The following is a 72,089-nucleotide window of genomic DNA, read 5'->3' on the forward strand; positions in this document are numbered from 1 at the left end:
CGCCCCCTTCTATACACACACACACACACACACACACACTCACAGACCCATGCTGGCTGTCATACAATGGGAACATCTCCAAAAACACCCCGTGGCAGGCTATATATAGAGCACTTAGATTAGCTTACAACAGTATTACAGCAGTGGATGTTAATGGGAGGTTTTAATCAGCTATTTTGGGACAGTTTAGTCACACCTAGAATGAGTCTTGTGTGAGGCTTAAAATAACTCAGCATTTCATCAGAGAAAACACAGTCTAGTGTTTATTTGCTGAAGATTAGCTTATTATCCAAAGTTTGTTAATAGAATGGCACATTAATCAGACATAATTTGTCCCAGTAGTATAATTGATTTAAGGGCTTGGACATATGGGTGGCAGTTGAAATAAGCCTCGCTACCCCAGCTCCATTACTTCTATGTCTTTCATGCATATACATTATATGGACAAAAGTTTGTGGACACCTGACCATCCCCTCAAATCTGTTCTTGAACATCCCATTCCATTAATATGGACTTGGGCCCCTTTTTGCTGCTATAATAACCTCCACTCTTCTAGGAAGGATTTTCACTAGTTTTTGGACAAGAGCATAACTGAGGCTAGGCTCTGATATCGGGTGAGGAGCCCTGGCATGAAGTCGGAGTTCCAGTTTATCTCAAAGGTGTTCGGTTGGGCTGAAGTCAGGGCTCTGTGCAGGCCACTCCTGTTCATACAAACCGACCTTGGCAAACGGTGTCTTTATGGAGCTTGGTTTGTGCACAGTGGCATTGTCTGTCTGGAACATGTTTGGGCCCATTAGCTTCACTGAAGGGAAATGTTAATGCTACAGCATACAAAGACATTCTAGACAATTGTGTGCTTCCAACTTTGTGGCAACAGTTTAGGGAAGGCCATCATATGAGTATGATGGTCAGGTGTCCATATACTTTTGGCCATATGGTGTATAGTGGAGTTCTGGATATTTTGACCCAATCCTCAAGAGCAGGGATTCTCAAACTTTTTCAGCCCTTTTAACTGTTAAAAACCAACCAACCAAACAAACATAAATAAATAAATCACAGTCCCCTCAGTACAGATTTAACAAATATAATCCAGCTAATTCAAATGTTAAGCACAATAATTAATTCATTCATCAAACCTTTGTAACTGCTTCACCTGGTCAGGGTTGCAGTGGATCTGGAGCCTATCCTTGGAACACTGGGTGCAAGGCAGGGATACATACTGGATGGGATACCAGGCCATCACATGCTTCTTCCACACTCTAGGGGTGATTTAGTGTATCCTATCCTACTACTGGGATGTAACCCACACAGATATGGGGAGAATATTTGAAATTCCACATAGACAGTAACCAGGGGTCCGGATTGAACCAGAGACCCTGGAGCTATGGGGCACCAACACTACCCAGGTACACACACACTACACCTTACTACCATAGCACCACCATTTACACACAATAACATTTCAGCAACCTGATTTAAACATTATTTACATACTACTTACATACTAACCAAATCACGGACCCCCTGTCTATGCTTCACAGACACCATTTTGAGAACTATGGCTCTAGAGTAGCTATGAATCCAATGCATCTCAATATGTGGCCATTCATTTCAAATCAGATATGGTTTTAATTTACACAGTAAAATCATAGCCTTTTTAAAAACCTGGACAAGACTAAATTCAACTGAAATTTTATCTTTGCCCTTATTTTTGAGAGCAGAGAACAAAAATAACACCATAATGTACACTAACACGGTGTAATTTTTGATTAGAGGGATGACACTCATTTGGAAGCCTGCATTGGCACCTTCCTGACTTGCTCCCCTCATTTGTGCTCCTCCCCCCTAATAACCCCAGCGGGTAAGTCCTAAATCATGCTCTGCTCCCTATAGAAGCGCACTACGTCGGCTCTGAATGAATGGTTTCTACGTCATATATGGTGCACTATATATCCAATAGGGAGCGATTCGGTATTCAGCTGTAGGTCCTATTGTCTCGTTTCCTGTGGCTGGTCACTTGTCCACTTGCCTTGGTTTGGCCCAGACTAGCTGCACGCACGCACACACACACACACACACACACACACAGCGCTACCAGGAGCAGAGTAACGGTTTCTAACAGTTCACTGCTCTTCAGCAGTAAGAGCAAACATAGCATTAGTTCCCCAGTCTTTAACTCTACATCATGCTTTGTGCACTTCTGGAAGCTTCAGTCGAACTGTAGTCTTTTCTCAAGAGCTCACTTTTTTCAACAACTTGAAAACAACATGAAAGAAGTGGAGCAGAGGTAAGTACACTGTTCCATACTGAACTATATTTCACTATAAAATGCCTCCTTAAGGTCAGTACTTTCTTGGGCTTTTATTAGACATACTTTCCTTTACAGATGCTTTTAGTCTTAAATTTCATTCTTGCCAAAAATCATCCTGGAGCACTAAGTAGTGTAGGTGTTTATCTCTCAGATAGCTAAATTTGTCTGAGTAACATAGTTTCTACTATGACTTCATATTCATGATTTCATCAGGTCAAAATGTCTAGGTTTTTTTTTTCATTATTATTTATTTATATGTAGACAAATAATTTTCAGGTGCCACCCCATGCACAACAGGCATAAATATTATAAAAGATGAGACTGGTGTTTAAAACTGAGGAATTATGTTAATGTATCTAAAAAATCGAAATACCTAAATATTTAAATTGTCTCTAAAACAAGAACAACAAAAACATCCTAGACTGAAAACAAGAGCAGTTAACAAATGCCAGCAAATGCCACTATTTAGGCTTCTAGTGTTTGGCGTGGGTTTATTGATATGAGCTTTAGTACATTATACCACTGCGGTGTTCAAATCTCCAGCTGAATTGGTGATAAGGATTTAATTCAATTCCTAACACAGTAATTTTCTATAACAATATCTTACACAGGGATTTATATGGCGAACACATCACATTCTTCACACAATCTAAGTCTATCAATTACAGAGTTTTAAAAAAAAATGTGTTGTTATTTAACATATAACATAATCTTTGATATGGTGAAGCATGGAGGCATTTTTTTTTTTTAAGATTTATGGAAGGAGTCTCCAGTGTCAGCACTTTCCTCCATTGGAGAGTTTTCGAGATAGAGGACTTTGTGTTTTGTGGTTTCTCAGTACCATGCCAAGCTCAATAGTTTTGTGTTATTAACTTAAAGAGAGAGGAAAAAGAGAAGCTGGTGAAGGAACTACTGTTTATAGCTGCTATAACGTAAGTGATAACATGAACTAACCTGTTTCCTGGATGTTCCACACGATTAAATGCAAATGTAAACTGATAAAAGTATGACGGGTTTAATGTTAGCACGTTGCTATGGTATAAGTGGAATAAAACAACTCGTGATGTGCTGTTATTTCATACCACCCTGTCATTGATTATTTTCCTGTAACAGCATGCCCCATTGTATTTTATTCTTTACATGCTCATTATAATGAAAAGCATCTCAAAAAGATCAAAATATTGATATTGATTGATAATATATTGATAATATGTTTGATAGCTGGTTATGGTGTTATGTGAATAAAATTGTGACTGGCATATAAGTTTTGTTGCAATGGAACTGTTAATAAAGACATATATTTAGAAGACAGACATAATAATTTCAGACATGTTTCATTTCATCCAGGAGAATTTGTACCTTGGCTTATCAGTTATAATAACACAGAATTCATAACGAATGCGTCACTACCCTTGTGTTGCATCAGGAATGCTTAAGAACAGTTTGCATCTCACAGTTAACATTTCCTTTATTTATTTATTTTTATATTAACAGTCATATTGATATTAGGTACGGTAATTCACCCTGACAGGCAGCATATGACTTACTAGACAATATAATTTAGCATCAACCGTCTGAATGTGACAGGTAAACACAGGTAACTTTTGAAAGAAGAAGAAAAAGTGATAAGATTATAACTGTGGTAAATCTTGAGCAGTTATATGTTAAGTAAATTTAATATTCGGACATATTCGTTGTTTTCGTTGTGGAGAAACCATGCAGCAAGTGAAGTGTGAAAAGCACAGGTTGTTTGAGTTTTACTTCATCTAGGAGCAAATGGTCTAACCTCGAAAGCTGCCGGCTGCCAGTAAGTGACTAAATTGGATCCGTTTTGTGGAGGCTGCATCAGCACACTGACTGTATTGTATAGGGTTGTGCAGTACAGTACAGGCTTTGTAAAGGGCATGTGAGAACCCAGTAAAGATGTCACGTCTCGGCTGAGCATGACAGACTGTATGTACTGATATTACGTTTTCATATGATGATCACCTACTTTTTTAGCATGCTTTGCCATATTATCATATTTTTACATATTAACAACATATACGGTGAAAGAAATGTTTTCTAAGGTTGTAATCATACAACCAACGAGACCATCACTGTATAATACAACAGTCAATTCTGGCCACGGCATCTGATTGGTTTCATCAAATCTGTATCATTCTGCTGAAAATGGATTGCATATTGCCTCCTGTAGCCTACTTTTTGTAGATATAATAATAATAATAATAATAATAATAATAATAATAATAATATAAAAGCAGTTGTAACTGTGACCACCGAGTATTGTTATAACCTATAGTTTATATTTTATAGTGAATGTTTAGATGAGCAAACTACGGCCCTCAGCAGTTTTAACCCTGCCTTGAGGTAATTTACCACGTTGTGTACTACTTTTCATACAGATGCTAGATGCTTGTGTCGTATACAAACAAGTGCGATACCAGTACATCTGCTAGTGAATCAGTGTATGAGAGATACGGTTCTTCTTGATACCGTCAGGCAATTTAGATCAACTTCACTGAAGACGTAGTACAGGTATCAGATAGTAAAATACTTTTTGGAAAAATGGCTGTATGTTTGATTTATAAGTAAATTGATGCTGATGCAGCCGCTAGGTTTTAGGCTTGGCAAAGTGTTTTTTTTTTTTTTTTTTTGCCCTTCTACAGTAAAATTATTGTTATGTTGTGCCATAGCAGTAGACCACTTGTGGTGAAGCTACTTCCTTACTTTACAAACTTACTTTACTACTTACAAACTAGCTTTTTGATTAAATATTTGGCTCAAATCACAGCCATGTTCTATTGCTTAACTAGGTAAAAACTCTGGCTAATTTTAGCTAAGAGAGTGGGAAGTCAGTGAGACAGCTGGCAGCGTAGCCATCTGAGCAGTTACCTCCAAAAGGAGTATCTGTGCTCATATTAGCTTCACTGGAAAGCAACCAAGTGCTGCAACTTGCAGACGCAAACTCAGAGGGTTAAAGACAGTCAAACAGACAAATTTATAATTTTCTAGAGCTAGATAATTCATGTTCGTTACCTGGCCAAAATAGTTTGTAATGAGCCAGCTGTAGCTATAAATTTCAAAACAAAGTTGGCTTAAAATGACTTTAATTTTAACTTACCAGTTGTGCAAGTAAAAGTCTACTCTGACGGCACCTCCGGAAATCCAAACTGGTATTTATGCTAGCTTTAATTTGGGCTACGTCACACTACGTTTTTTTCTTGCTGGCCCTCTGATATTAATCACAGCCATGCTACATTGTGTAACTAGGTAATTTTAGATAATTTTAGCTAAGAGAGTGGCAAGTCAATCAGACAACTGGCAGTGTGACCTGTTAGCTTGTGAGAAGGCAGTACAACTGTAGGAAAGAAGAAGAACAAAGAAGGAGAAAGTAGGTACCACTGGAAAATGTCCAAGAATAGCAGCTAGCTGGCCAGTTATGTAAGCAATCAAACACATTCATTTATATAGTGGATTTCTGACACTTGAGATTCATTTACTAGTCTGGAGGTTTATTGTTTATTAATATTTATTATGCTTTTTCTGAGAGACGAAAAAGTTACTTACGACAACTTGAAATAAATGTTCTCAAAATAAGAACATAAAATGCTGCCCAAATTCTGACTGGAGAGGCCAACCATAGTACATCACAGATTTACAGAATCACACTTGCAAACTTGCAAATGAGAACACAACAGTAAATGTAGTAGTTGTAAAGTTGTAGTAAGTAACTTTTTAGTCCCCCAGAAAAAGCAGAAAATATTCATAAACAATAAACCTCAAGACTAGTAAATGAATACAGTACAAAAACTCATTACCTCTGCTGACAATATTTTGAAGTGTCCACAATGAAATAAATACTGTATATGGTATAGTGTAGGACTGATTATAGACAGCCTGGAGCCACTAGGTCTGTTGGAAAAGGGAATTTCCAGAATGTGGTAAAGAAGAGGCTTAGCCAGACAGCCATAGTTTGGCAAAGAAATAGTCAGCATGATGATGTGCCTTAGGCAGTTGCCATGTTTCTTCTTTACTGTCAAGTGAGTCTCTAGAGGCTGTTTGCATTACTGTCACTGGAAAACTGTTGACACTTTTGTGCCATGATGGCAGATCTCTGAGGAAGTATCCTCCCAGAGTCAGACACGATAAAAGAGTTTAGTCATTTGGATGCTACACAAATTAAACGGTTTTGAATCCAGGGGGGAAAAAATTATTTCCAGGACAGTTTAAGTTGTCATATAAAAGGCCTAATTGTAATGCTAAGGCAGTACCAATACTTCTGTGTCTATCACCACTTTGTAGAAATGTATTCATGCATTGCTTCCTACAGTGTAGAAAAAGTACATTAATACTGGATTTCAAAAAGAAAATTATATGCTATTGGTTATTTAGATGAATATTACTTAAATATACAGGGTATCCAGTGTCATGTAGTCAAAAATGTTCAGATGTATCAGGTGATCAGTGAGCTGCTAAGTTTAGGATGAGACCACAATGTAAGTCCTTTTCTTGATTCTTCTTTCACAGTACCATTCAACCTTGAGGAGCATACTGTGTGGCCTCATAAAAGCATTAGGCATCTATAAGGGTGAAAAAAAATAGTCAATTCAGAGAAAAATGTTTATCTTCGGTTCCCCTAGCTCATTAGCAATGACATAAATAATATAATGACATATAACCATGTCCTTTTGTTACAGGAATTGTTAGAATTGCTGCAGTACAGGAACAAATGACTTTTCCACAGCTTCAGGGTGTGGAAGTACTGTAATTAATTGCTAGCTAATAACTTACCAACACACCATTAGTGTACACCTTTTTTCAATGGGAGGAAGTGTAATAATTCTGAGTTACAGTTTCCCTTTACGACATTCATTAGTAACATATGTCTAGCTTCCAAAGTTAAAAAACTTCTATTGAATAAATGAACACTAACAATATAAACATACACTCACCACTCACTTTAATAGGAACACCTGTATACTTGCTCATTTATGCAGTTATCTAATCAGCCAATTATGTTGCAGCAGTACAATGCAAAAAAAATCATACAGATGCAGGTCGAGAGCTTCCGTTAATGTTCACATCAAACATCAGAACAGAGAAAAATGTGATCTCTGTGACTTTAATCGTGGCATGGTTGTTGGTGCTGATCTCCTGGGAATTTCACACAACACGCGACTTAAGGTTAAGGTGTTGAACTTCTGATCAGAAGGTTGCGAGTTCAAATCCCAGCACCACCAAGATGCCCCTGCTGGGCCCTTGAGCAAGGCCCTTAACCCTCAGTTGTATAAATGAGATAATTGTAAGTCACTCTGGATAAAGGCGTCTGCCAAATGCCATAAATGTAAATGTAACAGTCTCTCAATTTTACAAAGAATGGTGCATAAAACAAAAAACATCGAGTGAGTGACAGTTCTAAGGGTGGAAATGCCTTGTTGATAAGAGAGATCAGAGGAAAATGGCCAGAGCAGAAAAGCATCTCAGCATGCACAAAACATCAAACCCTCAGGTGGATGGGCTACAACAGCAGAAGACCACATCAAGTTCTACTCCTGTCAGCCAAGTCACCTGGTCTTCAGCTGTCCAGTTTTGGTGAATCTGTGCCCATGATAGCCTCAGATTCCTGTTCTTGGCTGACAGGAGTGGAACCTGATGTGGTCTTCTGCTGTAGCTCATTAACCTCATCCAGCTCATCCACCTCAAGGTTTGATGTGTTTTGCATTCTGAGATGCTTTTCTGCTCACCACGGTTGTGAAGAGTGCTTATTTGAGTTAAAGTAGACTTCTTGTCAGCTCAAACCAGTCCAACCATTTTCCTCTGATCTCTCTCATCAGCAAGGTCTTTCAGCCTGCAGACCCTCTGCACACAAGATTTTTTTTGATTGTTTGTTTTTTGCATCATTCTGTGTAAACTCTAGACACTGTAATATGTGAAATTCCCAGGAGATCAGCAGGTTCTGAAATACTCAAACGACCCCATCTGGCACCAAAAACCATGCCATGATGAAAGTCACAGAGATCACACTGTTTCTTCATTCTAATGTTTGATGTGAACATTTACAAGCTCTTGGCCTGTATCTACATAATTTTTTGTATTGCGGTGCTGCCAAATGTTTGGCCGATTAGATAACTGCATGAATATGGAAGTGTACAGGTGTTCCTAATAAAGTGGATGGTGAGTGTAGGTCTAAAGCAGGTTCCCATCCTGGAGAGCCACAGCTGTCCACTGATTTGCATTTTCCCTCTTCTAATACACCAAATTCCGCCTAAAACAGCTCTAGTTAGCTGAAGAGTTAAATCCAGTTTGTTAAGTGAAGTGGAATTTTAATCTCTGCAGTGTCTTGTGGCTTTAACTCTCTTGAAACAACGTCACATTCAGTCATATTTATTTCTACTTATATTCAATAGTTTTGAATAATTTCTTTAAATGAATTGTTAGTGACAGAGTTGACACCGTCTGCATTTGTTGATGATACCGTAAATGGGAAAAAAGTGGAAATGCTCATGTTCAGCTTACTTACTAAATTTGTCCTTTTTGTTGTCTTGTTCCCTCCTACAGAAAACAAAAAGTGACCATCTATGTGCTGTAAAGATGATGAGAGCTCATTTCAGTAGCATTCAGTGTGTGTCAATGATGGGCTGGGAACTACGTTGCAGCCAACACACTTTCTGACAGCTGGGAATTCGCCAGAAGCAAACCTCCCCCGCTGTCCGCTGATGCCACAATGGCAAGTCTGGCTCTTAACGAGACTGGGCTGGAGGACTGTGGCATTGACGACTCCTTCAAGTACAACTTGTACGGTGTAGTGTACAGCATCGCCTTTGTGTTGGGCCTCATCACCAACTGTGCATCACTCTTTGTTTTCTGCTGTCGTATGAAGATACGCAATGAGACCACTCTCTTCATGACCAACTTGGCATTATCAGACTTGATATTTGTATTTACTCTACCGTTTAAAATCTATTATAACATCAGGCGCCACTGGCCATTTGGCGATGGCCTGTGCAAGATCTCCGGAGGAGCCTTCATCACCAACATCTACGGCAGCATGCTCTTCCTCACCTGCATCAGTGTGGACCGCTTCCTGGCCATAGTTTACCCCTTTAGATCTCGCTCCATCCGCACTCGCCGCAACGCTGCCATTGTGTGCGCTCTGATCTGGTTGTTGATCCTGGGTGGAGGCATGTCTGTGACCTTCTTCTCTGCAACCAACCAGGCCAAAACCATCACCACTTGCTTCGAGGGCTTCTCCAAGAAAACCTGGAAGACTTACCTGTCCAAGATCACCATCTTCATCGAGGTAGTGGGTTTCCTCATTCCGTTGCTCATCAACCTGGCCTGTTCCTCCATGGTGCTACGAACACTGCGTAAGCCGGCTACACTCTGCCAAATTGGCACCAACAAGAAACGTGTATTGCGCATGATCGTGGTGCATTTAGCCATCTTCATTGTCTGCTTTGTGCCGTATAACTCTGTTCTTTTTGTTTACGCTATGGTGCGCACCCAAGCCTTGGCAAGCTGCTGGCTCGAACGATTGGCACGAACTCTTTATCCTGTAACGCTCTGTGTAGCCACCCTTAACTGCTGCTTTGATCCAGTGGTATACTACTTCACCTCAGAGTCTTTTAAGAAGTCTCTGACCACAGGGAAATGTCAGTCTAAGCAGGAAAGTACACCGCGCACTGAAGGGCCTGTATCTAGCAAAGACACAGAGACTGAAAAAGTAGAAGCTAACAGAGTGGCCAGCAATGGAAAAGAACAGGTCACAGAGACTCAGTTTTGAGTGGACAGAATATACAACACCACCAGTGTCCACATTTAATAGGAGCTTTGCTAAGGTCCGTACCAGGCTTAGCTCTAAGGATTTTGCTCAGCCAGAGGAAATGTTTGGAATTTGAACATTCTGACCGAAGCCTTCACCCTCTCAGGCTGAATGGTTATAACTATCAATATTTAAATTTGACTGTAAAGGTCCAACACTGTTTTATGTCTCTCAGTTTATGGGAACAATGTATGTTGAATAAAGTGGCTCCACACAAGTAGTGCCTAATGGGATATTAATAGTTATATTTAGTCGATCAGCAAAGTGACATACTGTTCTAATTGTTTTAAATATATCCAGTCCTATTCAAGTTTTCTAGAGCTGAACACTGTTTTTTTTTTGTTAAAAAATTAATTAGCACTCCTAACTTAACTGATAGATATGTACACATGAACAATGTGCCACTGTTAACCGCTAACCATTTAAATATGTTGGTGTGCACTTACATGCACGCATGCACTGAATGTGATGTTCCTTATTTTTATATTATAATAAATGTTTTTGTATGAAAGATAGGATTGAAGAACAGTCAGCTCCTAACAAACAGCACTTTTACATGTGGGATCTCTGAATGTCTTTTTACTGTAGATGCAGGTTATCAGGCAATTAAAATGTTTAAGACTGATATGTCTGTCTTATCATTCAGTTACAGAGAGGACAACAACATAAAGATTGAATACATTCTTTAATTGTGATTTGAAATTCCTGATTTAAGAGGAGCCGAACTAAGCCAAATGTGATTTAACACAGCAGCTGCAGAAGGGGCCCACAGCTTTTTTTTTTTTTTAATCCATATACAAGCTGGCTCCCAGGCTTAACCCCACCCCCAGTGTATGCTGATTGAGACTAAAGCTGGGTAAAAACATGAGTTTAAAGTTTCACAAAGAGAGCTCAGAGGGGAAGGACAAAATCACAAAATATACAGTGGCTAACTCATGCAAGTGTATGTTGGAGATTGAAAAAATAGACTTTTTGCAAAGGAAAGGGGAAAATTCTGAAGTTCAGTGTTCCCCAAATGCTTATTAAGACACCAGCAATGGGTTATTGTCTTGGGATTAGTCATGTTGAAGTTCAGGGAGCTGCCTTAATTCTCTTAATCATGTTGTTATGGGTGCTTTCAGGCACGTACCCTCCACTAGATTAGCATGTGGTCTCCAAATGAATTATTATTTATTGAACCAGAGCTCAAGACAACATGCAAACACCAGGAGGACTGCAAGCTCTCTGGTTAAACATGTAAGAGTTAGAGGTGACTTGAGTGAAGAAAAGTCATATGTTAAAGGGTGAAGAAAGTATAGATATAGATTATATAGATAGTATAGATTTAAAGTCATATAAAATACAATGCTGTGCTGACAACATTGGTAAATCTTGTGGTATAATCCTGCAAACTTTTTTGCCAATGCTTATTAGAAGCTGCTTGCATGATTGGCAAATATACAAGTTTATATAATAGTCCAGTCACTTAAATATTTCAGCAGGATGACTTAAAGGCCTTAAAGGCAAATAATATTATTTACTGCACGGGTGGTAACTAACAATTCTAGTGCTTACATTTTAATGAGAGATGTGATGTTATTATAGTATAACATGATAAAAATATCACAAAAAATGTGTAATATGTGTACTGTACCAGAAGATATTTAAAAATATATTTTGGTAGTCTCCCAGACCTCATATTTTAACTGCTGATTTCATACTTTATATCTACCTCTTCTGCACATATTTTTATTGATATTAAACAAGGAACCTTCTTGAATAGCTAATGATTGCGGCTCCAAGTGCAAGCAACTCGAGAACAACTTTACAAATGTTCTTTTAATGTCAAGCCTTTGCAATGTAATTAGAACCATTACGTAAATCACTAATGAGACTTGATAACACATTTCCACCAATAATGGTCATAAATACTATCTTCTGATTTCTCTCAATTGGCTAAAGCTTTTCACTTTTATGCATTTTATCACAACATAATGATAGCTGTGTGTGTAGGGAGCTAACTAGCTGCTTTTTTTAACGTGTGTTAATGTTAACTCATGTTATATCAGAGCACTGTTGAATTCTCAAACCTGAGAAAACAGCTGTGAAAACTATTGCATACATAAATATGCTTGGGCTGATACATTATCAGTTCTATAGTAACAGCTTACCTGGGGAATTTTATGGCAGGTGCCACATTAACTGCTTTAAAAAAAGGTGTGTAGCAATTGTTGTTATGGTCAAGTTTTCCGTGAGGCATTTTTGGAAGGAGTCTCCGGTTTCAGTGCTTTGTAAAAGTCAGAGGTATAGCTGTTCCCTTAAGTTTTCTGAAATGGGAAAGTCTTGGAGGGCTGGAGACAGGATTTAGGGCTTTGCACTCTAACATGATAACTACATTATTTGGTCTTATTAACGTCAAGAGAGAAAAATAGAGGACTAACTTGTTTCACAGATGTTACACAACATTAAATGCGGATGATAAATAATAATGTAATCGTTTGCAAAATTGCTGTGGTCTAAGAGAAATAAAACAGTTCAGGAAGTGCTGTAATAGGGAAATGATCAACTTCAGCTTAGTAATGCATCACACCTCCATGTCGTTGACTATTTTAACAGCACACTGTTGTCTTTTATTCCTTACTTAAATTACTACATCAAAAGATTGTTACTAGTTAATATCAGTGACTCTGACCTCCAACATTTCATTCTTGACCTTCTTTATTCCATTATAGACTATATACCATGTACAAGTCGTCTCCTTCATTACTAAAGTGTGTTAAAGGGCATAATCAGTGCTTTACTTGCTCTGAGCTTGGAGACAGTCACATGAGCTTAGTGCTTAGTGAAATTGGTTGAAACCACCCACTTTCTAAAGCTTATCCTAAGAAAAAAATATCATACTCACCACAGTGTTTAGTGTGATCTGTCAGCCTCTTTGAAAATACAAAGTTTGAAGCAGTTACTATAATATATAAGGTGTGATATTGGGTTGTATGGTTATACTAATACCGCAAATAGCAACCTGATATCTGTTGTTATTATTCTTATATGAGTGACACACACATCTGTATGTGCAATGCTAAATTACAAAGGCACTAGTTTGACCTTGGTGGATATATGAGCTGTATGAAGAAATGTACCAGCTATGATTTTAAGAGCAGCCCGCGTGACAGCAGCAAACTGTTTGGGTTCCCGAGAATTTGTGATGGTCAGACAGGAAAAGGAAGCCAGAGCATAAGTGGCCAGTGTGAACATACTCCTGCCCGGAGAGCCTGGCTTAAGCAAGAGTAGTTGTGTAGTTAAAATGTCAAATTACTTAGGTTTGTGGAGCACAAGAAAATACATAAGATAATATATGGCCTTGGGCCTACATCCAGTTTTTGCTAGCACACAGAATGGATTTGTTCTTAAACCCAATCATAGTCACACTGCTTTTTCTGTCTTTCATAACATAAAGATTGCAGACATCTGCTTGGTGCTTAATTTAAAACCTCTTGTTCAGTTTAAATAATTTTGAATAGCACTTTTTACTCCTACATACACTATATGGCCAAACGTTTGTTTTAGTCCCCCTTTTGCCATTATAATAATTTCCATTCTTCTGGGAAGGCTTTCTACTAGATTTTGGAGCATGGTCGTGGGGATTTGCCAGTTCAGCTACACGAGCATTAGTGAGATCAGGCACTGATGTTGGGTGAGTAGGCCTGGGGCGCAGTCACCGTTCCAGTTCATCCCAAACCTCTTCACCCCCACTCACTTGTTGCATGCCACTGTTACCCCCACTCACTCTCCATGCCACCACAACACTGCTGTAAAACGAATGGTCTACCACCCAAATAATATCTGGTAAGTGGTAGTTTTTTCCATTGATGGAAGAAGTAGATGAGGCAAGCAAACTGAGTATAGCAATAGATGGGCTACTGGTAGTAACTGTGTATCTACAGAGTTCACCTGTATGAAGGTGTGTCTGATAAAATGGCCAATGTGTGTATACAACAGGCTGAAAACACTTAAAAGTCTGAAATCAAGCTTCTAGGCCTTTTCTAGGCCTTTTCAGGGACATTAAAAACAAATGATTATTTTGAAGCTAGCCATTATTACTGGCTGAAAAACAACTATTTCTCTCCTATTCAGAATGTTTCAGGGATAATTATGCTTTAAGCCACAAACTTTCAGCTTCCAATTTCATGCTGCAATTGGCCATTGAAAACCTTTGTAGCTCCTCAGTTCCCTCCAGTGGTGAGAGCCATTACTCTCCCAGAAAGTGCTCCATAACACCTCACTCATCAGTAGGTGGCACTGTTTTCCACCAGTCAAATGAAATTCATATAATGAGGGATTAAAAACAAAATATTTCTGTCCATACAGGTTCATAACTTCTAATTTTCTTAGACATTATTTTCTTAGGTTCACATTTTATGTACTGTCGCTATGTTAAGGAAGCACAGAACAGACTCTACTTCTTGAGGAAGCTCAGATACTTTAATGTATGCAACAGGATACTACGTATGTTCTACCAGGAGGTTGTGGCAACCACTATCTTTTCTGCAGCAGTAGGCTGGGCCAGTGGCATTAAAGTAGGAGATGCCAGCAGACTAAACAAACTACTAAGGTCTTAATAAGGAACAGGTAATTGGGACCAACTTGGACTCCCTGGAATCAGTTGTGTAGTAGAGGATGCTGGCTCGACTGCTGCTCATCATGGACAATGTCTCTCATCCCTTTCATGAACACCTCAGCTCAAGTTAAGCTCCAGACTGATCCAGCCATAGTTTAGCAAGGAGTGGTGTAAGATGTCCTTCATGCATCCTTCATTATGCATTACACATATCTATATATCTATTTATCTATCTATCTATCTATCTATCTATATGAACAGATCACTATATATTTAACACACAAATACAAATAGATGTAGTGAAGCATCTAGTAGATAGATAGATAGATAGATAGAGCACTGATGAGTGACAAACTCTTGTCTCGTTTGTGTTGAACATTTGTTTTTCTACTTGGTGATGCACTGCAAGACAATTGTACACGTGCAACCACATATTTGGTTACACATAATAGAGTAGGTCAAAGGGAAAAAAAAGATTCTGCATTCTGAGCACAATGAGAAACATGTTATGTTAGAGGAAAGGTAAATAAATTCTCAAATTTTTCGTATGCAAAATGGTATTCTTAGTATATAACATAGCAAATAAAAAAAGTGCTTCTGAAACCACAGGAGGTGAAACCAGTTGATATTCAAATTCAAATCAAGTTGTTGAGAAGGGAAGTTATTTACATTAAGCTTGATCATGGACAAAAATATTAATTGCACGTTTCTTAGCGTTTATGTATTTTCACCACATAGAAAAAACATACACTACATGGGAAACCCAATTCTTAATAATTGAATGAGTTATTTTGCTTTCATGTTATTACACAATGCAGAAGTACTGGCCAACTTTGTGGTTTGGTGATGCTCATAAACAGAGTGGGGGGGACGGGGACAGGGACAAAAATGAGAGGTTAAAAAACACAAATACGTCAGCACTGAAATCCTCTGTGGTTTGCTTGCATCAAAGCAGACACCACTGTTTCACACTAAAATGCTGAGGTTATACGTTTATGCAGTGCTGTATGATTATATACCATACTATCTATATTGACTTTGGATATTTATATAGAATTGAATGAATGAATTGAATATTTATTTTATGCATGTTGCATATGTATATATGCATTATTTATATTTATAATTAATAAAATAAAAACCATATATTTTATACATCATCATGAACTAACCTGATTATTTACAAATGTATGTGCTGCCTGCAAATACTGCTCAAATAAAATACACAGCAGATTCATCTTTAGTACTTCAGCTCATCAAAGAACAATTAAATACTGAAATATGCTAATTTGTAGGAGGGAAAATACAAATGTAAAGTACATGGGCATTCCAGGGCAGGCTGAGTGAAAACGCACTTTCATTACAGCCAAGCTGTTTTAAATTAAATTTTATAGTTCCTCCTTGGGAGGGTCACATGACAATATTTGTCAAATTTAGGCCAGAAACTGGAAAGCAACGCCCAAGCAAGGTTTTGCACAGCTATGAGTTTTTGTTCTCTTGCAAGGTATAAAAGCCCCAACACACATGCACACGCACACACACACACACACACACTTTCACATGCTCACTAGGGCACTCCTCGTCCACATTTGTAAGTGTAACTTATATGATTGGCCTTTGTTATGGTTTTAAAAAAAAAACTGAGATGCTTGTGTCCATACTCTTCCAGTGGTTTGGTTGTTTTAACACATTTTGTATATTTGATAACCCCTACCCCCCTAAGAAAAAGATTATTGTTAGAGAACTGCAACCCATAACCTGGGGTGGAAAGCAACAAACTACATGTACTCTTGTTAAGGTACGTAAGTACATGGTCCACAGTAGTGGTACTTTTTTAGAGTATAATTAAACCGTAGTACATTTACTAAATATTCAACTTCACTACACTTATTTTTAATCACTGTTACAGAGTAAAAATATAATTATTTTAACCCCAAAAGACTGTAAGTCAATTAAAAGACAATATGTGCAAATTTTATAATACAATAGTTCCGTTTAAAGACCCAATCAAAATAAAGCAGTTTCTTGCAGAAAGTGCATACTACGGATGTATGTACAGCATTCCTGACCAATTTAATCTTCTTCAACTGATCTTTAAATGCTGTACAGGAAACTGCATCCAGAGATCTGGCTAGCTAGTCTAGCCCACTCAGACAGCTAATGGTTTGTTTGGGCATGTTTTTGCTATAATGTCAGCTGAACCCTGTGTTGATATCAGTATTTCACAGCTCACCACTCAACCCGCATAAACATCTACATCTACATCTACATCTACAGGTGAGCCATTTAAAAATTGCACTGAGCTTGAAAATACCCTATCCCAAGTTATCATGACAAACAGTCTTCTAAAAGTACCATTAATGTCAGCTACAACTGCTCTGTGTTCCAATGTCATTTTTAACTTGCACTTGGAAATTATGACTCAGAATTGTCTATTTGCTATCTCACACCACAACTTTCATTTGTTGTAGCGCTTTGCATGGACGGGATTTTGAAGTGATTTTTTTTAACCTTATCATCTTGAAAACTAGCTAGCAGGCCTCTAATTATCTAACAGTATACCACGATTTATTCTGTATATCTCTGCTTTCACAATCTTCTTCGAAAGGTGGATTGTGATACTTATATCCCTGCCCTGTGGACGTTGTTGATGATGTCACTGACTGTTGCTTTGGGTTTTTCTTCACAGCTCTCACAATGTTTCTGTCATCAACTGTTGTTTTCCTTATCAGACCTGTTGAATGTCTGGTTATTAGTACACCAGTGGTTTCTTTCTTTTTCAGGACATTCCAAATTGTTGTATCGGCTATGCCCAATGCTTGTGCAATGGCTCTGATCGATTCTTCCTCTTTCCTCAGCTTCAAAATTGTTTGCTTTTCTCCCATAGACAGCTCTCTGGTTTTCATGTTTGTTTATCCATTTTAACAACAAATGCAGTCTTCACAGGTGAAACCCAGGGCTCAATATATATATACTGTATATTCAGAGCTATTAATTGTTTAAACAATCAATCTAACATGGCACACATGGGCAACAAGAAACACCTGTTAGTCACATGTTCCAATATTTTTGATTCCTTGAAAAATGCGTGGGTTCAAACAGAAGGTGTCATGTGCTGAGTTGTTTAACACATCTAGATGTAAATATCAGGAAATGCAAGCTGAAATAAATCTTATAAATCTTATTATAGTTTATATCTTGTCTTTTGATCTCAAACCCAAATGTCTTCATTGTATAGCAAAGACAAAATTGGTCTTGCCATTCCAATACTTTTGCAGGGGACTGTATATTATTTAGTACATAGAGTATATGTTATTATTAGTATATTAGTATTAAATATTCCTGCTCATGTTTGTGACATACATAGCTTCCTTAAAAAAACAGAATTAGGGAAGTTCTACTGTAAAAAAAAAAATGACACTCATGTTTACTTGATTGCTCCAGCCTCCAGGTCATCTAACTTTCAGTAGTCATTTACTGCTGCACAGGAATTCATACATAATCGGAAATCTTACTTCTTACTGCCTATGGCCCAAGCAAAAGTACTTCAGTATTTTCACAATTCAGTAAGAAAAGGTTACTCAGCAAACAGTGGCTAAAATCTTTAAAATACTTAACAAACAAGGTTATAAGCCTGGTGATTCTAATCGGTGGGCTAATACGAAGTCCTGTTTCTCAATTCCGTTTCAATATGTTAAGACACCCACTTCTCAGAAGCATGTGTCAGAAAGGAAATACGCTAATAAGTATAACTAAGTAACAGCTAACGGCTCTGTGAGCAAAATCATCTTGTTTATGACAGAGTTCAGGAGAAAATAGCTGCACTTGTTTATGGGAACTAAAAGTTGATTAATAGTAAAATAACAGCTCATTACAACATCGATGAATGTAGAACGCATCAGCTCTTGCGAAGAGGCTACAGCACAGAAAGAACATGTTGCATACTACACTTGGCAGCTAAGAACAAGCACATGTTTGCACATGATCATGTGCTACTGTGGCTGCATCACCATCAAAATAATAAAGTCAGCAAAAAAAACTTTTAAAAACATGTTGGTACTGTCATAAACGTAGATCGGAATTTGCTGTAAACAACTCAAATCTGTGGATTCATCCTGACATTAAGTTAGATGGTGTTAGTTGGCAATAACATAAAAATATATATATATATTTTTTTACATAATTTGGGCCCTTTAATACCAACTGAGCATCATTTTCACTGTATGTAACCTGAATATGTGCAACCCATTGTGACCATATTTACTCCTTACCAGTTGATACAACCAACAGGATGTGTCATGTCATAGATCATCTATTTCTCAAGCTAGATTTGTAATCTTCACTTTACTCCAAAGATCTGAATATTTCCCCAGATCTCAATTCGTTGGAACACATTTGGAATGAAAAGAAAAGCACAGACAAAATATGTAAGAAATAAAACGCAATATACACAGTAAAATTATGAATTTCCTCACCAGTGCCTTATTAAATCCACACTATAAGAATTTTAAAGTCAATACAGTGGAACTATTACTTCAGCTTTATAGTTGCTCTAAAGTCCCTAATACTCAAGGGACCTGGTCAATTTAAACGAGGATTTAAATCAGCGTGAGCTAGATATGACTGATTAAATCTGCATGAATTACATAGACGTAACAAACGCGGTAAGAAACAGACTTTATTGCGAGCCCAGTGTATACTAGCAGTGTGTATTACGTACGTACCTCAGACTGCCTTATAAGAAAATCCATGAGATTTGGAAATTTCTTTGATTGCTTATAATGAAAAAGACCAGGGAAATAAAAGACTTCATCCAACTGATATACAGTATAACAGACAAACTGGGGAGCTTAAATATAACTGCTGGTAAATCACGCACAATCACGCACGTATGCACACACACACCCACACACACGTACTCTCATTACAGTACTTCAGACATGATTCAATGTAATGTTTTTTTTTTTTTTGAGTATAATTAGATTATAGTACTTTTACTTGAGTTTAAATAAAATCCTACATTTATTTTTCATCATTAGAGTAAAAAATACAATACACCAGTAGACTGCAAACCAATTAAACGGCAGTATTTGCACATTTTAAATAATTCATTTTTGAAACGCTCGAAATGAAGCAGTTTAATGTTGGCTACGCAGGAACCAAATGCTTAGTCAGGAGAAACATCTGAGATAGAGGAGACGGATATGCATCCATTGCTCAATTTATTAAGTATCATCACTTTTAAATGAAAACAGGGTGATAGTGAGCTGCAAATTTTGGGTGGAGTGTAGAGATGTCAGCATTTCACAACTCAACATCTAAATAGCAGAAACATGTACAAATAAACCATTAGCTAGATGAGTGAGCTAGACTAGCTAGTCAGATCTTTGGATGTTTTACAGTATGGAAGCTCTGTATTAAACTCAAGATGTCACTATGTTTGAATTCAACAGCGATTGGCTGTTGTGTAAAATACAGTATAGCTAAATGCTGCTACAACCTACAGGTAACACTCAGAATACTGTGTAAGGGGCATCACTGATAGGTAGCTAACTATGTAGCTAGAAACATATATGAATTAACTAACAAATATAGCAAGCTACAGAAACCCTGAAAGCATTTGGCTAAGTTAGCTAGCCAGCTAACTTTACCTGTCTTTACATACTGTTGCTAATCCAGATGTTGTTTACAGTATCAGTATCAGTATCAGTATTTCTCAATTGGTTAGTTAACATAATTGTTCCAAAATGCCCTCCTCAGATATAGAACACTTTCATATTAGTTACATCAGTTGTAGACATATTTTAAAGTAACATAGTAATCTCTCAAGTAGCTTTTTTTTCCACCACATAACTTATTTACTCTTACTTGAGCAAATTTTATCACTACTCTTACATTTGCTCAAGTGAATTCTTACTGCAGCTGCAGTAGTTTTACTCATATGTCTTGTAAGGACCTTCAACTGATTAATTAATAATGCATTAACGCATTAACTGCATTAACTAAAAATGCATTAACCTTCACAAAAAGATTTAAAACACCCCACCCCCCATGCACAACACAGAGATTACTGGATAACTGAGTATCTAGTGAAGTGTTTAAAGTGTTAAACCATCAGACTTCCTCTCTGCAGTCAAAATCGAATATTAAAAAAGCAGCTGCTGTCTGACACCACATAACATCAAGAGAAAGACTTCACCACCCAATCATAGTTATGCTGTAATTTGACCATTTGAGCTAACATTTAGTGATAGAAAAAAATGATTGAACCTCTGACATCATGTGCTGTCAATTATAGAATGAAGCTCCTTCCAACCATGTCCCAGGAATAGAGAAGTCAAAATTATTCATGTCTTTCACCTTCCTGAGTGTGACTCTGTCTAAACAACCAGACAACATTTGAGACTTAAACAAACTAGTAACCGGTCTTACAGCCATGCAGTCAAAGCTCAGAGGCGTGACACAAAGCCAAGCTTTGAGGAACAGCAGAGAGTTATGGTGTTACATGAGCAGCAAAAACTCTGGTAGGAGATAAAGACTCTAAAAAAGGCATTTGTATCTCTGGAAGGCCCATGCAGTCAGAAACTGAATTTGTCTGCATGTCTGGAGTACCATTGATTCAATGGCTGTGGACACTGTTTATAATAGAATGCATCAGACAGCACATACTAGGCAAATCTGATAAGACGCCACTTCCTCTTTAGAGAGGTGAAGAGAAAACGGTAGTAGTTTCGCGCGAATAGTTCAGCATTTGACATCAACAGTGCTGGAATCCACGAACGCTGAATTCGGATCTCTCTGCATCTGAAAGGTAGGGGACTCCACAATACATGACAGCAACAACTAAGCTAAAAAGGGAACTGTTTGCATATTCTTTGTTTAGTTGAACATACAGCTCTTATTTGCAAATTTAAATGACAAAGTAGTTTAGGCTAAAAGTAGCTGAGAAAGAACTGTTATTCATAAATCTTTTGATAAATGGGCTAAGCGAGGATGGTTCATTGTTTTGTTTTGTTTTTCTTTGATAACCTGCTCCTTCTATAACATCAAATACTATGTTGTGACTGTAATGTACTGCCATGTGTAGTAAGATGAAAAAATGCTTACTGCCCTAGAAGAGTTACGGCTTAAAAAGGAAACGTGGAAATATAATACAATTAATTTATGCAATTAAAAATGGCCAGAGAGCTCAATATGTGCTTTTCTGCTCTATTTCTGTACAGTGTGTATTCATAAACAAGGTGATTTTCTAAAATAGTGATACTATTCCATGTCAGTCCATTTATACATGGTGAAATGCATAATGTGAACCTTTTAAAGTCAATTTAAAGGTAAACTGCTACTACACCTGCAGAAGATGGCTTTGGTTAGAAATGCCTTGAAATCAATTCCGGAGCAATAATAGTCAAATTTTCCGAGAGCAGACTGCAACTAACATGTAAGCGTGGTTTTTGAAAATCAGAGTGTGCATGTGTGCTTATGCAGAAAGCAAGTTCCTCAACCATGTCAGTGGCTGGGCAACAACAGCATCTCATATACAGTGGAAAAAAACATAGAAAAGAAACCAGTGAGTCTGTTGCAGCCTCACTCAAATGCTAAATTTAAATAAGAGAAACAGCCTTGTAGCATCATGTTCTCACGGTTTAAATATAATATAGTAACAGGATGGAGACAGGTACCCTGTGTCCTTAATTCAAAACAGCGCCATGCATCGTATCAGTTCTCACAGCACACAACCTTACTTTCACACACTAATTCAATAGCATCTCACAGTAGCAATACACAGTCAGCACCTGTTTATGTTCTCGTGCGCCCTCAGTCTCCGTCATGCCATCGCACTACTTCTCTGCCACTTAAACACTCTGATGTCTTCTTTCTGAAACTACTGCAGGAAGGGAGTTGGCACTTGTGAAAGATGATTAAACTTCTGTTGAATGGAAGGAACCTTGCTTTCCTGCATGGTATTGCATACATGATAGAGCTGATCACTGTTCACAAACCATACAAACTGACCATCATAAATTATTTGTGAGCAGAAAAAGTGGTCATTTGTGCTTGGCATTGGTTTCATTAGAAATTTTTTCATATATAAATCACTAAAAACAAGTAACCAAAAGTCATTTAACAGCTCAGTAACAGATTTAACAAGATTTGTGCATATATCATTGATTCCTTGCAAACATTTTTTAAATTAACTCTATTAATACGTCATAAAGCTCTAATGTGCTCAGTTTGTGTTGTAGTGCACAAACTTTATAATTAATAATGACTTGTGAATAATAATAAAGTAACTGTAATATTTATTAACAATTAATAACAAAAAAATTATCAAAATTTAAAATGTCATAATCGGATGCCTGAATAAAGTGAATCTGTTAAATGATTGTTTATTTGATGTAAGCTATTATATGTTTGGAATGTAATACGGAAACACTAAATTCCAGATTAGGTTGTTGTGCAAAGGTTCTATTAAAACAAAGTAACATTGTGTGTGTATATGAACAGTCCTTTTATACTGTGACAACAGGAAGTGGTGTGGTAGTAGTGTTCAAAACTCAGGGGAAAGGGGACCTCTGCTGGGAGGGTAAGACATGCCCTGAGCTTTTGTTGCAGTTGGGCAGTACAGCACATGGGATTATAATAAATATTGACCCTTTCATTACAACTTGATTATATTATCAACTAATCACTCATAGCATGATAAAATTCTTACAAGGAATCATTACCATCACATTACACTTGAAAATGTGATAGTAGTGTATACATTATCAAACATACACTGGACTAATCCACTGATGAGGTTAGAAATCGAACAGTGGGTGGGCCCGGGTAAAACAGGGTGAGCAAGGGTTTGGAAAGAAAACTCAAATGCCAGCAGTCACTCATAAGAATTCAAATAACTGCAAAACAAAGCAAATGAGTCGAAAGTCTATATCTCAAGAGGTTTCTTCTTTTGCCAGTTTGGAAAGCCTACTCGTGTCCTAATTCACTTCAGTTCACACAACACTTAGTACTGTCATCACAAACACACACACATGCACACATGCAATAACAAAATGTTTCCAAAGCTACAGCAGGTAAAACCACACATTTTGCAGTCTATAGACTTAACATGTACACAGCAAATGGATTGTCACAGGCCTATCAATACAAAAGTAAGGGTTTTATTTTTATTCAAATGTAACACGAGGGGTCTTTAATCTTATCTGCAAAAGGCCTGTGTGGCTGAATGCTTTTATTACACCCAAACTGGAGGTATGCTTGATACACTTGATTGGAGACTAAGACAAACTGATTAAAGAAGTGAAATAACGTAATTGGAATGAAAGCCTGCAGCCACACTTTGTAGATAAGATTGAAGACCCCTGCTATACAGTATATAGGCTTATGACATCAAATTGCAAGGGAACATTTAACCAATGAAATTAGGACAAATCACACAAATTGTTTTAGCTAACATTTTTTAAAAATCTAGTAGGAGAAACATTATAACCATCTGTCTGATCAATCTTTGTTTGCAGTGACATGCAATCCTCAACAAACTGCAGTTCTGTGCTTTCAGAAAGCTTTTTTGGGATTATATGTCGTGAATCTACAAAAAAAAAAAAGTGCCTATAATACTGACATTTGTGATTGCATAAATTTTCTCCCTAATTCCCCACACCCCCACCAAAGTGTGCAGTAAAAGGGTCACGTGATCCCAATATAAATACACCTGTTCCTACAAAGCCCCAGAGTCTGCTAGCGAACATGAGTAAACAAACAGCATCATGAGGACCAAGACCAAGGTGCTATACTGGACAAAGTTCAATCAGGGCTGGTTATAAATATCTTTTTGAATATCCTTTGAATATCCTGTAATGCACCATTACTACAATTTTTTTCTTTGTTTATTTTATTTAGCTTTTATTTAATTAATTACTAATTACTTTTAAATATCAGTTATTATTAATTCATTTACTATTAATTAATAATTACTTTTATTTCACTGTGTATAAGATCTATTCTGTATTGAAAAAGTCAAAAAGCAAAACACATTCCTTACCAGTAGCTACATTGGTGTTGTGTCCTAAATATATATTTTTCAAACATATATGGTTTTTATTAAACCTGATATTGGCTATATATACATATACATTGATGCGTGTACCATCATTCAATACGAGCAACATATCCCCGCCAGCCATTTTGACAGGGGTTAAATTTTTTCCTCTGATTTGAGGGGAAACCATAATTTTAAAAGTAAATGCTCATTGAGTCTAAGATGTACTCACTAAGACAAGAAAACCATTAAACATCAACAACCTGCATGCTGATGAAGGCCAGCACACCCACACATCTTCTCCACTGCATGCAGAAACCACACTTTGTGCTTTATACTCAGTCTGTATGAAAGGTAGAACAAATAGAATGTTATATCAAACGGTAAATCTTTCAAGTTATGTCTTTTGGAAGTGGAAAAGAAATTCCAAATGTGACTCTTTTCTCACAGGCTTCTCATCTTGTATTTAGCACATAATTTAATAGATATGAACTCTCTGAAGTAATAGTAAAGCTGATATACAGTATTATATATTAGATGCTTCTGAAAATTTTTATTTGTAACCAGCTTTTAATTAATACAATCACATGGCTCATATAAATGAACCACATCAGTAGAATGTTGTTATACAGATATTATGTAGTGTATTATGAATAGTTATATTTTGGCATAATCATTTTGGTAGATGTGTTCTTGTAATCATAAAACATCAGTCTTCTCTGTACTTTATAGCCTTTACAGCTTTTATAGGCTTTTTGTGCCTGATAAGATTTTGATGTTTGATTTTGATGTAATTGTCTATCAGTGTGTAGCACAAGTGAATTTTTTTTTTTTTTTTTTTTGCATTTCCAGCTATCAGGAAAGAGCTCTGATAAATGACTCTACAGTGTCATGATGTCTTCCACGAATGCTGCAGGGGCCAGCAACTCCAGTTGTACAAATCATAGTGAAGGGTGGGAAGAAAACATGAATAAACTCTACACCTATGTCTATCTGTTCATCTTCATCCCAGGCCTGCTAGGGAACAGCCTTGCTCTCTGGGTGCTGTGTCGCTTTATAAGGTCAGTTTTTCTTAAATTGCTTTCTCATCATTCTTCTCGAACATATTAAAGATCTGCTGTGTAAACTACCTTTAGCACCCACAACCTATGTAATGACTGTTAATGTTTGAAGGCCTGCTAAGAACATTTTGACTCATGATGTTTGTTACATTTCAGTCATTTCATGCTGGTTTGCAAGTGATGACAGTAGTATACTATCGTATACAAGAAAGTCACTTGGTTGCTTCTATGATTTACAGCAAGAAGACCAAAGCCATCATCTTCATGATCAACCTGGCCATCGCTGACCTGGCCCACGTCCTGTCTTTGCCATTGCGCATCTACTACTACATTACTCTCACCTGGCCTTTTGGAAGGGGGCTGTGCTTGCTCTGCTTCTACCTGAAATATCTTAACATGTATGCTAGCATTGCCTTCCTGGTCTGCATCAGTATCCAGCGGTGTGCCTTCCTGATGCGCCCCTTTTGTGCCAGACAGTGGAAGCGGCGCTATGATGTTCGCATTAGCGTAGTTGTATGGTTGGTGGTTGGTTTATGCTGCTCTCCCTTCATCTTGATGAGAAGCACCCCACCAGACAAACAGCACAATGATACCTGCTTCAAGGACTTGCCCATGCGGAAGCTGAACCTGGGAACAGCAGTGACCATAATGTCCTTCGGCGAGCTCCTGGGCTTTGTGGCCCCACTGACCATCATCATGTTATGCTCTTATTTCATCATTTATTCTTTGAAGCAGAGCTTGAGGCCTGGTGTCTCAGTCAACGACAAGAAAAGGGCCTTGCGCATGGTCTTAGTGTGTACTGGTGTGTTCCTCTTCTGTTTCGCCCCCTACCACATCAACTTCGTGCTGTATATGATGGTCTCACAGGACTTCATTACCCAGTGTCCTGTGCGGCAGGCAGTTAAACAGTTCCATCCAATCTCACTGTGCATTGCCAGCCTCAACTGCTGCCTGAATCCACTCATATACTACTTTCTGACCACAGAGTTCCGGCAGCAGCTCAGTCGCCAGGGCAGCTCTATATTACGAGGGCGGCTGATGAGTATGGAGAGCACCTCCTCATGTAGAGATGCAATTTCCTGATAGCCATGGAGAGCACTTCCTCCTACAGAAAAGCACTTCTGTGATGAACATAGAGAGCACCTCCTCCTACAGAGAAACACTTCCCTGATGGCCATGGAGAGCACCTGTTTATATAGTGAAGAACCTCCTGATGAGGAGGAAGAGAACACCTCCCCCTATAGAAAATGAGGTCCCTTAGACATCTTAACAACATATGCATTAGTATCCCGCACTATGAATTCTTGAAGCTCTATTTCTGCTCCAGCTGGTGAAAGCTGCATCATGACCATGGATATGAAGAATGTTGCCCAATGTTCAGTTTTAATAAGCAGGGTTTGGCCCACTGTTTACCGCGCTTTGAGGCGTCTTTGAGGACCGCTAGTTATAAGCCCTGTTCCTTCCTCTCAGCACTCATGGCAATTCTACTACACAGTGCATTTTAGGTTCAGCCCAAGATATATCACCTGTCCGGTGTAAGTTATTACTGATGCTGAGGTCAGAAAATGCAGCCTTTATGCCTAAAAACAATCGCTGTGATTAAAGAAAAAACACAAAAGGAATTAAGAGAAAACATTTTACAATAAACAATAAAACCCATCACTTCAGTTGTAGCAAAACCAGTGTGACCAGATTAAGATCAGATATTGACTGTTTAGTTGCTAAGAAAACAGGCACACAAATAAAAAGATTGAAAGACACATGGCATTCTTACCAACTCTGATAGAATGTGCTCTGAATATTGCACTAAAACAAGCATGCTGTAAATAAGGACTTATAGAAAGTATACATGCTTCAAATAATACAAAGCTGAATATAGTACTATCTACTAATTGTGTCATAAAACCACTGACAGTAGTGTACTGAAATAGAGATAGCTGACCTAGAGTCATTTTGATGTTGCATTTTGTGTTTTTCTTGTGTATTCAAATAAAGTTTTAAATGCACAAATGCTCTTTCTTTATTCAAAATGATGAACTGAAACTGAAATGGTTGGAAGTATCAGTGTTATGAGAAGCTGTAAATAAAATCAAGTAGTGTATGCCTAACATTGTCCTGTTCAGAACAGTTGGTCGTATAATAGGTCATTAATCATCCAACATAATGTACATTTGATAAATACACTATTAGGGTATTTATGGGTTCTTATCAGGGTATTTATCTGGGGTTTTTTTTTATTTAGATTCAAATATAAGTTTATAATGTTGTTTCACCAACCTGTCTCAGGCTATTACCCAAAAGTTCAGTAGAAAGTGATATATCACTGATCTATGAGATGAGTCACTCATCCGCTTGTTTTTGCTTCGTGTACATGTACACTGTAACATACAAGTGGAGGAAATGTGTGGGCAAGCCATGCACATTGCTAAAATGTGCCATATTTCACTTCAAACTGTGTAGAGGCATCAGGCACAAGGACTGACTGCATAAATTAAACGCTCTAGTAGCATGCCTGTAACAGCTGAACACGAGCCAAGCCTTGAGGTTTACAGTTAAACTGTCACTTCACACAAGCACACACACACAAGCACACACACACACACACGCACACACACAAACTGGTGTACTAATGGGCTCACATGCAACAAATGTGGGATCTGGACACCATGTTGACACAGTAAACACTTACAGTCTCAGTTTATGTAGAAATTCATGTAATGAACAGAAATGTGTTTTCTCTTGCATCAGTAAGATTCTACTAAATCAGAAGTTTCCCCTTTTAGAATTTAAGAACTCTCAATTATCAAAATAAAACTTGAGAAACCCCATTTATAGTTAAAGTACACTACAGTGAATTTCACCTGAGCACCAGATTGACAGGTATGATTCATGGATCTGTACTGGAGATATTTCCTTTATTGACAATAAACGCGTTAAGCAACTGTCAAACACGGAGGAAATGGGCATTAAGAAATAGCAGAAGTAAGAGAATTTGTGCAAGCATCATGTCCTTCAGTAGATACTGCGTTAACCTGAGACCCCTTATTATTACCCCCCAATTTCTGTTTCATTTATTCAGTTTAAAGTACATTATTCAGTAACAGGGAAAGTACATATTAGAAGAGTGCAAAATATAAGTCTGGGCTCTCTGTGAGTTCCAGGGGGTTTACTGGGTTAAACAAAAACTAACTAGTTTTGCAATGTTAAACTGCTATGAACTGCTCTGTAAAGGAATAAAAAATTACACATGATCACGCTTATCACTGACTTATAAATTGATAAACTGAAGGTGATATGTTAAGACATGTATTCTACTATGATGTAAATGTTCAACCACTGTCAAGGCATATTATATAGAGAATTAACTTAGCCACAAAACTGACACAGATGTTCCTACAACAGTTCTAAAATTGTCTTACAGCTTAAAAATTATCAACATTTCTTTCACTTTCACTTCCACCACCTGTGAGAAAAATAAACTGTGGTATGACTGACAGGAAAATAATAAGATAATAGGATATGTCATACTGAGAATATAGTACACTTTCATTTTAGCTGATTGTCAGAAATAAGCCAATGGACATTTTGTGTGAATAATGAAATATAGTCAGTACTTTTGAATATAAGCAATAGCTGTATATGTCTGTCTAGTACTTTTTATATTTAACCCCTTCAGAACTTGTGTTGCTCTTTGCCACATACAACACCATTTAACACCCCTTTGTCCATCAGAATGGACACTGAACAGCCAGATGAAACTCCCACTAGATGAAAAATCGAGCTCACTATATGACACCAGCCATAGAGTAAAACAGAAGAGGTTAAAAACTCTTTAACCCATATTTATAGCACATTAGGGGTTTGTTATATGTCTTAACAATTGATTGTAAAATAAAAAGTCTAATATCAACAGTGCAATAAACACTTTTGACATTAGTTCCAATAAGGTTCCACTGCAATCACAGTGCATCAGAAGACATACTAGGTGAGAAATAAATGATGAATTGTTTAATCTGCTGATGAAGTGATTTAAGCACAGGAGCACACAGCACTTTAAGTACTCAGTTATTCGACAGTGCAAATGCTCAAAGAAAGAGCTGACTCCTGTGAGTAGGTACATTTGACATATGGCCAATCTGACCATCACACCCATATGTGGTTCTTCCCCAAACTGTTGCCATAAAGTTGGAATGGAAGTAGGTTGGAGTGGAAGAACTCGAGTGGCCTGCACAGAGCCCTGACCTCAACCCGGCTGAAACTTTGGAATGAATTGGAACGCAGACCAAACAGTGTATGCATGTTAATATGAAACATCAACATGTCAAGCTGCTGCTGTTGGGCACTTGAGCAAGGCCCTTAACCACATCTGTGCTGGGGTGCCATATCATGGTTGATCCTGTGCTCTGATCCCAGCTTCCTAGAAACATATATATATATATATATATATATATATTTGTTTAATATTTATATTTATTTTGTATAATACACTTGTATTTGATTAAGACACAATGTAAATCTCTCTCTCTCTCTCTCTCTCTCTTTTATATATATATATATATATATATATATATATATATATATATATATATATAAAAGAGAGAGAGAGAGAGAGAGAGAGATTTACATTGTGTCTTAATCAAATACAAGTGTTTAGATGCAGTGTTTGTGGCAATGGGCCAAAAAAGAAAGGGTTAATTGTATTTGAGCCAGGAAAATATGCATGAAATTATCACTGGAACATAATTCAGAGGCTATAGAGTTTAGAGAGGCTAAAGTAATAAACAGTCATTTAGACTGTAAGGACCTGCAGTGGCATCTTGTGGCTGAAATAAAAAAGAGTTCCAAAAATTAGTCCCTAGTTGTTCTGGGTGTCTGTAGGGGTGATGAGGGAATATTCATTCCATTCACTTTCTATTTACAAGTCATACACTTACTCTTACATTAATAAGTTAATAATAATTATTCATTCATTCATCTTCAGTAACTGTTTTCCTGGTCAAGTTTATGGTAATAATTGTGTAATAAATAAAACACTTGGGGACGTACTGTTAAAAGAAAATAATCAACTGGATGCTGGGATGTGAAGTAAGTTACAGCTAACAAACCTGTAACTAGTTTCTAGTAATTTCCACTTACAACACATCCTGAGGTGTATTTATTGCCTGTTATACCACAAGCAATTTGTTAACAATTACTTTTTTTTTATAAATGAAAGAATTACACAATCTTTTATCAGGTTATAGTTAATGGTGTGGAATGGCTGCAAAAAAAAAGTTAGTTCCTGTTATCACTTATCACAGCTATATATAACAGTTGCTCCCTACCATAGGTTCCTCACCCATCTATTGAAGTGAATAAGACAAAAAAAGGGCGGCTTGTCATGTTACTGAGAAACCGTAAACTGTAAAGGCCTCTGTTCCTAAGACTTTCCCATAGGGCAAAACATACCGAATGTTACAAAGTGCTAACACAGGAGACTCCTTCCATAAATTAAAAACAAACAACAACAACAACAACAATAATAATAATAATAATAATAATAATACAATTTCAGTATATCAAAAAACTTTACCATATCAACAATTATACATTTTTCTTTGTTAACCAAACATTTTTAAATTTGTTCCTTTTTTGTTGATTATGTGGAGTGTCCATTAAACAAGTACCTATGAATGAACTGTTACTATAGAAACAATAATGTATTACATATGAAGATTTATGTACTAATCACATTTAGTAAAATAGTCTCTCTCTGCCAACAGAAGCTTTCACTTTTGGAGTGGGTTGCAAGCATATCTCCTATATGAATTTAAGCACCAGTTAATTGTCAAAGGAACATTTGACAAACTCCCTTTTTTATTTAAAGTATATTGCTCTCATAATTTATGTAACTTTAACTAAAGTACCAGATTAATTCTCATGATTCATGGATCTGTGCTGGAGATATTTCTTTAGCTAAGTGACAATAAACACATAAAGCATCTTTCAAACACGGAAGAAACGTGTATCAAAAAATAGCAGAAGTAGGAGAGTTTGAGCAAGCGTCATGTCCCTCAGTGAACGCCCCCACAGTGAGACAGGAAACTCTATCAGAAGTGATAAACGAATGAGTGTGAGGCAACAAACAGCACCAGAAACCACAGGGTTGAGGATGAAAAGAAGGAGAGGCAATCGTAAGTTAAAAGATTAAATATATTACAGAAAAGCAAATATCAAAAACAAAAAACAGAAACGTAAATATCAGTTGAAAGAGGAAGTGTGAGTGAGAAAGAAAAAAAAAAACTAAAGGACTTGGCTGCCTCAGTTATCTTGCATTCACAGTTTTGGTTGGCGATCACATGGATGTCACCTTGCACTGCGTTTTCCCTCCAACTGTTCGATAAGAAGCAAAACACGTCTGCTCCACTAGCGACAAGGTAAGACACCAAGTTTTTAAAAGAGTTATGGTTATACATCAGTAGAACAAATGTGGTTATATGAGGACAGTCTGAGGAGAAGAGTCATGGCCTTTTTGAGGTTTTGCTCCAAAAAAACTGAAGAATCCTAAACATTTCAGTACTGCCCAGCAGTTGGGTAGTAAGGGGATGGGGGAAGCAGGGAGTGGGGGAGATAGGGATGGGATCTGACACTGGCCAAGAAACAGATATGGATACACCAACCACCCCACTGAGAATAAGAGCTTAGGCAACATTCTGTTTTTTTTCTTTCCTTTTTTTTTTTAAGTGAAGGACTCTTTATGTGAAGGATTTATAATACTTTACTTACCAGAACATTGAACAATTGACAAATAGAAAACAAACAATGCCATTATATTTTCTTTTAGGCCTGAAAGGCCTTCAGATAACATCATAACCTATCAAATGTTAGAAATTTCCATTGTACTTAAATCTGAAAATGAATTTAGCCCCCTGCCTGTTGCTGGCCACATTTGAAAGATGACTCAGCCCTTACAGTGCTAAAGAGAATTTCCAATCTTACTTTTAAAGCTCATCACACAATGATGGAAAGTAGAACTGGTTACCAAAGCTGTAGCCAAAAAAAAAAAAAATCATTATCATATTATGTTCCATGGCAAAAAATGTAGGGCTCGAAAATCACAAATGGAAAGAAAGGTGATTCATTTGATGAGTGCATGTGTCAGACTCCCACAACAAAAGTGACACAGTTCACAAGGGATTTCCCACAGACATCTTGTTCAGATCAATTAGGTCTCAAACTCTTATGCCAAAGGGGTGTGTGTGAATTCGCCAATGAATGTAGTACTTCGCTGTTCTGACATGTAGGGGAGAGAGCATGTTGCTTCTCAGAAAAATATTCTGGGTGCCTTGAGCTTTTGGGTCAGGGGGGAAAAAAAGCCAAACAGAAGGATTCAATTTTGGCAGCCTTCAGCAGCTCAGCTCCATGGAATCTGCCTAAAACATCCTTTCTGGCTCCTCTTTCCCCCACATACTATCTGCTCGGCTGTCTGAATTCTCCAGAGTATCCTTCATCAGCGAGAGGCCTTCTGTCCCCCAGGACACTAGAGAGCTCATCTCTGTTGCCTAAACTAAACAACACCTCTGGATTAAAGGGCAGAGGAGGTTGATGAAACATTCCTCACACTATGCAATAAGAAAAACATCTATAATGGATATAAAAGGTCTACACACCCCTGTTGAAATGGGAGGTTTATGTGAAGTAAAACAATGACACTAAGATAAATCATGTCAGATCTTTCCCCACCTTTAATGTGCAATTGCAAAGTATACAAATAAAGTGAAAACACTTTTTTTCACATTTTATTACAGCACTCAGACTTTTTGGGTAGGAGTCTCTCAGCATGGCATATCTTGACTTGGCAATATTTTCCCACTCTTTCTTCCAAAACATTCTAGATCCGCCAAATTTTGAGGGCATCTCCTGTGTACAGCCTGTTTCTGGTCACCCCACAGATTTTTAGTTGGATTCAGGTCTGGGCCCTGGCTAGGCCATTCAAAAACCTTGATCTTCTTTTGGTGAAGCCATTCCTTTGTTGATTTGGATGTGTGCTTTGGGTCATTGTTGTACTGTAAGATGCGAAGGTTCCAATCTTCAGCTTACTAGCAGCCACCTGAATGTTTTGCACTAAAATTGTCAGAAAAGCAGCCCAAAAGTATGATGCTGCCACCACCATGCTTCACCATGGGCATGGTGTTCTTTTATTGAGGTGCTTTTTTTGTGCCAAACATACCTTTTTGATTTTCATGGAATTATTATACCTTTTGGAATTGGTCTCATCAGACCATAACACATTTTGCCACATGGTTTGGGGTGATTTAGTTGGGCTTGGGTGTTTTTTGTGAGAAAGGGCTTCTGTCTAGCCACCCTACCCCATAGCCCAGACATAAAGAATACAAGAGATTGCTGTCACATGCAGAGAGTAAACAGTACTTGTCAGATATTCCTGCAGCTCCATTAATGTTGCTGCAGGTCTCTCAGCAGCCTCCCTGGTAAGATTTTGTCTTGTCCTTTTGTAAATTTTGGAGGGACGTCCTGTTCTTGATAATGTCACTGTGGTGCCCCATTTTCTCCACTTGTTGATGATGGCCTTCATGGTGTTCCATGGTACATCTAGTGTTTTGGAAAAAACTTTTGTACCCCTCTCCTGATCGATTCCTTTCAGTAGTGAGACCATGTACAGGCTTTGTCAGCTCTTTGCAGACCATTGCTTCAGCAGTCAGATGAAACCAAGAAGATGTCAAGAAAATCTTACAGAAACAGCTGGTCTTTATTTGGGGTTAATCAGAATAATTTCATTGATGACAGCTGTATGATAATTACTTTTGAACATGAGACAGAATGTGATTGGTTTATTCTGAATACATTCCCGATTATAAAAGGGCATGCACACTTATGCAACAAGGTAATTGTAACTTTTTAATTTTTTGTATTTTTCCCTAATATGTTTCTGATTGTTTTTCGCTTAATTTTTATAAGTTGTAATTTTACAGTGAGGGTAGGAAAAGTTCTGGCATTATTTATTTTGGTTTAATTTTTTTCATCACGAAAACGCCATTTTAACAGGGGTGTGTATTTATATCAGGTCAGATTGTGAGCACATTGAGGAGCAGTGAGGTGCCAAAACTGTACTCAGTTAATGGTCTGAGTAGATAATCAAAATGATATTATTATTATTATTATTATTATTATTATTATTATTGCTGTTGTTGTTGTTGTTGTTGCAAATGTGTAACTGAATTTGTCTGAAAATTTATGGTTACAGTTAGCATTATGGATGTGGTTAGATTTCATACCACCTCTTAGAACTTCATTCAAATGAGACAAATTCTAACCACATCTGTCATATTTGTCTGTCTTGTTTTAGTTCATACTAATCTTTAACACGATCAAGTTATTTTTTCTGTTAAAGTAATTTTAATGCATGCAAGTGGGAATAATGGGTAGTTCTTGTGCAAAGGTTACGCTATCTGTACAAATTGGTATGGTGTCTATCGGGTATTTTAATGAAAATTAACCAATAAAGTTAAAATTCATGTGAGAATGATTGATTGGAATGGTAGGGGAAAAAAAACTTAATGATACTTACCATTTGTATGGAATATATGGACAGTCTAAATGAAAATGTAAACAAAATATATGTTTTTTAATGGAAATGTAATTTAGTAGAAGTACAATTATTCAAAGGAAATGATACTTAAGTAAAGTAATGAAGTGTAGTGCTTTCCAGCACTACTCCACACTATAGTGCTTGTGCGTTGGTAAGAAAAGAGCCTTGAAACTCAACAACACTTTCGACAACAGTTTCAACAACACTTTCAACAACAATGTTTTAACTGCTCTGTCTGCTCAGTACATCAGAAGTGATGAAGCAATTTCAAACTGTGCAACATCTAAAGTATAAAATAATATCTTGTTGTGACTTTTTCCCTCTAGTCCATACATAGTACAATACTATATATTGAATATGCCTCAATATACCATTTCTAGTGATCAAATGTGCATGTTACGTATTAAATCTATCATATTACGTGACCATTTCTGCATGTCTTGTACAACAACCTTACTCAACATTATGGGCTGTCATTCTGCAATATCTTTTTTCTTTGCCAGTGGAGATCCTTGGTCAAATAGTTGCAAACAAACCCATCCTATTCATCTTTGGACAAAAACTCCTATAAACTTAAAACAGGAATGAAATTACAATGATAACTTTTGCTTCATGACTCTACCTTCTCTTTATGTCATCACCAACCAGATGCATGTGCCACTGTTAGCAGTCATTGGTGTTCAATTTCTTGTGCGCAATGAAATGTCTTCTATTTGTTTAAGTACTTTTATAGTATTATTGTTCCCAGAAAGCAAATGTACACTGCACTGGATAAAGGCCAAATGTAGCACTGAACCTATTCCACCTCCACCTAGCCCAAACTGATCATTTTACAAATCTGAGCCAAACCAAATTCAACACGAGACCAGATTAACAAAGAATATTGTTACATCTGGTCCTGAGGTGGTGTAGGCTCAAATGTTATTTTTAATATCTGATCCAAATGTGGCACAGATCCCAGTTCAAACTCAAGATGACACTGGCCCTGCAGTCACATCCTGCGTGATTATTTATGAAAGCAAACAAATGATCAAAAATTATGGTTTATTAAATAACACAGCATTTTTTGGGGGAATAGTCATTTTAAACAGGCAAAAAAAACAAACAAACAGGCAAACCACTCCTATTCTGAACAGTCAAGAGCCCAGTGATGGTAAACTCTCACTTTTCAGAACAACCTCCCAACCACACACACAATAAACAACACCGCTTAACTCAATCCTCTAGGTTTAACTATACTGTGACATTCTGAAATTAGTCAGTAGTACATATGCCTTGTTAGCCTTCATTAAGTCATTAAAGAACTGCCTCTGGCAATATCCAAGTTGCAAGTAAATGGTGGCAAGCTGGTACAGTTGGTACCAATGTCACCTTACAGCTCCAGCATCCCAGGTTTGATCCTGATCTCTGTCTGTGTGGAGTTTCACATGTTCTCCCTGTGTCAGCGTGGGTTTCCTCCAGGTTCTCCAGCTTCTTCTCACCTCAGAAAACACGTTGGCAGGTGGATTGGCAATGCTAAATTGCCCTTGGGTGTGAATGAATGTGTGTGTCAGTGGTGTCCTGTGATGGACTTGTGTCTCATCCAGGGTGTATTCTTGCCTCACACCCAGTGTTCCTGGAATAGGCTCCAGATCCACAGTGACCCTGACCAGGATGAAGCAGTTACTGAAGATAATGAATGAATTGTAAGAAGACAAATTCACAAAAAGACAGTAGAACCCTTTCAGATTTGCCAACTTATCTTCATACAGCACAACATGTAAAGTTAAATACAGGGGGTCCCTAAAGTCTTCATACACAGGGGACTATGTACGCCAGTGCCATGTTGGTTGTGCCTTTGTCAGTGGATGTTAGTGGACGTTCACTTCTCAGCTGGTCTACAACACTTCCAGTCTTTTTGAATTTTTTAATTTCAATAAGTTCTTCTTTTGTCAAAGGCATTTTTAAAGGCTATCTGAAAGAAATATATAATATAAACTAAGTACGAAAAATTTTGGAAGATATTTTGCTAAAAACTGTTAATTTCCCCCTGGAGACTTTTGGGACACTTTGTAGTGTTCTATGCTCTCTTTACGTAACAAATATAGAAGGTTAGAACTAATATTGGGGCAACATTAAAATGATAACAGAGCAGACTGTGTAGTGGTAATCTGACTTGCAGGTAGATGATTTAGTTTGCTAGCTTTCTGTGCTAACACAGCTAAAGCTGATCTACTACTCCATCTTTTCTTGTGGAACTGAGTAACTATGTAAAAGGCTGAAAATGGAAAGGATTGGATCAACACGAGGATGAACACGATCCTAATATGTGTACAAACATGATACCTTAACCCTTACCCTGAAAGTCCGGTCCTGTAATCTCCAAGCCAACTATATGTTGCGCCGACCAAGTGTTGGGTGAGGAAAAATATAGGAGGAGAGAATATAGAGGCAAGTGAAGGTGTGATTAAGTATAGGACTACTCTGGGAGGGAGGTGTTTGGGGATGAGCTAGAGGGTAATAACTGGTGTGGCATACCTGAACCCTTTTTCCCAAACAGCGTGACTCCCAGTGCAACCTAATACAATGCTAATCATGGCCCCAACTGCTTATATGCGTTGTGAGTGTGCTGACAGACAGGGTTTTTGGTACCATTGATGGATGCTTGGCCCAAAACTGGGGCAAGACCACATACTGGATGCAACTGCCAGGACTATTTCATGATGGCCATGGTCATGTAGCTTAACATGCTTGCTGTCCGAGTAAATAATATACTGTATCTTAGACTGGCATTGCCTGGAACCTGTAGGGGCATGAACCTGTTTCCTTCCTATCTTTATTCATTCATTTGTCTTCAGTATTTTCCTGGTCAGGATTGCAGTGGATCTGAAGCCTATCCTAGGATAACATTGTGCAAGGGAGGAGAATACACCTGGGATGGGACACCAGCCTATGGCAGGGCACCTTGCACACACTCATTCACACCTGGTGACAATCCGTCTACCTTCATGTTTTTGGTCAGTGGGAGGTCAGTGGAGATCCCAGAGGAAACCTACAGGAACATGTAGAGAACATATTAAACTCCACACAGACAGAAATCTAAGTTCAGGATTGAACCAGGGTCCCTGGAGCTGTGAGGTGGCATCACTACCTGCTATGCCAGCATGCCGCCTCTTTATTAACTGTTTATGTCACCAACACTGAAGCTATTACTTTCATTAAAAATTAGATATTGGCCAATATAACGCCAGTGCTTATGTCATGTTTTGGGACTAGTTGTTGTAGACAAGGAGGTTGGGAGTCACTTTTTTTTTATGCTGTGGCCTATATGGAATATGGAATAGACGGGCTGGCCATAATTTCAACATGTGAGAGGCACGGTGGCTTGATGGTTGGCACCCCGTCCAGGGTGTCCCGTGCCCTGAGTCCCCTGGGATAGGCTCCAGGTTCCCCCATGACCCTGCATTGGATAAGCAGTCTGGCACACTAGTTCTTCAGAAGTACTATAAGATAGGGTGGTTGCTAAGGATGATACTATTTACATGAACAATTTGCCTCTCTCATCCGAAAATGAAAAAGGAACCCATTTGTACTAGAGATAGAGTTCTTTTTTTTTTAAAACTAGTTCCTTATCTGCGTGGGAATTTTTTTTAGTAAAGCGCTATATGTATATATAATTTTCATACAATTTTTTTCATACTCCTCATAGATCACATGTAGTCAAACTGACATTTTTGTGCATGCCGGAAGCCTGACTATAAAAAGTTTCTTCAACATGCTGTAATTCAGTGCATGTTGCAGAAGACACACACGTGTCACATGTAAAATGACCATAACCAAGAACCAAGAAGTGCTCTATTGCTCTATTCAACAATTGTATTAAGCGCTTTAAGCCTATGAATAAAGTGTTTGATACAATTGTTGATTAGAGTAACGTTTACTCATGTGCAAACTGCTGTGTGTGTGGAAGTTATAGTGCCCAAACACGACCCTAAAATGGTGTTACAGTTTACAACTGATCATATGAGCTGTTGCATCTGTAGAAATTGGAATCCATCAGGTTTGTACTTTCCCCCATTTTAAGCCCCAATCTCCAGTTTACTTAATGCTGTATTTCACACCTTTAAGGAAACCTTGTGATGTAATCTTTTAAGTAATTTTGTAGACTGTGGGCTTGTTGGTAAATGGTTTCTGGATTATTCTTCAGAATTTTCACAATATTTCTATCTTAAACATTTCCCAACTCACTGGTCTTGGCTGGATTTTCCAAAAGTTTACAACGTAATTGTTGTTAAATGTCAGAGCAAGCACCACATTCAAACATTCTCTCCCAGTTCAGCTTAACTTTATGATGATTTTTGGAAACAGGGCTCTGGTTATTGCTGATCATTAGGTAGTCCAATGCTTTCTTTTACTTTCAAGTATTTAAAATCGTTAGTGCTGTGATACTCAAAGATAGCAGAAGCAGTTCCTTCATTTGGGCACTGAAATTTTCCTCAGCTCTTGAGTTAATGTTTGTTTGTGCAAACAATGATTTTTGTGTTGTTGATTCAGTGTGGTTGTCGTAAATCCTGAATAAGCAAATCTGAACAGCTCAAACTGAAGCATAATGTGCTTTACTCGTACTCCAAACTGAATCAGTACACAATTTTGTCCTCAATACCAATACCTTTTCAGCACACTCCTCAATGCAATATTCTGTAATGCAACCACAACCGCTGAACATATTGTTAAGCACGTGCAAAGCATGTGGGTGCAAAAAAAATTGGTACAGGCAGCTGTGAATATGGAAAGTCCCATAATGCTGAGGTGTGAAGAGTAGTAGGTGGAGTGCAGTTGTTTTAACATTCTGAGCCCACAAGCTGACAAACAGTAAGATTCATTACGAGAAAACCATTTAGCTGGAAGTCAAATGTAGCTCACAAGAATGCAGCTTAATTATTTCTTATTGTCACCAGTGCATGTAGGTACAGTAACTGAAAAATGATATCTGTGGTTGATTGATTATTTACATGATAGACTTCAATTTAAAAATGTCTAGATCTGTTTGTTTGATAGACTTCAATTTAAAAATGTCTAGATCTGTTTGGTTGATAGACTTCAATTTAAAAATGTCTAGCTCTGTTTTTCTCTGCAGCTTGATGTGTTAAAGTAAATGTGTGATAGCTTTCTCTAAAATGTTTAGAATGAGTATTAAATTCACTCACTGTTTGCACAGTTCAACACTAACTAACTGAGGCTTGAATTAGTAGTTTATAAAATCAGTTTATAAAATGGCTGAAGCGTGCTGTTATTAGTAATTGAGTAAATGTGAGAATGTGAGTAATGTATGAGAATCCAAGCTCAGTATCTGTTGTTTTTCCCCTTGTGAAATATGAAAAGAAGATGCAAATATTGGATCAGCCATTCGTATCAGTACCTCAATCCTGCTTCAGAAACTTATACCAGCTGTTATTTGACCATCACCCATGCAAATTCTGGGTTTAGAGCATATGTGATTGGCCATACAAGGAACTTTGTACCTTTCCACCCAGTCAAACTGTTCCTAATCTGTCACCGTATGTTGTCTTTCAGGACTGGATACACTATAGTGAGTCCATGATACCGCTAGGACATTAAGACGACTGCTCTTTTCCCGTTCCTTAGGAAAAAGTCAGCACTGGATGGCAACCTAATGGAAGAGCGTGACCATTTTTGCACCGAGTTTGGATGATATATTTGGGACGACAGGTGTCTGAGGACCTCAGTGTAAACAAACAAGGACTGACATCCCTCAGTGCTTTAGAGCAGACCTTCAGATCTGGACCAATGACAGGACAATGAATGACAGCGCTTTTGTATGTGAAAATAGAACCATTGATATTAAAGAATACCAGCGTTACACCTATGCAATCATCTACACAGTAATCCTGGTCCCAGGGTTGATCAGTAATGTTTTGGCACTTTGGGTTTTCCATGTGTATGTGAAGGAAACAAAGAAAGCTGTGATCTTCATGATCAATCTGGCCATTGCTGATCTGCTCCAAGTACTTTCATTGCCTTTGCGCATATACTACTACCTGAACCAATCCTGGCCCTTTGGCCATGTTCTCTGCATGTTTTGCTTCTACCTGAAATATGTCAACATGTATGCCAGCATTTACTTTCTGGCATGCATAAGCATAAGACGTTGCTTGCTTATCATCTATCCACTGCGATACAAAGCAACAGAACGGCGACGAGACCGCACATGGTGTGCAATAGGCTGGTTCATCGTGTGTATTGGATGCCTGCCCTTTCCTTTGCTGAGAAAAAACTCTGACTCCTCCGAGTCAGGAAAATCTGAAATCTGCTTCTCAGAGCTACCCATGGTGCCTCTAACCTTGGCAAGTGGAGTGACTCTTGTCACACTGGCAGAACTCATTGGTTTTCTGTTACCCCTAGCAGTGGTCCTCACTTGCACGTGGTTAACTGCTGCAAGTCTGCGTGAAAAAAACTGTGTCCTTCAAGATGCTGGAGAAAAGCACAAAGCTCTCAAGATGGTGCTGAGCTGTGCAGGCGTCTTCCTGGTCTGTTTCATGCCTTATCACATCACCTTTCCTTTGGACTTTTTAGCCAAATCCAATAAGCAATTGAGCTGTGCATTCAGGACTGCCATCCAACGCTCCCATCCTATAACCTTGTGTCTGGCCAGCTTTAACTCTTGCCTGGACCCAGTGATGTACTACTTCACCACTGATGAATTCAAGCGGCGTCTCTCAAGGCCAGAGTTGGTTGAAAGCTTCCATTTGCACCGCAGGATGTCTTGCTCAACAACTGAAGTGAAAGCGTTGCAGTCTGAGCAAGAAGGAGGAATATGAAGACATTAACTAAATTAACTACTGTTGTCACTAACATTGAGGGTAAGATCCCACAAAGACTGTAGACAAACAATGAGAATAAATCTAAAAGCCACTTTAAGATCAAATTATTCCCATAGTCCTTATTCGTGGAAATGACTAAGACTTAAAAATATGAATAACCTGCACTGAGTCCAGTAAAGTAATATTGAATATAGCCAATACTAAATATTTATGTACAAATGTGGTCATGGTGTGATAACTGGATGTTGTGATGTGAGCTATGTATTATTGCTTAAAGCAATCTGATTCATGTATATTTAGAGAATCATATGATGACAAAATCACTGTCAGTATGTAATGTGTTAAGACTAAATCAAATCTTCCTTCTTGTAAATTAAATTCAGCAAAAGTTTATACAAATACACAAATGTTATTCTTTTAACAAGACAAAGCAAGCTCAGTAAAGCTGAACTACAATTACAATGTGGAGAATATTGTTGTTCTCTTACAAACTAATGAAATAGCTACCCCAAAACACACTACTGTTTACTGACTGCTGCTGTTCACTTGATGTTTCATGCATGAAGTGCATGTTTATTTCAATGATTATTTCAATGTTTATTGCTTGGCTAGAATGCATGAACTGGATCTTTGAGGGGATGTGAAATTAATGTCACAATGTGCTACAGTTTGGAGCTGGGACACATTTTATATACAACAAAATAATGGGGGGAAAATACCAAAGAAAATAGAAAAGGAAATCAAGGAAGAAGGAAATATCCCCAGGCAAACTGAAACCGGGTACAAAAAGGATGCAAAATTCTGACTACACGAGTATCCAGTATGAGTTTTCCTACAGCCAATATTCAGCAGTCAGTCATGGACATTTTTTCTTGCCTACTTAGTACATAGGCAGTGAATATTTTAGCAGGAATGGGTTATAAATATTGCAAAATTAAAAAGGAAAAAAAAGAAACTAGAAATACTGTATGTATTAAAAAAAGAAAGAAAGAAAGGCACTGCAATTCACTGCACAATATAAAGGGGTTATGTCTCTTTCTATGTTTAAAACTTTTTTAAATATTTCTCTTCAAAAAGGAACTTAGTTTTAAAAAAAGAAAATGAATTAAAAGCCTCCTGTAACAGTCAAGTACTTCAAAAAGACAAATAATTCATTCGTTTTTGCAGCAAGTATTATATTTATCCAGAATATAGTTTCCTCAGAGTGTGTTACAATTTGATTCTTTACTCTTATCACAATCTTTGAGTTACAAAGCTCATAGGAAACCCATGGTTTGTAAAATCTTCCAGAACGTTTTCACAATTCAAATGTATTTGGGAATAAATAATATTACGGTTTAATAACTGATGTGAAACTAAAAAAAGCTAAATAACAGGGGGAAGAAAGAGGAAAGATAACATGGCAGTACAAATATGCAAAGAAAGATCTTTGAACATAATCTGATTAGTAACAATTTAGCTTAGAACTAAAAACATGTGGTGTGTATTTAGTATATTATCTGTGACACACACACACAAAAAAAAGCCTAATACAAAACTAACCTAATGTTATCTTAATGTCAAATAGTGGCTAATAGTTTTAGGGTTAAAGGACTAGCTCAGGGGTGCCTATTTCGCAGTGCTGGGATTTGATGTCATCTAATCACTTGCCTTAACCACTGAACAACCGGTTTATTAGTGCATCCATTTTAACATCAGATTTAACGAACATACTTTTACAGTTTTATATGATAGAGCAACAAAACCCAAAACTGAATGACTCAGGAGATTTTTGCCTATACTAAGCATGTTTAGCACCCTGAACAATATAGGGTTAACTAGAGCATTTTGCATCTTACAAACATAAAACATCATGCTACATAACCATCAGAAGAAATTCATCTTTACCATCGACGTTTGTGATAACATCAGGAGCCATGTAACTTACAGTACTGTGCAAAAGTCTTAGGCACTCTATTTTTTTTTTTAGTACAAACTTTGTTAAAGATTTTTATTTTATGATTTCTACATTATTGATTCAGTACAAAAACATTTTCGATTTCCAAACATTAGTTTTCCAGCACAAAATTAAATGTTACAGAAAAATGTTTGTATGTCAGTAAAGGAAGAAGCAAATTACATAAGAGACACTTTTCAGACCAAAAAAAAAAAAAGATGAAGGCTGCTGGGTTTTGCTACAAGAATAAGAAGCAAGTGTGACAGTCAAAGTCTCCAGAAGAACTGTGGCTGCTTCTGCAAGATGCTCAGTAACACTTACACTCATTTCCGTATAAAACTGCACACGTTGTACCTGAGACTACAATTTTTTTTTTTTTTAAGCAAAGAGTCGTCACACCAAATATTGACTTTGTTTCATTTATTACGGTTTACTGCTCTTTACAGTATTTTTTTAATGTAGAAACATTTAATTTCATTATTTTTGAAGGCATCTTTGCTCTACAGCATTTGCATGGGTCTAAGACTTTTGCACAGTACTGTATGCCAGTGTTTGCCAAGCTTTTTGCAGCCAGGGATCCCTTTAACAAATAAAAGAAACAGATACAGACAGAAAGAAATTTTTACAGATTCTTCTAGTACAGATTTATTTAACGAGCATAAGCCTATTCAAATTACAAGATATTTAAATGCATAATATATATTTATAAATTATTTATCCATATATATAGGCATAGAGCTTGTTACTATGAACTTATGAACCCACCAGCAGAACATATTTTTACACAAAATACTGTCATTGGATTGGATTTATGTTGAGTTTTATAAGACTACTTGTTTTGCAGTTACTAAGGTTTGGATTAAACTCAAGTGACCTGGAATGAATATTGAATGAATGTGGCCAATGAATATAAGGATACAATCATAAACATAAATCTGTTAATTATTGTTTGTGATTTTCACCTCTGTAGTAAAATGTTAAAAAAAAAAAAAAAAAAAAAAAAAAAAAAAAAAAAAAAAATCATGATGCTTCACAGACCCCACTTTGAAAAACACAACAGAAATGAATCAAATGAAGTACTTTAGTCAATTCTTGCATTTGAAATTCATTACAGGTTTTCTCAGCCAAGTGTGGGTCATATGAAATACAAAAGTACATTTTGCCAAAGTTAGGATTTGATTGGAGGCACATATTGTAGTTTCTCCTACTCCAATTGTCAGAGCTCATTTATGCAGCTCATTTAAGTTGTCCTGTGCTTGTTTGGCTGTTGATGTCAACGGTCCAACAAAGTTGATGCAAGATCAAAGAGCAATAAGAGCTCTGCATGAAGCCTGTTAACCACAAAGAGCTGGCCAGTCTTCACACAGCTGCCTTGTCAGAACACTTAGTGGTTGACTGCACTTTCGTGAATTGTTTTAAAAAAAAAAAAATAGGGTATTATCAAAAATGTAGTTCTGTTATGCAGTTACCAGATACAAACAGCTTAAATGACGGCTCCAACTTCTGAAAGATTTCAGGAACGTTTGCAAAAAGCCTAGAGAAATTACATAGTATTGTATCATAAGTCCTAAAATAACGTGCTGATGAAATGGGTTCATGTTCAGATGACAGTCCAAACTCTAGCCAATGAATGCAGAATTTTTTAAGTAAAGAAATGCATTTTATTTTCAAACTTCAGAAAGCAGTTTAACATTTCAGTAGTACATTTCTTTGATTCAGTCCAGCATCTTTCAGGTCTGTTTTTCTGAATCAGTACAAACAGAAAGACAGCAATAGAGACTCCAGTCTTGATTGTCATTTTCTGAGCAGCAGTTAAACTACTGATCCTTCCAAAATATACATGTAACTTTTTAGAATGCAGGGAATTTCAAAACAATTGAACAACCATGGTGCCATGCAGGGTTAGGCCAGAGTTGACAAGATGGTGCAACGGAAAACCATTGTGAAAACTGAGAGATGTGGTGGCTTCGGGTATATTAGGGTGACGTCCCAGTACGTAAGCGGTCGGTCTGGTTTTGCTCAGACAGACAGCTTCTTCTTCCTAATTAAACAGCACTCATGGCTTTTGAAAAAAAAAAGAAAAAGAAAAAAAAAAAAAAAAAAAACAACCCTGCTGGTAGCTATTTTTAACATCATCTCAATGCTACATCCTTTTGCTGAAGGATGAACATCAAGTCCTCCAAAAGAGATTAAAAAGGCCTGAGCAGAAGGTTCAAATTGCTGATCAGTCGAGTGATTGTTAACACACCACTGTGTCTCAGCAGTGAAACTTTGCAATGTGGCCCACAACAAATGTTTAGGCCAGAGGACAGAGATGGCCAGGCTAAACCACTCTGAATGTGAAATCTTGCACAGGAAGCTATTTAATCTGTTTAATAAGTCCTAATCTCTAAATGTTCTAAAATCTTAGCATCATGGTGCATTCGTACTGACTATCCTTCATTATGAGGCATTTATAATTTGGATTGAGATACATAATTTACCATGTTACAAGCACGCTATGTGTAATGGACACCTTAAATTGTACACATATACATTAGCCGGGACACTGGCAGAAGCAATGCTTCACAGAGCCTGCTTGATCAGTAGACATGTAGAAATTACACGTCATGTGATACATGGTTAGTTCCTCAAACACATGAACACAAAAAAGTAGAATTTTAAGAGTTTTAAGCTGATCAGATCTCTAGAGACCATGTGGGTCTTTATACACTGATACGTAATTAGCTGGAGGAAAGGATGTTGGGAAATATCATACAGGCTAGACTAGAGGCGTATCAGCGTGTGCTTAGGTAGTAATACTTCTGCCGAAGGGGAAAAAAACAAAACAAAACAAAACATTAACTTATGTTCACCAAGGTTAACATTTTGCACAGTTCACAAATAATTATCCACAACAAATGGTGACAAGGCACACACTAAAAACAAGGTTTGAGCTGCAGTCAGGCTGTAGAGGGAATCACGGTGTACAATGACAAAGGTGTAAGAAATCACAAACTGCTTTAGGAGAGCTACATCACTACACCTTAAGTGAGAGAAGAGAAAAGTCTGCTGTCTCTAAATTAATACAAAACACCTTATGCTAAACACTACAGCAGGAGTTGGAAGACAGACCCTTTCCTCTCAGCCCTCCCTCACTCCCTCTTTCAGCTCGCTTCACCACTCCCTACCCTGCAACGAAAGGGGGGATGTCTGTCCCCTCCTGACTTCTTCCTTGCTCAGGCTTGGCAGATCTTTGTTTCGGTAACAAACTTATTCTCGAAGTGGCGGATTATGCGGCAATCCTCCACCGAGCGCTTCTGGAGGCCTGCAACAAATACCAACATTAAATCAGACACAAAAAAAAAAAAAAAAAGGATGTGGCTTAAATATTGCACAGATTAGATACAGACAATGAAGCATGCCAAATTAAATATACATCAATCAATAAACACAGCATTAAATCTTTAATATATCCTTTAAGAAATAAATAGTCAATAAATCTGTCAATAGGATAGAATCCTTTCAGTCATTCACTGAAGGATGTCTTGAGGGATTTACACTATATGGCCAAAAGTTATACTTCCCATCCCATTCCAGAGTTTCTTTATAATATCCTCCACTCTTCTAGGAAGGCTTTCTACTCGATTTTGGAATATGGCTGTGGGAAGTTCTGCCCATTCAGCTACGAGAGTATTATTGAGGTTGGACACTGATGTCAGGTGAGAAGGCCTGGCACGCAGTTGGAGTTCCAGTTCCTTCCAAAAGTGCTCAGTAGGATTGAGGTCAGGACTCATCAATCACACTGAATGATGCTGTACATCAAATTGGCTATACTTCATATTCCCACTTGACCACTGTATTTCAGCTGAAAGTGGTGAAAGCATGCTTGCTCTTGCAACTCCTGTACATTTAGTTGATAATATTATTATTATTAGACTAGTTAAGTAATTAATTTCTTTTACAGAAATCTCTTCTATAAATTATTTTACAGATGTGGTTGGTTTGATATTTTCCTTTCAAATAAATTATTATTTATTAATTTATCAGAAAAGTTATTTTCTGATCAAATAAATCCTTCAATATATCCATAATTAAAGACCTCAATAAATCTTTAATGCTTACATACATTATTACATTGTTGTATCTTTAAATTGAATTACTGATAGTTTTATTTACTGAAGGATTTATTTAAAACACCTTAACAAAAAAAAAAAAAAAAAAAAAAACACCTAAAATGATTTAAAATAATCAGCCCAATGCCATTTACCCATTATCTCACTGCGGCGCTGCATCCTGTACGTTGGTCTGTCCTCACACAGGCTGTAAATATAATAGCCCAAGGGGGCAAGGTCATCGATGCGCTCAGTCACCACCAGATCCTCATGCACCAAGTGAGTCTTGTATGAGCCAGACTGAGAACAGAAATAGAGAACGCAAATCCATTAAATTCACATGATTAGGTAATTATTTATAATCATAAAAAAAAACCTATTCAAGCAATTTAGTAATTATGGAAAGTGACGTATAGCATTATTTGTTGAAGGATTTGACCCTGACTGGTTTCTGTTCCAGGACACACCTGTTATATATACAGACCGTGTGGGCCAAACTGGTTGACTTTGCATATAATTATGACGTTAAACATCCCAAATGGGTCTTGTCCAGTCCACTCTGTCTAACACTCACAGAGTAATTTTTGAATCATAAAATCGTCATGTATAATCTTTTGTTTCTTGTAATATACTACATGGATGTGGTTAGTATGAATAGCCCTAACATCCATTTACCCGTGTATTAAAATAGCAAAATCATGCCATGCCCATATGCACTGGTTTGTGAGCAATGCCATGTTTCAATATGCGTAGAGTCCTCATGTAGCCTAGTGGTGAATTAATCATCACCACTGTACCGGAAGGCTACTTGTACAATGTGAGTACTTTCATCACGCAAATTCTGTTGCATTCAGAGATTGAGTTGTGCTGTGTGAGAGGCAATAAGACCACTCATCCTACAGTTAAAGCCAGGCTTAAGCATTGTAGCTTTAACTGATACGAGAAATTTTCTGAGGTCATAAACTTCTCATGTAGAAATTCATATAATGGTTCTGTTTCTATGCATTACAGACTATGAAGTTCAAAGACAGGCAATATCTTTGAAATAAAACACAAAGCTATACCAACAGGCAAGACAATGATTCTCTACACTGAATATTTACCGGAAAATACATTATTATTGCTGGTAAATTTTTTAAAATACAGTTTTACAATATATTTGATCATGACAACATGGTAGGTGTACTTTATTCATATCGTTTGCTACCCCGAGCCCCCGAGCCCTTTTCAGATCAAATTAGCACGCCTACCTACACCTAACATTAACTTTTGTATTAAAAAGAACATCGTTTTGTTCACCAGCCCACACACACACACACGCACACGCACACGCACCATGAGCTGCAAGAACAAATCCAAGAGGTCCTGGGGCAGCATCACCACAGAAGTGTTGAGAGGGATCACAAAGCACGTCCTCAGTGTTAGGTCCAAATAAGCAGTCAGCTTCTGTTGACATATCATATGGAACTGATTACAATAATTACTGATCACAATAAATACAGGCCAACTTTACTTGAAAAGTCTAAATGAAGTATACTAAATGGGTCAGGTCTCCCCACCATACCCACACCATACCCACACCATACCCCCACAGCTTAAATATAGTAGGTCCCCTTATACAAAGCATTACGCTTGCACTGCAAAGCCTGACACATGCCTTTGAACATCAACAGCCTCATACACTTGACTGCTATCAACATGGCTGCACTTATTACCCTCTTAAAATCATGCAGGATGTAAGCTGGGTCTCCTGCCCCAAAGCGAGGTGCAGGGACGTTAATGATGGCCACGTTGTCACGGATCTCCACATCCTCCTCAACACGGGGTAGGTAGTAAGGCTCATGGGCCTCCATGTCCATAGGTATATCAGCACTGTCCATATCTGTGAACTGCATGGATCCATGATAGAGCTTCTGCAAAGCAAATATTGTGACATAAGTTAAAACCATGGCACAAAGTTAGAAGTGAAAAAAGGAAGTGCAAGCTCTACAGAATACATGATAGGGGTTTTGCTTTCAAGTATGACAGCGAAAGATGAAACTGGTTGAAACTGGTCTATATAATCAGTACATGTCACATCATGTCAAGTGGCTTTATTGTCATTTCACCCATATACAGCTCGTTAGTACACAGTGAAACGAAACAACATTCCTGCAGGACCATGGTGCTACATAAAACAACACAGAACTACAAGAGACTACACATTTTTTCATAAATACAGTCGTACACCCATAGTCCCCTAAACATGTAAATGAGACTAAATAAGCAAGCTGCACTCACACATTCCTCTAAGTGCATAGATTTCAGAATGCAGAAGTAAAACCTAGATTTGGATTTTTTTAATAGCCCAAACATGCATAATCTACTTCACTCCAAGGAAAACAATTAAGCAGAGTCAGCTCCATTAACTGTTCATTTTTATATGCAGAAGGGGGCGCTAATTGCATAACATACTAAAACTCTGACTACCTGATTCACTCACTGCCCAAACATGTTCTTCTATGCTCACAATTCACTTATTTTAATGCACACCAAATAATCTAATATGGGAGCTCATGCAGTATAACTGAGATCCATGTGTAACTGGCCAAGGAAAACACAAGTAAGCTGTTCTGCCCCTGCCTAGTAGTAAAACAATGATAATAATAATAATAATAATAATAATAATAATAATAATAATAATCATCACCATCAAGCAGAGTTGCAGTGCTCAAATGATTCAAATACAGCAGAATCAACACTACAGAATGCTCTTCTGCAAGAAGCTTCAAAACCAAAATTCAAAACATAGGCCTACATCCTGTAGCTTTAGTACTTCCATTCAGATCCAAGGCAAACATTCAGCCAAGACTGTATAATCATTTTTATTCAACTTGTGTTTTTTTAATTACAGTTTTGGACCAAGAAACTTAACACCCTTCGTTTACTATTATGAATTCTTGAGATCCTCTTGCAAATGTGCAATTCACATAACACATGGGCAGTAGACACACTTGCATCTCAAACACAATGGGGGAAAAACATTTCACAAAATTGACAGAACATGTGCAAAAGAAGAAGCAAACAAGGACCCTCAAAGTGGACGTACCTTGGGTGTAAAATACCTGTACACGCAGGCTCCGCCAACAATGAGGCCTGAAATGATGAAGGCCAGGCCGAGCAGCGTGAGCAGACAGCGGCCGGTGGAACTCTCGCTGCTGTACACGGAGCCGGTCTCAGGGTCCTGGCCATTAAACATCACAAAACAAATACAATTAGCAAATAAACTTAATCAAAGCATGGCTGTCCTGTCCTTTATTTTCTGTTGTACATCTAGGTGATGATAACTATTTTAGCATGAGAAAATGAGAAGCTCTCCCTGATGAGTCTGTACAGTTGTGGTCATACGTTTACATACATACGTTTACTTGCAGGATCTGCAAAATGTTAATAATTTCAAAAGAAAAAAAAAAAAAAAGGAAAAATAAAAATTGCATTTTGTTTTTATTTAGTACTGCCCTGAATAAGCTTTTCCACATAGCAGACCTTTACATATAGTCCACAAGACACAATAATAACTGAACTTACACAAATGAACCAGTTCAAAAGTTTACATACGCTTGATTCTTAATGCTGTGTTGTTATCTGGATGATCAACGACTGTGTTTATGTTTTGTGATAGTTGTTCATGAGTCCCTTGAGTTATACTGCCCACTGCTCTTCAGAACAATCCTCCAGGTCCTGCACATTCTCTGCTTTTCCAGCATCTTCTGGACATTTGACACCTTTCTAACAGCGGCTATATGATGGTGTGATCCATCACACTGAGGACAACTGAGGGACTCGTACACAACTATTACAAAAGGTGCAAACATTCACTGATGCTTAAGAAGGCAACACGATACATTAAGAGCTGGAGGATGTAAACTTTTGAACAGGATGATTGGTGCAAATTGTTATTTTATCTTCTGGGAATAATAATTTACACCTTTCAGCTTCAGCACTCTCAGAAAAAAGGGTACTAAGCTGTACTCTTCCTCAAGGCTACATCTTTTACACTCTTAGTATGTAAATTTTACCTAGAAAATTTTACCTATATGTGGTCTACCTTTAAATCTTGACCCTAATAACTGCAACCCATTTCTGCATGTTAAATTATATTAAAGTACTCTATATCCACATTTCATGGTGAAAGATACATATTAATGGTACAAAAAGAAAAATTAAATAAATAAATAAATAAATAAATGAGGGTATGTTATAAAATAATTACAAAATTATCCAAGCATTGTTTACAGCTCAGTCTTTATTGTACACTGAGGCTGTACATGAAGTTGTACTACTGTACTATTATTGCTGTATATGAAGTTGTGCTACTGTACTATTATTGCTGTATATGAAGTTGTGCTACTGCACTATTATTGCTGTATATGAAGTTGTGCTACTGTACTATTATTGCTGTATATGAAGTTGTACTACTGTACAATTATTGCTGTATATGAAGTTGTAGCAGGTATTGGAATAATATTGAATTAATGAAATAACCAAGCTTTAGGTTAGATTAATATTTATGTAGTTTTTAGCTGGATTTTAAAATGATGGCTCTATCACGGTTACAAACACAGATGACGTCATCTAAATGAGAAACTGACTGAATGCTCAACCATTTAAAATGAGTATTTTTAAATATTATATTAAGCCACAAATGCCATATTTTGCCACAGAAGAGGCCGTGATACAGCACACCGGTTCCCTTCAATAAAAAGCAGCTTTAAAATGGAGGACAAAAACCTAGTCAACTTAATCGCTCATGCAGGCTGTATTCCGAATGACTCTCACTTGGGCATTTAGGGCACTACGGCACTACGTAGGGTGCGGATCCTATCATTTCACAGCCTATGTAGTGCACCTAAAGAGTGAACAATATGCCATTTGGGATTCAGCCGCGGCTTTTTGAGTTTACGTCCACAGGGCTTATGCAACAACGCCATTTAAATGCGTCCGTTTAACTTGTTCTGGTATAAATGTATATATAAAGTCAAGATGTACAAGTGTAAGCAATACAGTCTGAAAATATACATTAGCCATATTTAAATTTCAAGTAGGCCAGTAAAGCGTCTGCAGCAAAAGCAAAATCTCACCTTTTCTGAGACCGGCACCTCTTTTACAAGCGCTTTCTGCGCCAGAGCGGAATTAAACGCTATCTTCACCATATTCTTCAAGCAATGCAAGAAAAAAAAAAAAAAGCCAGATAAAATTCTATGTAAGATTTGGTTTCACCAAAACCAAAACACAACCGCGTAGCGACAGTTCCGCAGTGCTGTAGTGACGCACTTTTGTTTGCAATTCTACACGTCGGATTTCCGGTTCCTGTTGTCCATATAAGGAAAAAAAATCCCTATTAACTTTCCCTATGCTGTAATGATCAGGACATTAATAGCCTAATGATGCACTTGTCAAGTGGCTTTTTGGCCACTAAAATTAGGGAGAACGTAGATTGGCCTATATTGGGACACTTTTTGAATTTCGAACTTGCCTAAGCTTTCATTAATAAATCAAATGCCCCCAAAAATGATACATTTCTGATATCCTCATGGTGCTGAAAAATGTTTAGATCATATTCTGAAGAAGCATGGTTTATAACAGGGTTTAGAAGAATAACAGGGTTTAGAAGATCTTCAGTATACTCCAAAGTCATAACCAATGTTTTCTAAAAATTCAGTATGAATAGATTAAGTAATAATCACAGCAGGAAAATCTACACTAGAAGCAAGCAACATTTTCAAATTTTTATTTTTTTTTTAGGATTTAGAATAATTAAAAAAATAAACATCATCGATCTGAACACTAATCTCTAAAATTATATGAAGTAAAAAGCTCTGCAAATTCAATAAGTAACATTCTGTATTTCTCAGTCTGCCTTATTCCCCTTCTTATTAAGATGTTTCATAGAAACATAAACATAAAAATCCATTCAATCCAATCCTATTTAACCATCGTTATGGGATTTTTCATGCATCCATTATAGGCTATCTGTTCACTTTTCCTCTCTCCACTTACTGTATTTTAAAACTGTCCCAATTAGCCTGAACCATGCTGTCCCAAATTACAACTCCATGCCCTGGAAACACTGGGAAAAAAATAAAAAAAAAAAACACTGTGGGGAAAAGAAGAAGGAAATTAAATAACAGGGCTGCTGAAAAAAGAAGTCTTTTTCATCCACAAATTATAGCAACTTTATTTTATTTTATTATTTATGCATTCTTTATTATTATTATTATTATTATTATTATTATTATTATTATTATTATTATTACATAATGTTATTCAACTCCTGAACCAGTCCTGTGGAACTTTCTGCCAAGCTTTCTGTCTTCTGCCTAATATGACTGAAAAAGTAATCTAAGTATGTTTCAAAACAGCAATGTCTTTCCTAAATCAATAAACTATTATTATAAACTATTATTTACTTTGTTACATTGCAGAAATATCAGAAAAGTTCATTAGGCATGCTTTCAAAATCTACTATAAAGCTGAACTCAGTGCTTCTGGGGTCCTTTAAGCAGCATTTCATTATAATGCCCAAAAGATTTATAAGAAAAATCACTTAAGAATATAAAAAACAAACAAACAAACAAACAAAAAAAAAAAACAGTGAGGAGACCAGCAGAGACATGCAGTTCTGCACATTGTATGGTCTGAGCGAGCTATATAAAGCAATGCATCTATAAATAAAAGCATTTCTATTGTTTCTACACCATTGTGCACCATTGTTATCCTGTTTCCCACGAAAAGACAAAGAAAAATGACTATTCCTAACCATTCCTATGTTCAAATATTTGAAAATTTTTAGCTACTTTCAAGTCTTTTGTACTGTTTTTGAGTTGTAGTTTGTGTGGGAATGTTGCTGGCAACCCTCCCTACAAAAACTGCACATTTAAACAATGAAAAAAAAAAAAAACAGAAAGAAATGAATACTCCCACTATCTGTCTGTATATGTATCTGTTCGTTCTGAATAATGTATTTGTATTCTGTTACACCCATATAAATATGTATGTATAATATATTAATCATGTATCTTGTACCCCAAGATTTTAGGGATCAACTTTGTGTTTGTGTCAGATTAGGCACAGAACTACAATACCCATCAGCCACTGCATAGCACATGACCATGCCACACACCACGTGAAATGAAGGGCACCCGAATCAGGTTATAGTATAATGAGTGTAAGTATTAAAGTTCTGTCTTGTGTAGCACCATTTGCCAAGCTTTGGTTGTTGTGCCATGTATGCCATGTGCGTGCCATGTGTGCGCCATATGTGTGCCATGTGTGCCATGCTGTCACGCTGTCACATTAGGTCTTAGCAAGTGGAAATACTGTGAATATAGTCTAAATCTAACTAGTATATTCTAAGATTGCAATAAACCAAATATAAAATTATTAAGATGATTTCTAGAGATGTTTAATTTCAAGCTTTAAATAGTCTTGATTTATTGGTGTATAATTTTGCTAATCTTTAACATTTATTCTTAGAAAGGAGCAACATTATTTGTGGATAAGAAAATGTAAAGCTTGAAAATAAGTAATAATGTCTACAAATAGGGTAAACCAGAGACACTGCTTTAACATATTGTGGTGATTTTGGTCTCACACACAAGCACACACATACTATACACACACAATTAATTTGACAAAATGACCATTTTTTTGTTCTGGCTCAGCTTTAAGCACACATATATATACACCGTCCACTTTATTAAGAATTCTTATACACCTGCACATTCACGCAGTTAACTAATCAGCCAACCATGTGACAGCGGTGCAATGCAAAGTAAGTGCTACTTACTATCATTTCAGTAAGTGTTACTGAGCATCTTGGAGAAGCAGCCACAGTTCTTCTGGAGACTTTGACTGTTACACTTGCTTCTCATTTTTGCAGCAAAACCCAGCAGCCTTCATTATGTTTTTTTGTCTGAAAAGTGTCTCTTATGTAATATGCTGCTTTACACTTTACTGACATACATTGTTGACATTGTTCTGTAACATTTAAATTTGTACTGGAAAACTAATGTTTGGAAATCTAAAAAGTTTTTGTACTGAATAGGTAATATATATATATATATATATATATGTATATATATATATATAAATAAAGAAAATAAAAGTTGAAAGTTGTTTTATTAAGGGTCAAAACCTTATGACAATATCTTAAAATGAAAGAATATTCAGATAGGCAGTTATTCCAGTTTGAAATTGGCTGAATTTTTTTGGCCAGCTTTATCATGCAATAATGCAATTTCATGCATAAGGGATCTATACACCTGGAGTCTGTTGATGTCTTTCAACATAACAAAAAAGAGGAGTCAATGTCAGTAAAATAGGTCATCCATCAGTAGACTGAAATATCAGAACAAATGAGCGCCATGGTCATTGGTGCTCATTAGGGGTGTCAAAATCATTAAAACATTAAGAGTGTCAAAATCAACTGCTTTGATACGGTTTAATGCACTGGTGAACTTAGAACCAATGAAATAACCACAATATTCATGCACAATGAGTGATTTCAGTGACTACAAATACTTTCATGCAAAATAGGGGTTAACCATAATTGTCGTTTCTGTAGTCACCAGGCTGTTAATTACTGGTAAGCTCACAAGCTCACACAGATCAAGAACAGGATGACAAAGTGTATCATAAAGGGAAGAATGCATCAGAATGACCTATAGAAAGGTCAGGTTTCAGTTTCCTATGACAAAGTTTGAAAGAAGAATTATCTACATTTCTTTATTAAAACAAACTCTTTATATATTCGCTATTAATGTGTCTCATCAGCAACAATACCATCACAGCATACAGAGCAATGAGCAACTTGTGGACTGTTGTAGACGCAACACTCTGTCTCCTAATATGGACAAAATGCAGAAAAAAAAAGAATTAAAGAACCACAGAAGGGTGGTCCCCCTTAACACGTACACATGGAATCTTAACACCACGTCTCTATCCGAATAAGCCCAACATTATCGCCATTTACAGAGAAGACTCATTACAGCAAACCTAACCTGAGCTGTTCCTTTCTTTTGCCATACTTTTCTCTCATTCTGGTACAAGTTAATCTTGGTTTCATCAGCCCAAAGAATCTTATTCCAGAACATGGGAGGCTTTTTTAGATGTTTTCTGGCAAAGTCTAATCTGGCTTTCCTGTTCTTGAATGTTACCAGTGGTTTGCAACTTGTTGTAAACCGTCTGTATTTACATTCATGAAGGCGTCTCTTGATTGTAGATTCTGACAATGATACGCCTACCTTCTCCAGAGGATTCTTGACTTCTTTTGATGTTGTGAAGGGGTTTTTCTTCACCAAGGAAAGGATTCTGTGATCATCCAATTCAGTTGTCTTCCGTGGTCTTCGATGTTGGTGAGCTCACCCTTACGCCTGCAACAACTCGGTAACATAAAGAAATTATATCATGTCAATCTATTTTAAAAAATGGTTTGAGTCTGCCGCTGTGCTGTCTGCTTTTGCTGACGTGCCCTCAGATCCTCCGAAGCGTACCTTGGTCCAGAAGGGGAAGACCTGACAGAGTTGGTAGACGTGTTCTTAGTGGTCCCAGGAATGACATACCTGGTCCAGCATGAGATCAAGACCCCACCAGCAGTTGTGGTTTGACAGCAGCCCTACCACATCCCTGAAGCCTGCCGTCAGGCTATTGACTAGGAGGTTACCAAGATGCCACGGGACAGCACCATCGAAGAACCGCCAGCCCTGGGTTCATCCCCATCGTGGTGGTCCCGAAGCCCGACACTCTCAGGCTATGTAATGACTTTCAGAAGCTGAACCAGGTCTTTGAACTTAGACAGCTACTCCCTCACCCAGGTGAATGACCTGGTGGAGTGCTTAGGAAGAGCTCATTTCCACTCTGGAGCTTACTAAAAGGTACTGGCAGGTAGCCCTGGCCCCAGACGCGAAACCCAAACCAGCAATTAGTACCTCCAGAGGCCACTGGCAATAAGGTGGTTCTCCCCTTCAGGCTCCACGGAGCTCCTGCAACATTCCAGGGCCTCATGAACGTCGTCCTACGTCACTATCGACAGTTCACGGCAGTCTACCTTGACAACATCATACTCCACCACATGGTCAGAGCACCTACACCACCTCAGGGAGGTCCTGGGTGAGCTCCGGAAGGCCAAGCTGAAGGCCAACCCACGAAAGTTGCATCTGGGGCTGACTGAGGCACGGTACCTTGGGTACCACATTGGCCGAGGTCTACTAAAGCTGCAAGAGAAGAAAATTGAGGCAGTCAAAGGGTACCCATGCCCCATGACTGAACGACAGGTACCTTCTTGGGGTTGGCAGGATATTACTGGACATTTGTCCCTAAGTTCTCCTCTTTAACCTCCCCCCTCTCAGATTTAACAAGGAAAGGCCAACCAGATCAAGTACACTGGTCCGAGGAGGCAGAGCAGGCATTCCAAGCCATGAAACAAGTGCTTGCCAGCTCACCGGTGCACAGAAATTCTGACTTTGACCAGTTCTTCACTGTCCACATCAAGGGTTCTGAGACAGGGCTGGGTGCCGTGCTCTCCCAGACCTTTGACGGAGAGGAGTACCCAGTATTGTACGCGACCAGGAAGTTGACCTCCGCTGACCAGTGGTATGCCGCCATAGAACGAGAAGCCTTGGCCATAAAGTGGGCTATCGATGAGCTCAGCTACTACACTGAAGGCCAAAACTATACCTTGGTCACAGACCACGCTCCCCTCCAGTGGATGGCCAAGACCAAGGACACCAATGACCAGGTAACTCGATGGTTTCTCTCATTGCAGGACATTGCGGGGGCCCACCATGCCAATGCTGATGGCCTTTCATCGAGGTACAGTTTCTGGAAACGGACACCACCGGCATTAGGCTCAGAGTTGAAACCACCACAGGCTCCTAGCATGACAGCGCCACTCAAGCACCATTGTTATGGACCGCCAGTGATCACATGGCTACAAGGCAGGGCGGCAGCCAATAATAAAGGTGTATAGCAGAAAGTGTATACAAAGGGTATAGCAGACACAGCAAGGTGAGAATGTATAATCTCCTCATGAATGCTGACCCGTTTCACTCACTCTGCCAGAAATGGATGACTACGCCGAAGACAAAGCTCCCCCTCTGCGCCAAACTGAGTGCCTGCACACCTGACTCTCACTGAAGCCTCTGGACCTCTTGACACCGCCACTCACCATTGACCGCCTGCATCCATATTCCTGGCCAACAGCGATGTACTTCCCCAGCCCAACCCATGATCCAGAAAGCCATGATCCATATATCCTTACTCTCCCTCCGCCTGTACAGTTCCACTACTCCTGCACTGTTCAAGGAAAATAAAAGCACTCCTGTTTTCACTAATTCTGCCTCTCCTGTGTCTGTGTTTTGCCTGCTACAGCTATGAGTTGCTACACTATGAAAATGTATTAGAATGAGTGTGTTAATATAAACTTATTATTATGATTAAAGCTGGAACTACTGTCAGAGCTGCTGTTATAGAAAATTAATCAACACCTATGAACCAGTGACTACATATTGAAATCTGTTGTGTTTTTTTTTGTCACCTGAAGTTATTTGTTTGTTTATAGAAGATGATGAGGACTACACAATTGTTATTTAATCCATGACAAATAAGAAGATAGAATTGAACGAGGGTGTACTTTCTTTTTCCCATGACTGTAGTGTATTTATGACTACTGACTTGTAACCTGTTATTTCTCCATGTTTAACAACCCCAGATGTCAAATGAACCACAGGCGATTGCTTTAAGACTACATGGGAAACATGGCCTCCCCTAAAATGCCTCACTGCAATATCACACTGTTTGTTTATTTAACTCTTGGTGAACAGCACAACCTGCATGAAAATCTTCTCTGAAGCCCATTGATGCACCATGAATAGAACACTACTAATTCATGGTTTCACTATGGCAGTAAATTGTCTTTTAATGGGAGCGAAGATTAACAGGACAACATTTTTTTTAATGTCATTTTGGATCCCACTCAAATGCACAGCTTCACTGGGAGTCAGTGAGCATATGAGAAGGATGGGGTTTTCAATAATTAGAGGACAGTCTGCCCTTTGCTTGTCCTGCTCATACACATGGCTTCTCCAAATGATGATTGGGAGACCTCTCAATGGAGCAGAACCTTGTAACCAACTACCAATAATTGAAATGGTAATGAACATCTCAAACTTAAAAATATCAGCACCAGTCAGACTCAAAGAGTGCTCGAAGTGGCAGCACAACTAGTATAGCTTCTTATTTTATCTTTGTATTTGGTAAATATTGTAAATAAATTTGTGGTGTACTATACTGTAGTTATGTTTGATTATTTGCAATCATTTTTAGAACTATTTTGTTTATTTATAGGTCTAACTACCTTCTTCATTTAAATTTAGCTATCTGGTTTAGCTTTCTAGTCAGCTTACCTGCTTTTCAGCACGCTCTTGCTTATGAAGAAAGACTGAAAAATAAACAGAATGCCAGCCCAAAGGATGGAACAGATAAAACAGAGCACACACAGTTACGGTGAGGGGGAAATATAGTTGGGGTCAAAAGTTTATGTATGCCTTGCAGAATTAAAAAAAAAGAGGAATCATAAAAATGACATTTTGTTTTTTATTTAGTACTGCTCTGAATAAGCTATTTCACATAGCAGATGCTTACATATAATCCACATTTAATATAATATAATATAATAATAACTGAATTTACACAAATGAACCAGTTCAAAAGTTTACATACGCTTGATTCTTAATACTGTGTGTTGTTACCTGGATGATCAACAACTGATTTTATGTTTTGTGATAGTTGTTCATGAGCCCCATGATATGGGGCTGCTTCTCTGCAAACAGTTCTGGGGCATTACATGTTATTGAAGGAAACATGAATAGAGAGATGTACGGGACATATTAGAGGAGAAAATAATCTCATTGGCCAAGAAACTTGAGGAGATGATGGAGGTTTCAACAAATTAATTCAAGAAGGCCTTGCATGGCCTAGCCAGTCTCTTGACTTGAATCCCAGTGAAAATTTATAGAGGATTTTGATTTTGAGTCAATCGGGGGACCCTTATAACCTTGGGGAATTGAAGACGATTTGCCAAGAGGAATGAGCCAAAACTGATTCGAGCAATACTGCAAAATGAGCAATGCTGCAAAAAGCAAATTTTTTTCTGACCAGACTTTTTTCATCTATCAATTTTGTTTGTCAAACATATCTTTTTTATGCCTATGAATATGTACATATTTTTTGTTCATGCCACTGTATAAATTATATGAATATACAAAGTACTTTCTCAGCTGCTGGAGATCTTTTCAATACTTTTTTTCATCTAATACAATCTGAATTCCTTGGAGCTCTTTGGCCAAATTCAGAAGATTTGTAAAATTAATCATAAACAAGTTTGCTACACTGGATATCAGAGTAGTGATGTCAAATGATTAATTAAATGGTTAGCCTCAGTATTGCAGTAAATTCCCTATATCAGAATATTTTCATCGTCTTGATTTTTCTACAGCGCTAAAAAACGAAGCCTTAATAAATATTTCAGTCATTTTACAATAACTTACATAAGTATCTTCATGCAAAAGATGATCAACAACATGCTGCTCGAATTGTAATCATAGCAGTTTAACCCGACCTTCCAGTATGCGTAAGCTTTGCTGATATAATTTCAGCTGTATATATTTCATATATGTTGTATAAATACTCCTACTTTTGCTTTCCATACTGAATTTCTGCATAGCTTATAGTGTTAAAGTACTCTATTCCATTTGTTGCTTCTCATTAAGTTCAGTATGCCTGGTCTCTTAGAAGCCCTTCACTCCTGGTACTCAACAGTGATTTTAATATGTCTGTAGAAGTGAGCTGTAGAAATAGCACAGTGAGAGTTGTGGCTATAGCCATGCCAGCTAGTGGCAAAGTTAAGATCTGATAGAGTGCCTTCTTATTCGCAGAAAAAATATAAATGATCTGCTGGCTGACTCATGTGCTACTTCCTGTGGAGGATGAATTGGGAACTCTGGGTCTATAAAAAAAGTCTTAAACCTTTAAACATCAATATAAAATTACTGCTGGAGTTCAAGGTGGTCCTCTGGTTTTACTTTCCTGATTCCAGAAGGTAAATAAACACGTCGAGAACACTTGCTGCGAGTTCTAGACCTGGATATTCAACCTTTCTACTGTACATCTGACATTGTATCTTTTTATACACACACACTGGGCTTTGACGTTTCCATGTTTAACAAGAGAACTGTGGCCGGTAATTACAACTGGCTTGCAAATAAACAAAGGAGCTGATTTTTGCTGCCTTACATACATTCGCATGTGCTCCAATGCACACAAGGTAAAGTGGTCCTGAAGGGCTGTGTATAGGCTCAACTTACAGTTTGCTTGAACTTGTTAATCCTGCTTGCATACACACCAAAAAGGAAGGATTAACAGGCACTTAGGAAAAGAAAAAAAATCAGGTATGTACCTTGTATCTCACAGAACACCTTATTGCATTTTAAAAGAGGATGGTTGTAAAAATGCTCTGCATTTGTCAGCATAAATAATACAAGGGACACGCAGAGGTCTTATACATTTACACTCAGAGGCAAATGCAATAATATTGTGTTTTCTGATGCTTGATTTGGTTTACTATGGAGCTAACAACAGATTAAGTGTGCCAGTTTGTACAAAATGAATGATGTTCATATATGCCATCTGCCATGTTTCCCTAGAAGTGTTGGCTGCATGGCACAGTTCTTAAGTCTGAAAAGCACTGAGCTTCTGCAAGGAAATAATAATAATAATAAAAAAAGCAATTCTTTTGGTTAGGAAATTGTGACTGTGCCAGATTGTGCACTGTGGGAGTAAATGGTCAATTCAGGGAATTATGGTCCCATGAAATCTTCTCTTAACCTACAGAACCCTTTTTAATTCAATATTATATTATCAGAAATCCAGATGTAGATTTAGAACTATGAGAAGAATCAAAAGTACCCATTCCATTGGATGAATTCTAGTAGCAGTTTCTGAAATACATTGACCAGAACAATGGTGCTACGTTGTCAGTGTACCGTATGTTATAATGACCACATCCAATACAAACGTACACTTCCAACAGTCTTTATAAATACTGCTGAGCTGGCAGAATACAGCAAGATGCATCTAGTACACTTGTTCACACACAACCCATATAACTGACTGAAAAGCCCAAAGAGAGTGAACTAAGAAGAACTTTACCAAAACATCTCATAACACAATAACCCCAGGCTTAACACAAAAGAAGAAATATTTGAAAACAACCATTCCATAAAGTTCTTCAGACCTATATGTAAATCAAGTTCAAGAGCCAATTTATTAGGAACACCTGTACACCTGCTTATAAGCAAGTAAGTAACTAAGTAAGTTCTTGTTACTATAGTTAATTGCCATATGTAGCTAAATAGGAGTACAGGTACAGTGGAATTCTTACTTATAGATAATCCCTAAGTTTTGTAACAAAAAAAGCAAAAGTCTGGACAATATAGTGCAATACAAACTATAACAGTATACAGCAAAAACAGCAACAAGTTAACAATACACAGAAGATGAACATTATAGCACAGGATACAATACAATACAGTATACATTAAATGCACAACAATGTTAGCAGACAGTAAACAATAGAATATATATATATATATATATATATATTATGATACAATATACGGTACAACACGCCACCATGTGTAATATGGAATGTGCACCATCAGCATTCTGAGTAACATTATTGTTGAGGTAGAATAAGTGTCTGTATGTATAAGTTTATTAGACAGTGGTGAAGCCTGTGGGAAAAAGCTGTTGTTCAGTCTGGTGGTAAGTGTCTGCATGCCCTTTTACCTCTTGCCTGATGGTGAAGGGGTGAAAAGTTTCTATCTGGTGTGATTAGTGTCATTGATGATGTCCTGTATTATCCTGTGGCAGCAATCCTCATACAGCTTATTATCCTCATACAGCCTATTATCCTCTGCACTGATTACACAGTTCTCTGCAGTGCCCTCTTCACCCTGGCAGTGGTGCTGACAAACCACACAGTGATGCCAAACGTGAGAATGCTCTTAATAATGCAGTGGTGGAATTTCACCAGCAGAGGTACTATTGTTTTGTAGACATTTAGATGTAGGTAATTAGTGTGACAGGACCTCAGCAACAGTTTGGAAGATATTTCATTCATCAATTTTCCAATCAGCCAATCACGTGGTAGCATTGCAATGCATAAAATGCAGATAGAGGTCAAGAGCTTCAGTTAATGTTCACATCAAACTTCAGAATGGAAAAAATGTGATCTCAGTGCTTGTGGCATGGTTGTGCCGGATGGTTGTACCAGCTGGTTTGAGTATTTTAGAAACTGTTGATATCTTGGGATTTTCACGCACAACAGTTTATGGAATTTATCCAGAATTGTCCAAAAACATCCTGTGAGCAGCAGTTCTGCAGATGGAAATGCCTTGTTGATGACGATGATGAGGTCAGAGCAGAATGGTCAGGTTCAATTCCATCTGGTAATATCTGTTTAAAAAATATCATAGGTAACAGATCTAGTACACAAGCTGATTTTAATGAGGAAATCAGTGAAATTAATTCTGTTGGATTGGGGTGAAGGATTCTAATTGCTATACAGATGTGGTCATACTGGTCTCTACAAGTTAATACTTTGAATCTTCTGTCTGTTTTCAATTTTGTCATTAAAAAAAAAAAATAAAGTTGTTACTACTACATATGGTCAGTATTTGTGCTTTGGTGGTGATCTTATTCCTAGTTAACTTCGCTACTGTATTAAATAAGAATCTAGGATTACTTTGTTGTCTTCTATCAGGGTGGAGAGATAAGCTGATTTAGCAGCAGATCTAAGAGCCTTTCTGTAGTTAGGAAGCCTCTCTTACCATGAAATGTGGAATATAGTTTGATGTCATTTATGTTCTAACATGTGAGTAGTGAACATTATAACAGGGTGCTAACCTTTCCCCCATAATTATTTTTTCCTTTAAATGGGGAAACATTATCAAGCATGAAGTGAAATGTTAACTCAATTTGTCAGTTCATCAAGTTCTGTAGGGTCAGAGGGCAACCCTGAGAGAAGTGGGAATTCAGAGTTTAAGGCTTGGGGCTGCTGGGCTACTAAACAGAAGGTAGTAAATTCAAATCCCAGTATCATCAAGCTGCCACTATTGGGCCCTTAGCCCTCAACTGCTCAATTGTATACTGTCTCAGTTGTAAGTCACTTTGGACAATAAAACCCTATCAAAGTTCATAAATCTGGGAGATTTTCAATAAAGCAAGGCACACTACGTGACATGATTGTACATTTGTTGTGGTACCAAGTTAAAGTATGTATATTATGACTGATAGATGCTAGATTTTAAATGACATGAGGTAGTGATAAGAGATAATTTCAGACTGATCTGCAGTATTGTTATAAATAGTTGCAATGCCTCTCATCCAATTAGATAAGGGTGGTATAGATAGCTGTGTCTAGGACGGCTAGTTTCATTTAAAACTACATACTAATTTGGTCTTATTGAAGTTTCTGTTAAACAAAGTACATTAATTCCTTGAGCAGTTGTAGTTTTATTTAAAATGTGTGCTTTAAATCTAAGAGATCTAATATTTAGCAGTCCTACTTTGGTATGAGGTGCTGGCCGTAAATTTAGAATGATCTAATTTAATGTTAATTAGACTACACTAATCAGAATAAACTTCAGAGATTTTCTGCATTTTTTTATGTGATGCCACAAGGCCGGTAGCAGTTTAGTTTAGCCTTTTCGTCTGCTGCCTGGCCCCAACTCTGTATTGTCACTGAGTAACTAGGCCTGCCATAAGAAGATCACGAGCTATGTTACAAGAAATGAGAACAGTGTCTTCCCAATTGGAATGGATACTTTCCTGCCCCAACAGGCCAGACTTGCAACCGAAAGTAGTCCAAATATCTTGTAAATTGCCTTTTCAGCTCTGCATCCACCTACTGAAACTGAAGATATGTTTAAAAATGGCAATAAGAAACACACTAACAAGCAATTGTTGATTGTTTTCTAGCTCTGCAGAAAAGATAAACCCAAAGTCCACAAAAGCACTCTTACAACATCAGGGAAAAAGGAAATGTGGAAACAGACACCATATGAAATATATAAATATAAAAAGGTCACGATTGAAGTGTTAAGCTTACCATGAATTCTTCTAAGATTTGGAGATGACTTGTGTTTGATATTGTGCATTCCCAAGAAAGAACAAATGAATAGATCTCTGAGACGCAAGGCAATGATTCCCCAAAAGACAAGTGAAGACAAGAAAGAAAAATGGCTATACTTGTGCATGTATCAATTTCAAAAGACACAGTACTCCACACATTTTTCTGTCTGAGGACATTGACGTATAATCAGATCATGCTAGCTGCTAGTAGATTGATACTTCAGATATCATTTGCAGTTTGTCTTCTCAGTCTGTGTGTACATCTGTGATTGTGTGCATCTCTATAATAACTCCAAGTTCTTCCCTGAGGAGAGCTCAAGGCACATAATCAGGAAATTTTCAAGCTTCTGAAGACTGGAAATATTTTGTCAAAATATTTCCCATCTTTGTTGTTACACTAATACACTGACTCATCTGACACATTTCAGAAACTTCACACAGGTTTCTCATTTCACGTATCTGCACCCAGAATGTATTCTATAACTTCCTGTGGTCTCATAATCACATTATTTATTTGGTTTTTGTTTTGGAATGTAAGAATAGTCATCACTTATGACAGATGCCACTCTTCTTGGACCTGCTAAGTATAGTGGAAAAAAATGTGGTGTAGTAGCATAGGCACTCGAATCAGTCTTATTCAGAAATGTACTATAGCTGGACAGTAAGATCCATGAGCTTTTCAGTCAAAATAATATGCCGTGAGATGTGGTGAGTTGTTGTGTGTGTTGCTTCACAGAATGTTGGATGAGCTCATGCAGCTCAGAAAAGTCTATCCACCCCGAGGGAATCATATGGAAGGGACCAATGAATCAACTCTCAAGAACAAAAGGCTGAGGTGTTAGCTTTCCAATCATTCACAGATGGTATTCTGACACTGAAACGCTCTCCAAATATTTCTGATTAGATCTTAAATGTCTAATGATGAAACACTGATGGAATTTTCATCAGGCATAACAACCAGTGTTGACTTTTTCCAGGTCTGTCCACAACAAGATCTTTTTTTTTTAATCAGTGAGCAAGTGTATTACCAGAAACCATTTTAATATTGATACAGCTAGTACAATCTAAACAAATTATTACTAAATGCATATAACACCCATTGTTTGTGGTACAGAAAGAGAAATCTTCTTGACAAGTCCAGCTATACTGCCAACATGCTCATTGTTGATTTTCTCAGCTTCAATCTGGCAGCATGTTATTTATTTCACCATTTGGATAAATTAGCAAATTGACAATATTGCAAGATGTTGCAGTGGAGGATCAGCCATCTTCTCTTGTTTTCAAGTTCCATGTGTAGTGTCAAAGCTTCTGTTTATTTGGCAGACATTTTTATTCAAAGCAATTTGCAACTGAAAGACCATGCAGCCCAAGCAGTTAAGAGGCAAGGGCCATGTACATGAGAACCTCAGTGGCTCCCTGGCAGTCCTAGGAATCCTTGCAATCACAAGCTCACAGCATTAACTGTCCATTATGAATTTTCACAATTCCAATTAGACTGTCCATTATTGATACAGTAATCTCGCTAAATATCACTATGGTGGAAATGCCAGACCAAAACCACACAGGGATATGTAGCCAAGGATCATAAGTTTCAGAATAGCTGCAACATACAAGACCATCCCCAGACTAACTGCAGTCTGCATATGGCAAATAAACCTTGAATCATAGCTGAATAACAGCTTCTAAAATGAGTAATCGCAGCTAAAGAGAGTTTGAGAGGCTTAGTGTATCCTCAGCAGCCTTCATGACTCAGATACAGACACTCAGGTACATTTGATGCTGGCCAGGCAGTGATTACACTCCATCACCATTCAGTCATTTCATCCATCATGCAAGGGCTCAGTTTCTTTCAAAAGGTCACTTCATTTTTTTTGTCACTGAATCTACTTTAAAAAGCCAGGTAATGGCCTAGTTGTGCAAATGAAAAAGCATTCACCCTAGCCATAGCCATTCGCGGAATTGAAGAAAGCAAAACAAAAGCTGTGCTCTCTGGGTGGAAGGGATGATATTACTCTCTCCCCTGTTAATTGGAGCATATACACTATATGGCCAAATGTATGTGGACACCTGACCATCACACCCATATGTGGGTCTTCCCCAAACTGTTGCCACCAAGTTGGAAGGACATAATTGTCTTGAATGTCTTTGTATGCTGTAGCATTACAATTCGTCTTGGAACTAAGAGGCCCAAATATTTTCCAGCATGACAATGCCCCTATGCTCAAAGCGAGCTCCATGAATACATGATTTGCTAAGGTTGGAGTAGAAGAGGTTGAGTGGACCCCTGACCTCAACCCCACTGAACACCTTTGGGATGAATTGGAACACAGAGTACACCCCAAGTCTTCTCACCTGACATCACTGCCTGACCTCACTACCAGCTAATGCTCTTGTAGTTGAATGGGCAAATCCCCACAGCCACATTCTAAAATCTAGTGGAAAGCCTTCCCAGAAGAGTGGAGGTTATTATAAAAGCAAAAGGGGACTACATCTGAAATGGGATGTTCAAAAAGCACATATGGGTGTGATTGTCAGGTGTCCACAAACTTTATGATTTTGTACAGTAACACATTAATGACAATAAAGATGTAATTATCTGAGCAGTTATCATTTTGTCAGTATTCCAGGAACATTATGAGAATAAAAACTTAGCTGCCTTGTTCTCTTGACAGAGCAAGCTTGCAAGCTAATGTAAACAAGCTAACTCAAACAAAAGTTCTTACTGCAGGGGAAAAGGGTTGCTTTGCTCGGACGTTTCAGTACTCTGTTAGCTTGGGGCAATAGTGTGAGTTTACCCACTGCCTGCAGGTCAATAGTAATGAGCTATCAAACTTTAGCGATCTGTAAGACTAGGTGTGTGTATTTTTTTATTACTGTGCTTTTTGTGGATTATCCAATCCAATTTTTGTTCTCCAGCCTATCTTTTAGCTAACTAGCTGACTGTAGTTGGCTACCATGGCTCTGTATATCTTTATAAGGTAGGATTGCCAGAGTGACTCATAAGGAACACAATTTATGTTTTTTTTTCTTTAAAAAAATTGTGTGCATTGCAGTTTTAAGGTTTATTAAGTCTATGCTATGACTGAATTAAGGTATATAGGGACATCACATAAATTGGTCCAGATTAACAATAGTTAATCCTAACCCTTAGCAGCATTTATTTTATGTTCAGATAAGTCATAGGCAAAAATTGTTACTAAGACCTCACTTTGGAGCTGCTTAATAGAAATAAAATGACTTAATTCATGGAACCACATTTAAGGGAGTATGGTCAGCATCAAACATGAAGCTGACCCCAGAAAGCTTGAGGTAGAAAAAAATGACATATGATTTGGCTTTGTGTGTGTGTGTGAGAGAGAGAGAGAAAGAAAGAGAGAGAGAGAGAGAGAGAGAGAGAGAGAGAAAGCAGTAAGTAATAAATAAGTTTATTGTCATTCTAATGCAACACAAAACTGAGGATCGAACAAAATACAGTTTCTCCTGAGTCAGGGTGCTATTACAGACATTATTACATACAATACATGTGTGTGTGTACGTATAAATATATATATATATATATATATATATATATATATATTTATATAATTATATATTTATACGGGGTGTCAGAAACATTTTCCATACATACTGGAAATTAACACTTTAGCAAAATGTCTTCCAAAATATTTCATACTGAATTAAGGTATATAGGGACATCACATAAATTGGTACAGATTAACAATAGTTAATCCTAACCCTTAGCAGCATTTATTTTATGTTCAGATAAGTCATAGGCAAAAATTGTTACTAAGACCTCACTTACTAAGACCTCATATATATATATATATATATATATATATATATATATATATATATATATATATATATATTTTTTTTTTTTTTTTTTCAGATAGCCTTTAAGAATGCCTTTGACAAAAGAAGAATGTATTGAAATCATTCTCATGCATGATACCAGATGTGTTAACACGAGTTCATCATGAGTGGGAGAGACGATTCAGTGTGTGTTTATGAAGAAATGGCAATCATGTAGAGGATGGTTTGTAAATAAAGTTACATTGTGCTAAAAAGTGTTTCCCTATGTATGGAGACTTTTGGGAGACCCTTTATACATATACATACGTATATATATATATATATATATATATATATATATATATATATATATATATATGTAACAGGTATGGAATGTATTATGTTCGTATATATAGAATTACACAAAAATGTTCAAATGTGTACTTGATATGCCTGTCTGTATGTGTGCATCTTCCCCTTTAACTTTCTGACTGCAGTGTTGGCCTTAATTTCCTGTCTTTGCCCCTCCTCTTCCCTTTCTGCACTGTCTCTGCATGGGAGAGGTGGGTTTTTCATGAGCTCTGATTAATCCAGTTACATCTTTGTCTTTTAAATCACTTTTGTACTTACATTTCTCATCTAAATTATGTGTGGCATTTTTTTCATGTATATTTGATTTTCATATTTTCACCAAGTTTTGTCAATTTTCTGTACTTCATGAACTCAAAGCACGTGCTCATTGCATTCAGCATATCTTTTATCAGGTATGCTGTTTTGTCACTGTTAAATTAATTTTATTGCTTGAAAGTTTTATCCCTGTTCTCCTCTTGCCCCTTTCTGCACTGTCTCTGCATGGGAGAGAAACAGAAACAACAAAGGGCAAATTCACATCGTAAAGACTGTTATCTTTTATCAGATTAAAGAAGAGTCGAACCATCAGCTGATGCCCGTCTGTTTATTACACCAAAAAAGAAAATCACACAACGCAGACAACACCAGTTACACACACACACACACACTCACACACACACACACACACATATATATATATATATATATATATATATATATATATATATATGTATATATGTATATACAGTACTGTGCAAAAGTCTTAGGCACCCTATTTTTTTTAGTACAAACTTTGTTATAGATTTATTTATTTATATTTATTTTATGACTTCTACATTATTGATTCAATACAAAAACATTTTCGATTTCCAAACATTAGTTTTCCAGCACAAAATTAAATGTTACCAAAAAATGTTTGTATGTCAGTAAAGAAAGCAGCATATTACATAAGAGACACTTTTCAGACAAAAAATCATAATGAAGGCTGCTTTTTAAAGCAAAGGATCATCACACCAAATATTGACTTTGGCTCATTTATTACTGTTTACTGCTCTTTATAGTATTTCTTTTTAATGTAGAAACATTTAATTTCATTATTTCTGAAGGCATCTTTACTATGCATATACAGTCAGGTCCATAAATATTGGGACAGTGACACAGTTTTGGTAATTTTGCCTCTGTACACCACCACAGTGGATTTGAAATGAAGCAGTCAAGATGTGACTGAAGCATAGACTTTCAGCTTTAATTCAAGGGGTTTAACAAAAATATTGCATTAACCGTTTAGGAATTACAGCCATTTTTTACAGAGTTCCTCCATTTTCACAGGCTCAAAAGTAATGGGACAACTGACTGATAAGCAGTTTCATGGCCAGCTGTGGCCTGTTTCCTCCTTATATCATGATAAATTAAGGAGATAAGGAGGTCTGGAGCTGATTCCA

General features: G+C 37.4%; 4 protein-coding genes across 7 annotated transcripts; 3 read left to right on the forward strand and 1 right to left on the reverse strand.

Annotated features, from left to right (window-relative positions):
- Window positions 1-1,918: 1,918 nt before the first annotated feature.
- lpar4 (lysophosphatidic acid receptor 4) lies at window positions 1,919-10,761 on the forward strand. Its single transcript, XM_026940350.3, has 2 exons — window positions 1,919-2,287; window positions 8,873-10,761. Exon 2 carries the CDS (start codon window positions 9,039-9,041, stop codon window positions 10,095-10,097), a length of 1,059 nt encoding a protein of 352 aa, XP_026796151.1. The 5' UTR covers window positions 1,919-2,287; window positions 8,873-9,038; the 3' UTR covers window positions 10,098-10,761.
- Window positions 10,762-21,143: 10,382 nt separating this feature from the next.
- Window positions 21,144-27,846, forward strand: p2ry10 (P2Y receptor family member 10). The gene is made up of 3 exons (XM_026940801.3): window positions 21,144-21,544; window positions 25,628-25,836; window positions 26,076-27,846. Exons 2-3 carry the CDS (start codon window positions 25,667-25,669, stop codon window positions 26,917-26,919), a joined length of 1,014 nt encoding a protein of 337 aa, XP_026796602.1. The 5' UTR covers window positions 21,144-21,544; window positions 25,628-25,666; the 3' UTR covers window positions 26,920-27,846.
- Window positions 27,847-31,913: 4,067 nt separating this feature from the next.
- Window positions 31,914-42,761, forward strand: gpr174 (G protein-coupled receptor 174). 4 transcript variants are annotated; one of them, XM_034305568.2, is made up of 3 exons: window positions 31,914-32,009; window positions 32,141-32,252; window positions 40,976-42,761. In XM_034305568.2, exon 3 carries the CDS (start codon window positions 41,221-41,223, stop codon window positions 42,238-42,240), a length of 1,020 nt encoding a protein of 339 aa, XP_034161459.1. In that variant the 5' UTR covers window positions 31,914-32,009; window positions 32,141-32,252; window positions 40,976-41,220; the 3' UTR covers window positions 42,241-42,761. The 4 variants fall into 4 exon arrangements, with proteins under 4 accessions (XP_034161459.1, XP_053091504.1, XP_026796288.1 ...); XM_053235529.1 differs by having other exon boundaries at window positions 41,048-42,761; XM_026940487.3 differs by having other exon boundaries at window positions 31,938-32,009; window positions 32,158-32,252.
- Window positions 42,762-44,584: 1,823 nt separating this feature from the next.
- Window positions 44,585-53,598, reverse strand: LOC113542757 (integral membrane protein 2A). The gene is made up of 6 exons (XM_026940490.3): window positions 53,394-53,598; window positions 51,362-51,496; window positions 49,989-50,186; window positions 49,609-49,719; window positions 48,429-48,573; window positions 44,585-47,486 (listed from the first exon to the last, which is right to left on the reverse strand). Exons 1-6 carry the CDS (start codon window positions 53,463-53,465, stop codon window positions 47,398-47,400), a joined length of 750 nt encoding a protein of 249 aa, XP_026796291.2. The 5' UTR covers window positions 53,466-53,598; the 3' UTR covers window positions 44,585-47,397.
- Between the last annotated feature and the right edge of the window lie 18,491 nt (window positions 53,599-72,089).

Source organism: Pangasianodon hypophthalmus, chromosome 7 (genome assembly GCF_027358585.1).
Source record: "Pangasianodon hypophthalmus isolate fPanHyp1 chromosome 7, fPanHyp1.pri, whole genome shotgun sequence".
Taxonomy (NCBI): domain Eukaryota; kingdom Metazoa; phylum Chordata; class Actinopteri; order Siluriformes; family Pangasiidae; genus Pangasianodon; species Pangasianodon hypophthalmus.

Coding starts and splice junctions, on each gene's coding strand:
- lpar4 (XM_026940350.3), top strand. CDS start 9,039: ATGGCAAGTCTGGCTCTTAACGAGACTGGGCTGGAGGACTGTGGCATT.
- p2ry10 (XM_026940801.3), top strand. CDS start 25,667: ATGATGTCTTCCACGAATGCTGCAGGGGCCAGCAACTCCAGTTGTACA. Junction 25,837..26,075: donor GTGCTGTGTCGCTTTATAAG/GTCAGTTTTTCT, acceptor TATGATTTACAG/CAAGAAGACCAAAGCCATCA.
- gpr174 (XM_034305568.2), top strand. CDS start 41,221: ATGAATGACAGCGCTTTTGTATGTGAAAATAGAACCATTGATATTAAA.
- LOC113542757 (XM_026940490.3), bottom strand. CDS start 53,465: ATGGTGAAGATAGCGTTTAATTCCGCTCTGGCGCAGAAAGCGCTTGTA. Junction 50,187..51,361: donor ACAGGTATTTTACACCCAAG/GTACGTCCACTT, acceptor TTTGCTTTGCAG/AAGCTCTATCATGGATCCAT. Junction 48,574..49,608: donor ATTTGTTCTTGCAGCTCATG/GTGCGTGTGCGT, acceptor TTCTGTTCTCAG/TCTGGCTCATACAAGACTCA.